General features: G+C 39.1%; 2 protein-coding genes across 2 annotated transcripts; both read left to right on the forward strand.

Moving 5' to 3' along the window:
* Positions 1 to 46491: 46491 nt before the first annotated feature.
* Positions 46492 to 47126, forward strand: LOC145029812 (zinc finger BED domain-containing protein RICESLEEPER 1-like). Its single transcript, XM_078978268.1, has 2 exons — positions 46492 to 46621; positions 46717 to 47126. The coding sequence occupies exons 1-2, from the start codon at positions 46492 to 46494 to the stop codon at positions 47124 to 47126; spliced, it is 540 nt and encodes a 179-aa protein (XP_078834394.1).
* Positions 47127 to 47822: 696 nt separating this feature from the next.
* PGR3 (proton gradient regulation 3) lies at positions 47823 to 51518 on the forward strand. The gene has a single exon (XM_078979552.1). The coding sequence runs from the start codon at positions 48035 to 48037 to the stop codon at positions 51380 to 51382; it is 3348 nt and encodes a 1115-aa protein (XP_078835678.1). The 5' UTR covers positions 47823 to 48034; the 3' UTR covers positions 51383 to 51518.
* Positions 51519 to 72089: the final 20571 nt, after the last annotated feature.

Below are 72089 nucleotides of genomic sequence, written 5' to 3' on the forward strand. Positions count from 1 at the left end.
AAGAGGTTCATCCACTCCATTCAAGTGTTTAGGCTTGAAGATCTTCACACCGTCTCTTCAAATAACCCACAAATCCACTCAAGGTGAGTTCATACCCCCACATTTTTTAGATTTTCATGTTTTAGGGGGGGGGGGGTACAAGTCAAAAATTGTTTATCACACAAATACTTGCATGTTTCTTCTTTATGTTAAAGTATAAGCCTTTATTTGCATAAGATGTGATTATTACTAGTTTTTGTACAAATATTTGTTATATTAGTTTTCATGTGTAAAACTAACAAAAACAAAAGTATATCTATGTTATAAAAATCACGAGAAAGGTTATGATTTACAAAACTATAAGGTTTTTGGAAGCTTTTTAGTAAAATATAGTTTTTCCAATAAAAAGGAGTGCATTCTATTTATTCCACTATTTTGTGGGTTTCAACCCAAAAATATGAGGTTTGATCTTACATATGAAACTAAACAACATGATTACTATGTATTTATATAAAGGATTATATAAATGTTCTAGACAAACAAACATGATAAACTATAATTGGTATAGTTTTGGAGTCACAAAACTACACTATCATTTTAGAATGGACAAATAATTATTTAAAGGTATAATTATTTCATTTACAAGAAAAATGGAGTTTCAGTTCATGTAAATCAATTGATATTGGTTGTGAGACATTAGGCTTCACCATACCCACCAGATTAGACATACTAAGACCTACATTATAACCAGAGTCTCTTCTAGGGAGAGCATGATACTTATGTATAAATCTATATGGGAGTGACAACCGCGTTCGGGCTCCAGATCCAAAAATCCAAAATTGGCAAAACGGTCCCTCTTTCCCTCAAACTTGCAAACATAAGGTCCAATAGTAATAATTCAACATATAAGGGACCAAAATATAAATAATACCTGGACTGAGCATTAAATTCGGTGAGGTGTTTAAAGTGAGATTTTCCAAACAATATACTCCGTATACCAAACGATCCCTACCTCCGATATGATCCTACCAAGTTGTTCTATATTTGATATATTTTGATGTAGACGTTGGGACTAGTGAGGAATCTGGACTATCATTAGTAACTAGTAATATAAGACTAAGATTTAGTAATGTGAACCTAGGTCACGTCAGAGGAAAAAATAAATTACCAAGGCGAAATTCTGCCTAAATTTTGAGGCATCCACTTTTAACAAGTGAGTGCATAGTTATTTTCATCTTACATATATATATAAAGTATTTAGATAATTGAATGCTATATGTGCCTATTATCTGCAATATGCATTGGATGAACCTATATGGCATGATTTTACTCAATTTAATTATATAAGTATTTTCGTATGAAATATAAATATATATTAGGTAGTGATGGGTGATGAGAGATAGGAGATGAGAGATGAAACATGATTAGGAAAGGTCTTTAAAAATATAGGAGATATCATGACTTTTACTTGCGATGATTACGCTGTAGTTATCTAACATAGTATAGATAACAACCACAGACTAATCCAAACAATATAGTGGAACACCGATAAGATTGCAACCTGTAGGTGATGAATTATGAGTTCAGGCGATGTACGAACCTTATATTTATGCGATGTAATCTATCGCCATGTATTGCAGAGGAATCCTCGAAGTAGTACTGTCAATGTGATGATAGGCGATGGAGATTAGGAAAAGCCCTTAGCGATGAAAATATAAAATGCGATGATTAGGCGATGAACCTTAGGAGAATTCCTTAGCGATGAAATACGATGTAGGTGATGATCCTTATGAGATGTTCTTAGAATTAATATAAAAGAAAATGGGGATAGGTAGTTGGGTTAACTGTTTTATAACTAAACATATTAATTATATTGTTGTGGCCTGAAAACCCAATGTACTCACCACGTTTCCCAACCTAACCCACTCAACCTTTTTTGTGTCATAGGTAGCAGTATGTGACAACCAAAATTTTTTGGAGCAAGCAGAGTCCAAATTGTAACTGTGTACAAGTGAATTCATAACGTAATTTATTACAGTACAACTTTAAAAACCAAAAGGGGCATTGTTTGTATAAGTTAACACACACACACACATACATACATACATACATACATACATACATACATACATACATACATACATACATATATATATACACACACACACACTTTGAGAAACCATATCGTATTTAACATTGACAAGTCAACAAAATAGAACCAATCACAAATTAAATATTGTTTTATAGCTTATGGCGTAGTACCCCACCCACCTTGAGATTTCGGCAATAAGGAGGCTGAAATCACCAACCTAGAATATCCTAGGCCGAAAACACCTAAGGACCAAGCCACTAAGATCGAAATCAACAAGGTGGAGGGATTAGGGCCGAAATCACCTAGAGTACAAAGTGATTGCGGCCTTGCCATGGCCGAAATCACCCATGTGCTTCCTCCTAAAGTGATTTCAGTGATAATAAAGAGAAAATAGGAGTTGAGTTTATGATTAGATGCTTAATTGTTTTTCCCATGCAAAATTCGGCAGTATCCCAAGCAAACCTCCAAAAAATAAATATATTACTCAACAAATTATCAAGTAAACATCCCATCACTTCCCTTCTTCACCATTTCCATTTCAACCTCCAGTGAACTCCATTTCCTCTCAAGAGTAAATTCCATGCTTTCAAGTACCAAATTTCCCATGCTTTCCTTAGATTTTTGGTAAGTATATTCATGATACCCTAGTGTTTATATACATTTTATGTTGGTTTCATCATCTTTACACACATTAATATGTGTTAAACACTTAGGATAATAACATCTCCAAGAGGTTCATCCACTCCATTCAAGTGTTTAGGCTTGAAGATCTTCACACCGTCTCCTCAAATAACCCACAAATCCACTCAAGGTGAGTTCATACCCCCCACATTTTTTAGATTTTCATGTTTTAGGGGGGGGGGGTACAAGTCAAAAATTGTTTATCACACAAATACTTGCATGTTTCTTCTTTATGTTAAAGTATAAGCCTTTATTTGCATAAGATGTGATTATTACTAGTTTTTGTACAAATATTTGTTATATTAGTTTTCAAGTGTAAAACTAACAAAAACAAAAGTATATCTATGTTATAAAAATCACGAGAAAGGTTATGATTTACAAAACTATAAGGTTTTTGGAAGCTTTTTAGTAAAATATAGTTTTTCCAATAAAAAGGAGTGCATTCTATTTATTCCACTATTTTGTGGGTTTCAACCCAAAAATATGAGGTTTGATCTTACATATGAAACTAAACAACATGATTACTATGTATTTATATAAAGGATTATATAAATGTTCTAGACAAACAAACATGATAAACTATAATTGGTATAGTTTTGGAGTCACAAAACTACACTATCATTTTAGAATGGACAAATAATTATTTAAAGGTATAATTATTTCATTTACAAGAAAAATGGAGTTTCAGTTCATGTAAATCAATTGATATTGGTTGTGAGACATTAGGCTTCACCATACCCACCAGATTAGACATACTAAGACCTACATTATAACCAGAGTCTCTTCTAGGGAGAGCATGATACTTATGTATAAATCTATATGGGAGTGACAACCGCGTTCGGGCTCCAGATCCAAAAATCCAAAATTGGCAAAACGGTCCCTCTTTCCCTCAAACTTGCAAACATAAGGTCCAATAGTAATAATTCAACATATAAGGGACCAAAATATAAATAATACCTGGACTGAGCATTAAATTCGGTGAGGTGTTTAAAGTGAGATTTTCCAAACAATATACTCCGTATACCAAACGATCCCTACCTCCGATATGATCCTACCAAGTTGTTCTATATTTGATATATTTTGATGTAGACGTTGGGACTAGTGAGGAATCTGGACTATCATTAGTAACTAGTAATATAAGACTAAGATTTAGTAATGTGAACCTAGGTCACGTCAGAGGAAAAAATAAATTACCAAGGCGAAATTCTGCCTAAATTTTGAGGCATCCACTTTTAACAAGTGAGTGCATAGTTATTTTCATCTTACATATATATATAAAGTATTTAGATAATTGAATGCTATATATGCCTATTATCTGCAATATGCATTGGATGAACCTATATGGCATGATTTTACTCAATTTAATTATATAAGTATTTTCGTATGAAATATAAATATATATTAGGTAGTGATGGGTGATGAGAGATAGGAGATGAGAGATGAAACATGATTAGGAAAGGTCTTTAAAAATATAGGAGATATCATGACTTTTACTTGCGATGATTACGCTGTAGTTATCTAACATAGTATAGATAACAACCACAGACTAATCCAAACAATATAGTGGAACACCGATAAGATTGCAACCTGTAGGTGATGAATTATGAGTTCAGGCGATGTACGAACCTTATATTTATGCGATGTAATCTATCGCCATGTATTGCAGAGGAATCCTCGAAGTAGTACTGTCAATGTGATGATAGGCGATGGAGATTAGGAAAAGCCCTTAGCGATGAAAATATAAAATGCGATGATTAGGCGATGAACCTTAGGAGAATTCCTTAGCGATGAAATACGATGTAGGTGATGATCCTTATGAGATGTTCTTAGAATTAATATAAAAGAAAATGGGGATAGGTAGTTGGGTTAACTGTTTTATAACTAAACATATTAATTATATTGTTGTGGCCTGAAAACCCAATGTACTCACCACGTTTCCCAACCTAACCCACTCAACCTTTTTTGTGTCATAGGTAGCAGTATGTGACAACCAAAATTTTTTGGAGCAAGCAGAGTCCAAATTGTAACTGTGTACAAGTGAATTCATAACGTAATTTATTACAGTACAACTTTAAAAACCAAAAGGGGCATTGTTTGTATAAGTTAACACACACACACACATACATACATACATACATACATACATACATACATATATATATACACACACACACACACTTTGAGAAACCATATCGTATTTAACATTGACAAGTCAACAAAATAGAACCAATCACAAATTAAATATTGTTTTATAGCTTATGGCGTAGTACCCCACCCACCTTGAGATTTCGGCAATAAGGAGGCTGAAATCACCAACCTAGAATATCCTAGGCCGAAAACACCTAAGGACCAAGCCACTAAGATCGAAATCAACAAGGTGGAGGGATTAGGGCCGAAATCACCTAGAGTACAAAGTGATTGCGGCCTTGCCATGGCCGAAATCACCCATGTGCTTCCTCCTAAAGTGATTTCAGTGATAATAAAGAGAAAATAGGAGTTGAGTTTATGATTAGATGCTTAATTGTTTTTCCCATGCAAAATTCGGCAGTATCCCAAGCAAACCTCCAAAAAATAAATATATTACTCAAAAAATTATCAAGTAAACATCCCATCACTTCCCTTCTTCACCATTTCCATTTCAACCTCCAGTGAACTCCATTTCCTCTCAAGAGTAAATTCCATGCTTTCAAGTACCAAATTTCCCATGCTTTCCTTAGATTTTTGGTAAGTATATTCATGATACCCTAGTGTTTATATACATTTTATGTTGGTTTCATCATCTTTACACACATTAATATGTGTTAAACACTTAGGATAATAACATCTCCAAGAGGTTCATCCACTCCATTCAAGTGTTTAGGCTTGAAGATCTTCACACCGTCTCCTCAAATAACCCACAAATCCACTCAAGGTGAGTTCATACCCCCACATTTTTTAGATTTTCATGTTTTAGGGGGGGGGGGGGGGGGGGTACAAGTCAAAAATTGTTTATCACACAAATACTTGCATGTTTCTTCTTTATGTTAAAGTATAAGCCTTTATTTGCATAAGATGTGATTATTACTAGTTTTTGTACAAATATTTGTTATATTAGTTTTCAAGTGTAAAACTAACAAAAACAAAAGTATATCTATGTTATAAAAATCACGAGAAAGGTTATGATTTACAAAACTATAAGGTTTTTGGAAGCTTTTTAGTAAAATATAGTTTTTCCAATAAAAAGGAGTGCATTCTATTTATTCCACTATTTTGTGGGTTTCAACCCAAAAATATGAGGTTTGATCTTACATATGAAACTAAACAACATGATTACTATGTATTTATATAAAGGATTATATAAATGTTCTAGACAAACAAACATGATAAACTATAATTGGTATAGTTTTGGAGTCACAAAACTACACTATCATTTTAGAATGGACAAATAATTATTTAAAGGTATAATTATTTCATTTACAAGAAAAATGGAGTTTCAGTTCATGTAAATCAATTGATATTGGTTGTGAGACATTAGGCTTCACCATACCCACCAGATTAGACATACTAAGACCTACATTATAACCAGAGTCTCTTCTAGGGAGAGCATGATACTTATGTATAAATCTATATGGGAGTGACAACCGCGTTCGGGCTCCAGATCCAAAAATCCAAAATTGGCAAAACGGTCCCTCTTTCCCTCAAACTTGCAAACATAAGGTCCAATAGTAATAATTCAACATATAAGGGACCAAAATATAAATAATACCTGGACTGAGCATTAAATTCGGTGAGGTGTTTAAAGTGAGATTTTCCAAACAATATACTCCGTATACCAAACGATCCCTACCTCCGATATGATCCTACCAAGTTGTTCTATATTTGATATATTTTGATGTAGACGTTGGGACTAGTGAGGAATCTAGACTATCATTAGTAACTAGTAATATAAGACTAAGATTTAGTAATGTGAACCTAGGTCACGTCAGAGGAAAAAATAAATTACCAAGGCGAAATTCTGCCTAAATTTTGAGGCATCCACTTTTAACAAGTGAGTGCATAGTTATTTTCATCTTACATATATATATAAAGTATTTAGATAATTGAATGCTATATGTGCCTATTATCTGCAATATGCATTGGATGAACCTATATGGCATGATTTTACTCAATTTAATTATATAAGTATTTTCGTATGAAATATAAATATATATTAGGTAGTGATGGGTGATGAGAGATAGGAGATGAGAGATGAAACATGATTAGGAAAGGTCTTTAAAAATATAGGAGATATCATGACTTTTACTTGCGATGATTACGCTGTAGTTATCTAACATAGTATAGATAACAACCACAGACTAATCCAAACAATATAGTGGAACACCGATAAGATTGCAACCTGTAGGTGATGAATTATGAGTTCAGGCGATGTACGAACCTTATATTTATGCGATGTAATCTATCGCCATGTATTGCAGAGGAATCCTCGAAGTAGTACTGTCAATGTGATGATAGGCGATGGAGATTAGGAAAAGCCCTTAGCGATGAAAATATAAAATGCGATGATTAGGCGATGAACCTTAGGAGAATTCCTTAGCGATGAAATACGATGTAGGTGATGATCCTTATGAGATGTTCTTAGAATTAATATAAAAGAAAATGGGGATAGGTAGTTGGGTTAACTGTTTTATAACTAAACATATTAATTATATTGTTGTGGCCTGAAAACCCAATGTACTCACCACGTTTCCCAACCTAACCCACTCAACCTTTTTTGTGTCATAGGTAGCAGTATGTGACAACCAAAATTTTTTGGAGCAAGCAGAGTCCAAATTGTAACTGTGTACAAGTGAATTCATAACGTAATTTATTACAGTACAACTTTAAAAACCAAAAGGGGCATTGTTTGTATAAGTTAACACACACACACACATACATACATACATACATACATACATACATACATACATACATACATACATACATATATATATACACACACACACACACTTTGAGAAACCATATCGTATTTAACATTGACAAGTCAACAAAATAGAACCAATCACAAATTAAATATTGTTTTATAGCTTATGGCGTAGTACCCCACCCACCTTGAGATTTCGGCAATAAGGAGGCTGAAATCACCAACCTAGAATATCCTAGGCCGAAAACACCTAAGGACCAAGCCACTAAGATCGAAATCAACAAGGTGGAGGGATTAGGGCCGAAATCACCTAGAGTACAAAGTGATTGCGGCCTTGCCATGGCCGAAATCACCCATGTGCTTCCTCCTAAAGTGATTTCAGTGATAATAAAGAGAAAATAGGAGTTGAGTTTATGATTAGATGCTTAATTGTTTTTCCCATGCAAAATTCGGCAGTATCCCAAGCAAACCTCCAAAAAATAAATATATTACTCAACAAATTATCAAGTAAACATCCCATCACTTCCCTTCTTCACCATTTCCATTTCAACCTCCAGTGAACTCCATTTCCTCTCAAGAGTAAATTCCATGCTTTCAAGTACCAAATTTCCCATGCTTTCCTTAGATTTTTGGTAAGTATATTCATGATACCCTAGTGTTTATATACATTTTATGTTGGTTTCATCATCTTTACACACATTAATATGTGTTAAACACTTAGGATAATAACATCTCCAAGAGGTTCATCCACTCCATTCAAGTGTTTAGGCTTGAAGATCTTCACACCGTCTCCTCAAATAACCCACAAATCCACTCAAGGTGAGTTCATACCCCCACATTTTTTAGATTTTCATGTTTTAGGGGGGGGGGGGGGGGTACAAGTCAAAAATTGTTTATCACACAAATACTTGCATGTTTCTTCTTTATGTTAAAGTATAAGCCTTTATTTGCATAAGATGTGATTATTACTAGTTTTTGTACAAATATTTGTTATATTAGTTTTCAAGTGTAAAACTAACAAAAACAAAAGTATATCTATGTTATAAAAATCACGAGAAAGGTTATGATTTACAAAACTATAAGGTTTTTGGAAGCTTTTTAGTAAAATATAGTTTTTCCAATAAAAAGGAGTGCATTCTATTTATTCCACTATTTTGTGGGTTTCAACCCAAAAATATGAGGTTTGATCTTACATATGAAACTAAACAACATGATTACTATGTATTTATATAAAGGATTATATAAATGTTCTAGACAAACAAACATGATAAACTATAATTGGTATAGTTTTGGAGTCACAAAACTACACTATCATTTTAGAATGGACAAATAATTATTTAAAGGTATAATTATTTCATTTACAAGAAAAATGGAGTTTCAGTTCATGTAAATTAATTGATATTGGTTGTGAGACATTAGGCTTCACCATACCCACCAGATTAGACATACTAAGACCTACATTATAACCAGAGTCTCTTCTAGGGAGAGCATGATACTTATGTATAAATCTATATGGGAGTGACAACCGCGTTCGGGCTCCAGATCCAAAAATCCAAAATTGGCAAAACGGTCCCTCTTTCCCTCAAACTTGCAAACATAAGGTCCAACAGTAATAATTCAACATATAAGGGACCAAAATATAAATAATACCTGGACTGAGCATTAAATTCGGTGAGGTGTTTAAAGTGAGATTTTCCAAACAATATACTCCGTATACCAAACGATCCCTACCTCCGATATGATCCTACCAAGTTGTTCTATATTTGATATATTTTGATGTAGACGTTGGGACTAGTGAGGAATCTGGACTATCATTAGTAACTAGTAATATAAGACTAAGATTTAGTAATGTGAACCTAGGTCACGTCAGAGGAAAAAATAAATTACCAAGGCGAAATTCTGCCTAAATTTTGAGGCATCCACTTTTAACAAGTGAGTGCATAGTTATTTTCATCTTACATATATATATAAAGTATTTAGATAATTGAATGCTATATGTGCCTATTATCTGCAATATGCATTGGATGAACCTATATGGCATGATTTTACTCAATTTAATTATATAAGTATTTTCGTATGAAATATAAATATATATTAGGTAGTGATGGGTGATGAGAGATAGGAGATGAGAGATGAAACATGATTAGGAAAGGTCTTTAAAAATATAGGAGATATCATGACTTTTACTTGCGATGATTACGCTGTAGTTATCTAACATAGTATAGATAACAACCACAGACTAATCCAAACAATATAGTGGAACACCGATAAGATTGCAACCTGTAGGTGATGAATTATGAGTTCAGGCGATGTACGAACCTTATATTTATGCGATGTAATCTATCGCCATGTATTGCAGAGGAATCCTCGAAGTAGTACTGTCAATGTGATGATAGGCGATGGAGATTAGGAAAAGCCCTTAGCGATGAAAATATAAAATGCGATGATTAGGCGATGAACCTTAGGAGAATTCCTTAGCGATGAAATACGATGTAGGTGATGATCCTTATGAGATGTTCTTAGAATTAATATAAAAGAAAATGGGGATAGGTAGTTGGGTTAACTGTTTTATAACTAAACATATTAATTATATTGTTGTGGCCTGAAAACCCAATGTACTCACCACGTTTCCCAACCTAACCCACTCAACCTTTTTTGTGTCATAGGTAGCAGTATGTGACAACCAAAATTTTTTGGAGCAAGCAGAGTCCAAATTGTAACTGTGTACAAGTGAATTCATAACGTAATTTATTACAGTACAACTTTAAAAACCAAAAGGGGCATTGTTTGTATAAGTTAACACACACACACACATACATACATACATACATACATACATACATACATACATACATACATACATACATATATATATACACACACACACACACTTTGAGAAACCATATCGTATTTAACATTGACAAGTCAACAAAATAGAACCAATCACAAATTAAATATTGTTTTATAGCTTATGGCGTAGTACCCCACCCACCTTGAGATTTCGGCAATAAGGAGGCTGAAATCACCAACCTAGAATATCCTAGGCCGAAAACACCTAAGGACCAAGCCACTAAGATCGAAATCAACAAGGTGGAGGGATTAGGGCCGAAATCACCTAGAGTACAAAGTGATTGCGGCCTTGCCATGGCCGAAATCACCCATGTGCTTCCTCCTAAAGTGATTTCAGTGATAATAAAGAGAAAATAGGAGTTGAGTTTATGATTAGATGCTTAATTGTTTTTCCCATGCAAAATTCGGCAGTATCCCAAGCAAACCTCCAAAAAATAAATATATTACTCAACAAATTATCAAGTAAACATCCCATCACTTCCCTTCTTCACCATTTCCATTTCAACCTCCAGTGAACTCCATTTCCTCTCAAGAGTAAATTCCATGCTTTCAAGTACCAAATTTCCCATGCTTTCCTTAGATTTTTGGTAAGTATATTCATGATACCCTAGTGTTTATATACATTTTATGTTGGTTTCATCATCTTTACACACATTAATATGTGTTAAACACTTAGGATAATAACATCTCCAAGAGGTTCATCCACTCCATTCAAGTGTTTAGGCTTGAAGATCTTCACACCGTCTCCTCAAATAACCCACAAATCCACTCAAGGTGAGTTCATACCCCCACATTTTTTAGATTTTCATGTTTTAGGGGGGGGGGGGGTACAAGTCAAAAATTGTTTATCACACAAATACTTGCATGTTTCTTCTTTATGTTAAAGTATAAGCCTTTATTTGCATAAGATGTGATTATTACTAGTTTTTGTACAAATATTTGTTATATTAGTTTTCAAGTGTAAAACTAACAAAAACAAAAGTATATCTATGTTATAAAAATCACGAGAAAGGTTATGATTTACAAAACTATAAGGTTTTTGGAAGCTTTTTAGTAAAATATAGTTTTTCCAATAAAAAGGAGTGCATTCTATTTATTCCACTATTTTGTGGGTTTCAACCCAAAAATATGAGGTTTGATCTTACATATGAAACTAAACAACATGATTACTATGTATTTATATAAAGGATTATATAAATGTTCTAGACAAACAAACATGATAAACTATAATTGGTATAGTTTTGGAGTCACAAAACTACACTATCATTTTAGAATGGACAAATAATTATTTAAAGGTATAATTATTTCATTTACAAGAAAAATGGAGTTTCAGTTCATGTAAATCAATTGATATTGGTTGTGAGACATTAGGCTTCACCATACCCACCAGATTAGACATACTAAGACCTACATTATAACCAGAGTCTCTTGTAGGGAGAGCATGATACTTATGTATAAATCTATATGGGAGTGACAACCTCGCACCTAAATTGTTAACTATAGTTAGACCGGCAGGTCTGGGGTGACAAATGTCGTAAACAATTCTGATGTCCGAAGTGCGTCGTTCAGGCAACTAGTCGCATTAGTATGGTTATAATAACTCACATAGAGTATCGACAAAACTTTTGATTTACGGATCAACATATCTTCAATAGTTTTAGATAAAACTACGTGATACAGTTTATATATATGGAAACATGCATTCAAATGGTTTTATATACAAATAAAACTACATATTACTACTTTCGAGTACAACAATACTTATACATTTTTGGTCTTAGGGTTTTAAGACTACAACTCATTTACAAAGAAAATATTGGATTTTCTAGAAGTATACATTATCATTTTACAAGAAACAGTTACAAAACCTTCTCATACAAAACGCTTATGAACTCGCCAACTTAATTGTTGACACTTTTTCAAAATTACTTGTATTATCAGGAAATCAGTAAACAGGTAACCACATAAGTTTTTTGGTGGATGGGATGTCGTCACATATCGTTATTCAATTTGTCATATGCATTTGATATTATGTAAAGAATGTTTTGGAACACAATGTAAACTTATTAAATATTCAATGTAATGGTTGTGATGCTTTGATTGCTATTATTCAATTGTTATGATACTGTACATGAAGTCATCCGCCCCCAGACGTTTCCGTCATTCTGGTTTTGGGGTGTGAAACAATACAAGGGTATATGAATACTGAGATATTCAAGGAGATGTAGATTGATAGTCTAAAGTTACTGTAACACCTGTTTATGCTTATAGTTTGTATCAATTTTACATCCTAAACTTTTATAAATCAATGAAAAACATTCCTTCAGAAATACTTTTACGGAACTAAATTGTGTAGATATAAATAAACATTGTTTAAGTTTAAATTGTGTTTACGTAAAGAAAAAGTTTTATAATGGCCGTAAAATGAGGATGTCACACTGAGCTTTGTGTTTACGGTTTAAATTAAAATTGTTTCATGCTATTCTGGTAGCAAAAGGAAGGACACACCTTGAATGACTCGCACCTGTTGAAGATTTCCACATTTAATAACTTGTATCTATACTTAAATTAATGTTTTGAAACAAATGATTTTATTTAGGTATTTGAAGTTGGAATTGGAATGAATCCTATTAATATTAAATGAAAATTTACTATGAAATTTTGGACCTTACAACAACCATTTATAAATTTAGTTAAGTAATTTTGGTTATATTTGTTTTTTTAGACGTTTTAATTCTCTTACTAACCATTACAAAACTTAGGAAATAGAATGCTTTAAACATTTCACTACTATAATTGTAACATTTCACAACTATAAATGGTTACAATTATAGTAGTAAAAGTGATGCTTTGAAGGTTTGGGTTACACGGTTGGTATACAAAGATTTCGGTGTTTACCAAAAATTATCAAATTGGCTTGAAATAGTATCAAAAGTGGAATATTATTGCATCTTGACGTGAATGATTGACATTACTATTTCTTGCTATAAAACAAAAATGAGCAAATATATTTCTTTTTTTGGAAAAAGTTTTATTTCTCAAAATAACCTTAAAATAACAATATAGTTTGAAAGTACATTACTATAATTAACGTGATTGGTTCCTACTATGCTTTTTGAAAAAAAGATACATCGACTTCTACTATTTCTTTTTGTAAAACCGACATAAGTTTTTTTTTATTATTGTTTTTTTAAAGTTGTATTTCGCTAAGGTACATTGCTATAATTGTTGTGAATGGTTCCAATTATTATTTCATGGTAAAAAACACAATTTTTTTTTTACAAGAAGTTTTATTTTGCAAGATAACTTTAAAAGAACGATGTAGTTTGCAAATACATTATTATAATTAAAAAGAATGATTGTTTTTGCTTAATTATTATTTCTTGAAAAAAACTATTTCCTTTTTTAACTATTTCTTTCTATAAATCAAAAATAAGTTGCAATAAACTTACTTCGTTTTCATTTATTTCAAATTTTTACTTTAAAAAATATTTAATATCTATATTTTAATATTAACTTTTGTTTTATTCAAATGTATAGTATAGAAGTCATACACCTAATTTGTATTAAAAAAATTTCATTTTTTAATAGGTTTTGGTTAAAAGTTTAATTTCCATAATTATCATTTTTTATTTATTTCTAAGAGTACAATATACGGTTATCGTTCATCTTCACTTTTTAAGTATTATGTTAGTTTTCCTTTCGCTTATCGTTTACTTATCAAAAGATAAGAAATAGTCATCTTTCATTACCTATATTTTTTTTAAAAGGTATATTTTATATAAATATTATATTTTTTTTGTTGAGAGTTATAACTCATGAATTTTGATATATATATATATATATATATATATATATATATATATATATATATATATATATATATATATATATATATATAACTAAAAAAAAATAAAAAAATGGTGACCAATCATAAAAGAAGAGAGGGCACTAGCCTTCCCTCAACCTTTCCCCTCACCCTCTATACCACAAACATGACATGGTGTCACAATGTATGGTCCAATAAAAATGTACCAATTAGCCTATATATTATACTTGATATTTATTATTATTATTAATATTATTAGACGTTAATAATTAATAATTTTCTATGATCCCGATTTTTAACCATGAGACCTCTTACTAGCTGCAATAAAAATATGTGATATACAACATATGAAAAACCAATCAATACATTTAAACATAAATCCAACAAACATTTTTTTTAAAATTTTCATTATCTTTGATCTAGGGGTGAGCATTTGGACCGGTGATCCGGACCGGACCGGACCGGACCGGACCGTTTTTTTGGACCTCCGGGCCGGTTCTCGGTTCTAAGTTTTGTATCCGGTTCGGTCCGGTTTTTACCGGGTCCGGGACCAGTTGGACATGGTAAAAAAATATATATATATATATCGGCCTTATTATACCATAGCAAAAACGATCGTTCCCTTTCCCATAACACGTGATACGACTATTACCGATAATTTCCAAACCAAAAAAAACCTCATTCGATGTCGATCATCTCAAATCCTTAATCGGCCATAGTCTTTTTTGAAATCTGAATCGCATCGCAAGCAGCAAGCAATAGTCGTCTAGTACTCTAGTAGTCGATGGCAAGCAGCCAAGCAATAGTCGTCTACTCGTCTAGTACTCTAGTCGATGCCAAGCAGCCAAGCGAAATCGGAAATCTGAAATCTGTATCCTCAAATCGCAAGTAGCCAATTCGTTTCTCTCAAGTCTCAACTCTCAAGTGTCGTTTCTCTCAAGTCTCGATTCACTCAAGTCTCGATTCACAATTAATGGAATCAAAAACCGGGATCGCTAATTGGATTGCACTTGATGATGATGAAATTCAAGTAAGGGTTACGATTTTTGGTTATTTTTTTGTTAAATTTTGTTGAAATAACAAACAATATTGTTATATTTAGTTGAATACTTGTCAAAACAAAATTATTGTTATTATATGTAAACTAAGGTTATGTTTTTTGGTTGAATTTTGTTAATATTTGTTGAAAATTATAACGAATGTTGCTATATTTTGTTGATTAATTGTGAAAAAGTTTGTGTTTTGATTGCATGTAAACTAGGGTTATGATTTTTTTGTTGATTTTTGTTAAATTTTATTGAATGTCATAAAGTATGTTGTTATATTTAGGTTATTTGTTGGTAAAAAAAACTTATTGTGATTGTATGTAAAGTAAGGGTATGTTTTTTGGTTGAATTTTGTTAATATTTGTTGAAAGTTATAAAGTATGTTGCTATATTTTGTTGATTAATTGTGAAAAAGTTTGTGTTTTGATTGCATGTAAACTAGGGTTATGATTTTTTTGTTGATTTTTGTTAAATTTTATTGAATGTCATAAAGTATGTTGTTATATTTAGGTTATTTGTTGGTAAAAAAAACTTATTGTGATTGTATGTAAAGTAAGGGTATGTTTTTTGGTTGAATTTTGTTAATATTTGTTGAAAGTTATAAAGTATGTTGCTATATTTTGTTGATTAATTGTGAAAACATTTTTGTTGCGACTATATGTAATGTAGGATACGAATGTTGATGAAGAGGAATTTATTGAGGATACACCACAAATCAATTTAGTTGATGATTCGGCAAAAGATGATCAATCAAATGTTAACAAACGAAAAAGAAAAAATAGCAAAACGAAAACAAGTCACAAAAAAAAAAAAAAAAAAAAAAAAAAAAAAAAAAAAAACAAGTGGCAAAGAAACATCCTCTTGTTGGGACTCATTTGATAAAGTTATGATAAAAGAAGATGATGGTATGGAAAGAAGATATGGAAAATGTCAATGGTGTGAAAGGCTACTAAAGGCGGATGTGGAAAGGAATGGGACTTCTAGTTTACTCAAACACGTAGATCAGTGTCAAAAAAACCCGAATAAGCTACAAGATCCAACTCAAACCAAATAGAATCTAAAAAAGGAGTCAAATGGAGATACTAGTGTTAAAACATGGAAACACGATGATGCAAGGATCAAAAAAGCATTACTTAACCTTTTTGTGGTAGGCGAATTACCTTTCAAGTTCATTGAAAACGAGGCTTTTGTGGAATACACCAATGCACTTAATGCTAAGGTTGTGTTGCCATCTAGACATACAATATCCCGAAATGTTTCCAAATTTTACATAGAAGAAAGAACCAAAATGCTTCAATTTTTAAGTAACCCAAAGACCGCTATACATTTGACAACGGACACTTGGACGTCTTCTTGTCAAAGGACTACTTACATGGTGGTCACGGCTCACTTCATAGATGAGAATTGGATGATGCACAAGAGAATTATAAACTTTAGGGAGATAGATAGCCATAAGGGAGAGGATATGGGCCGAGAATTACTCGATTGTATTCGTGGATGGGGAATGAAAAATGTCATGACCATTACCTTGGACAACGCCGCTACAAACGACAAGGCAATGGACTTTTTGGTCAAAAAGTTTGTAACGACCCGTTCCCGGTATGTTGATTTATTGGTAATTATAGTGAGCTTTTCAAGAGGGACTCGGCGAGTTCTAGCCTGACTCGCCGAGTAGGGTCGCGCTTGAGGGCACGCGTGAGCCGGGGACTCGGCGAGTCCATATCCCTAACTCGGCGAGTCCATCTGTCTGGGTGAAACCCTAAATTCCCCGGGTTGCCCACTATTTATACCACCTTATAGCCCCCATTCTCGCCTCCCTCACCCTGAGAACGCAGTGATAGAACCCTAATCCTCCCTTGAAGAGCTTATATGTGTTTTGGTGCCATTTTGTGAAGGTGTGAAGAAGGAGAAGAAGGAAGAAGCAAGGAGAAGTGTTGTAGTGCAAAGATCCAAGGCCAAATCAGAGTTAATTGAGGTATTTTCGGAGTTCCATCTTGTTATATGCTTTAAACTTCCATTAGAGCTCTCCTAAGAGCTAGTTGATGCTTGTTCCAAGCCTTACACTTGCATGAACGTCTTATTAAGTCGGAATATCTATGGATTTGAATGTTGGGGTGTTGTAGCGCCCAGATCTACTGTCTTTTTGGAGTTATATTGCATGATAACCATAGATCTACCCATTTTATGCATCTTTTAGCCTTATTTCCCTTATTCATGAGGTTGTGCACGTAAAGTTGGAAACTTTACGTGGTAAAACAGCTTATTGGACTCAGATCTATCAATGGTATGCATTGGATTCAAACAAAATCGAGTAAAAATCAGTTGCATGGCGGCAACTCGGCGAGTCGGAAGAACGACTCGACGAGTTGGGTCGCGAGTCCCGAGTTCTTCAGTTTTATCAGTGTCGAGTGGACGAGGTGAGTTAGAGAGTGGACTCAGCGAGTTGAGGGTGAACTCAGTGATGGAGGGACTCGGCGAGTCCAAGGCAATCTTCTTGGGATCAAGAACAACTCGTCGAGTCTGTTCATACGACTCGGCGAGTTGGATGAAGATTGTCTGAGTTCTTGGATCAAGAGGGTACTCGTCGAGTCGATGCCAGACTCGACGAGTAGCAGTGAGTAAAAGTGAAAAGTGAGAGTAGGACTCGGCGAGTTGGGTGGCCCAACTCGGCGAGTCAGCCCAAAAGATAATTGACTTTGACCAAGGGTAAAAGAGTCATTTTACCCCAAGCGCAGTGTTTAGTATTTGATTGAGTGTGTTTATGGACTTGTAGCCGAGGAGATTCAGGAGCAGCCGCCGTTAGCTTTCCGAGCCACACACTCAGCAGCCAGCTTACGAGGTGAGTTTCCTTCCAGTAGGAACGGGTCTAAGGCCACAATGCCGGCCCGTTCAGTTAGCAGTAGTTTCCGGATCTAGGTCCGATGCAGTAGTTAGTATGTTCGATGCCTTCGTGGTTCGAACAGGATTTGTGTGCTATGTTTTATGTGTTAAGTATTATGTGTTCCGGGCCACGGCCCGATGTAGCATGTCGTATATGTGTTATGCTAGTTGATGTGTTATGCTATGCCATGTTCAGTCAGTCAGTTCCGGACTTCGGTCCGATGCAGTTAGTTCCGGACTTCGGTCCGATGCAGGGGACAAGGTCCCAGTCAGTTCCGGACTTCGGTCCGATGCAGTTAGTTCCGGACTTCGGTCCGATGCAGGGGACAAGGTCCCAGTCAGTTCCGGACTTCGTTCCGATGCAGTTAGTTCCGGACTTCGGTCTGATGCAGGGGACAAGGTCCCAGACAGTTCCGGACTCCGGTCCGATGCAGTTCCGGGCTTCGGCCCGATGCAGTGGGCAAGGCCCAATATGTGTTTATGTGTTATTGTATGGTATGTGGTAGTTTGGGGGAGCTCACTAAGCTTCGTGCTTACAGTTTCAGTTTGGTTTCAGGTACTTCCGAAGCAAAGGGAAGAGCTCGGGGTGACAGCATCGCACACACCACAGCATAGCTTTTATCCTGGGGATGTCTCTTGATGTTTTGGATTGATGTAGTATGATACAGTTTTCCGCACAATATTTTATTATGTTTTGGGGATACATCGCGTATGTTTTATGTTATGATACTTATATTATGGTTTTGATTATATGGAAAAACGAAAATTTTTGGGTCGTGTTTTTGGGTCGTTTCAAGTTGGTATCAGAGCCCTGGTTTGAGGGATTCGGATACACTTCCGGGTGTATCTGAACTCAAACTAAGGGAAATAAAAGATTTTAGTAAAATAAAAATGTTTTACAAAAAGAATTTTGAAAGCACTTGGAAAGAAAGAATTGTTTTTAACAAGATAGAGGTGTGTGCATGCGGTCAGCCGAGCTCAAGTAAGTACTCCCAAATTACCCATACAAGTTATTTGTTCAGTTTCAGTTTCAGTAGAACAACATGCTAGTATAGGGCTAAGGATCTAGGAGAATGCCTTATGTGCCTGCTTATGTGTTACAGCTTTATGAGTATTGCATGCTAGAATTGAGTAGACAGCAGTAGGATAGCCTGTTTAGGTTATGCCTGATAGTATGAGCTTAGCATCCTATGCTAGTGCAGTTTCTTGTTATAAGAATAGTTTTGCCTGAGTCTGTTTCCCTTGTCCGAATGCTGCTTGCTTCGTGCTTGGTGGGGCTCTGAGTACTGGGAGTTAGCCATTAGGTGAACACGTCACACCACATGTAATCAGGTTTGAATAATCCCAGAGTGCTGGAACTGGCCCTATTGCGCAGCTCTTGTTTGAGTCCAACCGTTGTAGGGACGGATCTTTTACTTGAAGGATTATCTGATCCTCATCACATGTGATAGTGTTTAGGTGGTGACTAGCTGGCATTATGAGGAGACCTACAGCAGCTGAGGACCAGTCGTGTTGAGCTTGAGGTTTCTCTAGGGCAAGCCTAGGATGAGAGTAGCAGAGAATGGCAGTAGTAGAAGTGACTTGGTGGAGTCAAGGCAGTTCTTGAGGAAAGTACGGATAGATGTGGAAGGTAGTAGGGGCCCATACTACTGAAAGCAGAGGATCCGTACTCGAATTAAGGAAGGCCAAGACAAAACCAGGAAGCTAGTAGTAGTATCATGATCCCTTGAGATATTTCAGTGTTATGATGTTGTTATGATATGTTTCAGAATGGTAGTTTTGCGTCCGAGACCAGCAGTCGGCAGCTCAGATTCCGGAGGGGGGATCAGGATCGGGATCAGGCTCGGAGGTCGGGCAGATGGATGAACAGACTAGAGAGTTCCTTTCTTCTGAGGTTACCTGCATCATACTGGAGCAGACTCCTGTGATCTTCGGTTCGATCAAGGAGGGTATTTTAGAGCTAATGGATGAGAGATTGAGTACTTTCCGTGCTGAGATGGCGGCCGTGATGGGGTCGCGCACGCTTACGTTCAGGGAGTTCAGGGCATGCGGGGCTCCAGACTATCATGGGGTGCGGGACCCCATAGCGAGTACCAGATAGTTGGCGGATGTGGCCAACGCTTTCCGCACTAGCAGGTGTCCCGAGGGGGACAAGGTCAGATTGGCGTCCTGTCTTCTGAAGGACAGGGCACGGGATTGGTGGGAGGAGGTCGGACATGCCATCGGGGATGATGCGGCATTGGATGCCATGACCTGGGCTGATTTCTCTACCAGGTTCAGGGCGGAGTTTGCACCAGTCATTGAGGTGCAGCAGTTAGCTAGGGAGTTTCAGGACCTTACCCAGACTACAGAGACAGTGGCGGAGATCACCGCCAAGTTCAGGGAGAGGGCCCTTCTTGTTCCTCAGTATGCAAATGATGAGGAGATGAAGAAGGCCCGTTATCATGAAATGCTATGGAGTGACATCCGCATGTTTGTGAGCCGGTCCAGTTGTAAAACGCTGGACGACATGATTGGCAGAGCTAGAGAGAGGGAGATTGATCTCGAGATGGAGAAGAAGAGGAAACCGGAGGCGGTTTCGGGTTCAGGCAGTATGGGCAAAAAGCCCAAGGTTTCATATCACAGGTCTAGGGGTCAGCAGAGCCACGATCGGTGTGGCAAGTGTGGGAGATTGCACGAGGGGGCGTGCAAGGCAGGGAGTTCCGGCTGCTACAAGTGCGGTCGGACTGGGCATTTGAGTAGGGATTGTACGGCCCCTACTACTACGGTTACAACATCAGATCTGATTTGCTTTCAGTGCAATCAGAGGGGACATAAAAGGTCCCAGTGTCCCAGTTTAGCTGCAGCAGGGAAGGTGGTTGCACCTGCCCCTGCCACCTTGAGGATTACGGATGGCCGGCAGGGCCGAGCTGATGCGCCAGTGGCGAAGAGCAGGGCATTTCAGATGACAGCAGAGGAGGTGCGAGCGACTCCTGATGTGGTGATGGGTATGAATCTTTCCTTCATCTTTTGTTATTATATCGTTTGTATATTACTTGATGATATGTTTTATTTAGGGTCGTTCTCGGTGAACGGCATCCCTGCTTTGGTATTGTTCGATTCGGGGGCTACCCGATCATTTGTATCGCTTGCACTTAGCAAGAGACTTAGCAGAGCTCCCGAGGAGCTGGATTGCCCACTAGAGGTTGAGATAGCAGATGATAGGACCGTGAGGGTCGGCAGAGTGCATAAAGGGTGTTCCCTTCAGATATTTGATGAGCAGTTTTCAGTGGACCTGGTTCCTATTCCCCTGCGTAGGAATAAAGTTATTGTGGGAATGGATTGGTTGAGCCCCAATGGGGCGGTGATTGATTGTGAGCTTCAGCTAGTGAGGGTTCGCACTCCCAGTGGGGGAGAGATAGTGATTCAGGGCGAGAGGCCCCAGCGAGGACCGATCTTTTGTTCCGCCGCAAGGGCGAGGCGCTATGTTCAGCAGGGTTGCGCCGGTTTTGTAGCTTACGTCTTGGATGCCCGGGAGAAGGGCAAGACGACGATTGATGATGTTCCTATTGTTCGTGACTACCCGGATGTGTTTCCCGAGGATTTACCGGGGATACCTCCAGAGAGGCAGGTTGAGTTCAGGATCGACCTAGTTCATGGTGTGGCTCCGATAGCCAAAGCACCGTATCGACTTGCTCCCCCTGAGATGCAGGAGTTGTCTACACAGCTTCAGGAGCTGTTAGACAAGGGTTTCATTCGGCCGATCAGTTCGCCTTGGGGAGCGCCGATCTTATTTGTGAGGAAGAAGGATGGGTCGCATCGTATGTGCATTGATTATCGGGAGTTGAACAAAGTAACGGTGAAGAACCGTTACCCACTTCCGAGGATAGATGACTTATTTGATCAGCTTCAGGGAGCGTCTTGGTTCTCCAAGATCGATCTACGCTCTGGTTATCACCAGATGAGGGTTAGAGATGAGGATGTACAGAAGACTGCTTTCAGGACCCGGTATGGTCATTATGAGTTCGTGGTGATGCCATTTGGGCTCACCAATTCCCCAGCCGCGTTCATGGATCTCATGAACCGCGTGTGCAGACCGATGCTGGATCGGTCGGTGATAGTGTTTATAGATGACATCTTGGTGTATTCCAAGACACAGGGGCAGCACGAGGAGCACCTGCGGGAGGTGTTGGAGACTTTGAGGAGGGAGAGACTTTTCGCAAAGTTCTCCAAGTGTGAGTTCTGGTTGCGCGAGGTGCAGTTTCTTGGTCATCTCGTCAACCAGAAGGGTATTTTGGTAGATCCGGCCAAGATTGAGGCCGTGATGCAGTGGGAGGTCCCGAGGTCTCCATCTGAGATTCGGAGCTTCCTGGGGTTGGCAGGGTATTATCGGAGATTTATTCAGGACTTCTCCAAGATATCAGTGCCGCTCACCCGACTAACCAAGAAGTCGGTGGTTTTTCGTTGGGGGCCTGAGCAGCAGGCGGCGTTCGAGACTCTCAGGCAGAGATTGTGCGAGGCTCCGATCCTTACCTTTCCAGAAGGAGTAGAGGATTTCGTAGTCTATTGTGATGCATCGATCACAGGTATGGGAGCAGTATTGATGCAGCGAGGCCATGTAGTAGCTTATGCCTCGAGACAGTTGAAGCCTCACGAGGCTAATTATCCTACCCACGATTTGGAGCTGGGGGCAGTTGTGTTTGCCCTCAAGATTTGGAGACATTACCTTTATGGGGTCCGCTGTACTATATACACGGATCACAAGAGTTTGAGATATCTTATGGATCAGCCGAGTTTGAACATGAGGCAGAGGAGATGGTTAGACGTGCTGAAGGACTATGACTGTTAGATCCTTTATCATCCAGGGAAGGCCAACGTGGTGGCCGACGCCCTGAGCCGTAAGGTGTCGGCAGCCCCTATCAGAGATCTGTGTATGAGGATGACAGTGATCACTCCATTGTTGGAGCGGATCAAGGAGGCTCAGATGGAGGGCCTCAAGGAGGAGAGGCAGAAGTGCGAGAGGATAGTGGGCCGAGTAGCTTCGTTTGTTTACGACAGTCGGGGTTTGTTGACGCTTCATGGTAGGGTGTGGGTACCGTACTGGGGTGGGGTACGGCAAGTATTGATGGACGAGGCTCATAAGTCTCGATTTTCTATCCACCCAGGAGCGACGAAGATGTATCGAGATCTTCGACCTGATTATTGGTGGCCCTGCATGAAACGAGACGTCGCTTGGTATGTGTAGAGATGTTTGACCTGCCGGAAGGTCAAGGCGGAGCACCAGAGACCTCACGGCAAGATGCAGCCGTTAGACATTCCCGTGTGGAAATGGGAGGATATCACCATGGATTTTGTCACCAAACTCCCCAAGACCGCACGCGGGGTGGACTCGATATGGGTAGTAGTGGATCGGTTGACGAAGAGTGCCCATTTTATTCCGATTCAGGAGAGTATATCAGCGGAAAAGTTAGCCGATATCTATGTGCGAGAGATTGTGGCACGTCATGGAGTGTCGGTATCGGTGGTGTCGGACCGAGATGTTCGTTTCATGTCCAGATTCTGGAAGCGATTCTATGACGAGATGGGTACTCGTCTCCATTTCAGCACCGCTTTTCATCCTCAGACTGACGGGCAGAGCGAGAGGACGATTCAGACTCTCGAGGACATGCTTAGGGCATGTGTTTTAGATTTTGGGGGCAGTTGGGATACGTATCTTCCGTTAGCGGAATTCTCGTATAACAACAGTTATCATGCGAGTATTGATCGACCTCCTTTTGAGATGTTATATGACAGGAAGTGCAGGACCCCGATTTGTTGGGGCGAGGTCGGTCAGCGAGTTATAGGGAGCACCGGAGTGGTGCTCAAGACGACGGAATTGATCCAGCAGGTCCGTAGTAGGTTGCAGCCTGCGCAGAGTCGGCAGAAGAGCTACGCCGACAGGAGGCGTTCGGACTTGGAGTTCCAGGTGGGAGATATGGTTCTTCTGAAAGTCTCACCTTGGAAATGTGTCATTAGGTTCTGGAAGAGGGGCAAATTGGGCCCCAGATTTATTGGTCCTTTCAGGGTTTTGGCCCGGGTGGGTCGGGTTGCTTATCGATTAGATCTCCCTGAGGAGCTTAGTCAGATACACAACACCTTCCACGTGTCGCAGTTAAGGAAGTGTTTGGTGGATGAGACGGCAGTCGTTCCCTTAGAGGATATCCAGGTTGATAGCTGCCTGAATTATATCGAGAAGCCGATCGCGATTCTGGAACGGAAGACCAAGACCTTGAGGAACAAGGTAATTCAGCTAGTAAAGGTGCAGTGGCAGCACCGGAAGGGGTCTGAATGGACGTGGGAGGCTGAAGAGGAAATGAGAGCGCACTACCCGGAGTTATTTGCAGATCCAGCCGTAGCAGACTTCGAGGACGAAGTCTGAGACAAGTGGGGGAGAATTGTAACGACCCGTTCCCGGTATGTTGATTTATTGGTAATTATAGTGAGTTTTTCAAGAGGGACTCGGCGAGTTCTAGCCTGACTCGCCGAGTAGGGTCGCGCCTGAGGGCACGCGTGAGCCGGGGACTTAGCGAGTCCATATTGCTGACTCGGCGAGTCCATCTGTCTGGGTGAAACCCTAAATTCCCCGGGTTGCCCACTATTTATACCACCTTATAGCCCCCATTCTCGCCTCCCTCACCCTCAGAACGCAGTGATAGAACCCTAATCCTCCCTTGAAGAGCTTTGTCACACCCCCGAACCAGACGGCGGAAACGTCCAGGGGATGTTGTGACTCATTGAATACCATCACAATGCATATACATGAAACATAACATTATACATCACCAACATTTGGAATGATACAACTGGTAACGTTACATTCATTACATTGTTCAAAACATTACATTCCTAAAAAAATAACTGTTTGATACTACTTAAACCACAGCAAAACGTCATAGAGTACAAATCATCCTTCACCTTATCTGTTACCTGAGAATACAAGTATTTTAAAAAACGTCAACATATGAAATGTTGGTGAGTTCATAAGTAATGTTTGAAATCCAATGTTTGTATCGTTTTGAAAACCACCAGAAAATCCGATATTTTCTAAAAATAGAATAGTGTAAAAATATGTGATGATCCATGAGTATGCTTGTTTGAATTCTATAGATGTAAGTGTAAGAGTTGTGAAATTCGACCGGTAATTCGTAATTGTACTTGTTGAAAACCCTAGGAAAACCCGACGTTTTCCTATCACTTTGTTTTACTTAGTTTGTGTACCATTGTTTCGTTGCGTTAGAGGAAACTGTTGAGCTCCGGAGGCATTGAGAATACAATGGGTGGTGAAGTGTTGTGACGTGCGTTAATGAAAACGTCCAATCGACAACCTTACAAGCGATCCCTTAGGCGTCACTCGTAATTCTTCACACCACTCAATCCTCCCAGACTTGTGTAGTCCCACGACCGGAGGGAAGAAGAGAAGGTGCGAAACCCTCAGTATTTCCCCGCGTCGTTCAAGACCATTGCAATTGCGAAGGGCCCGAAGCCCAACCCGCAATCGTGAGTTACAGACTTTACTAGCAGCACTGAAGGACCCTTGGGGACCAGCAGCATGTTTGCCATTGAAAGTCCTTTTACGTTATGTCGGATCGGTAAAACCCAACACTTCGTAAGAGAGAGAGGTCTTCGGGCCTTAAGATCAGGTCATTGGGCTAGCTAGGCTCAACAAACAAGATTTTACACTTTTGGGCCCCAAAGATGGTGCGTAGACGTCTGTGCACACTCGCATGTATAGTGACTTCCCAATCGTTATTAGTTATGAATCGTAATGTCGTAATGTCATAGTGTCGTCGTGTTAGTAGTTTCGGATTGTTATTGGTTCGAGACCGAACCAATTCGTTTGACAACGACTTTTGGTATTGTAATGTATTGTATTTCGTCGATAGGCGTGGTACCATCATTTGGTCAAATTGCATGTATTGAACTAGCCTTGAGAATTTTCTGTTTTCAGTCCCTCCTTATTTGTAAAATTTACCCTTTTCACCCCTTTATTTAAAAAAACTTTCCGGTTTGGTCCTTAAATCAATTTTCTTGACATTTTAACACCAAAAATTATTGAAATAAGTATTTTCCAGCATATTTTTCATAGAAACAGCTTAAGTCCTTGAAATTGCAGTTTTCTCGGTTATAACCCCTCTTTTTCGCAATTTTTACATTTTTGGCCCAATTTGGAAAATTTTTGCAACTTTGGTCCTTTTTAAATTTGAAAAGCATTTTAAACCTTTGAAAAGTACACGGAACACTTATAGTCCACTGTTTTACAGAAAAATGCAGTTTTGGTCCTCCAAATTAGAAAATTTCGCATATTGGGCCTCATTGGGCCGAAAATGTCATATTTAGCCCAATAAGCTTGGAATTTATGTTTTTAACCCTCCAAATAGTACATTTTCAGAAAATGCATTATGTAAACTGTTTTGACTCATCTCACCCATCAGATTTCGAAATATTTCATTTTAGACCCTTCAACTTTGTATTTTTAACATTTTATGTCAAAAAAATGAGTTTTTAGCCCAAAATAAGTGTTGTCAAGCCATTTGGCTATTTTTCTTAGTATACTTTGCATGTAATAGTATATTTTATGCTAGAATAAAATATATATCTTGGTTTTTAGTATTTCATCACTAGATCTAGCATCAAAATCATACAAAACATACATATAAGCATAGAAATCAACCACAACATACACATAATGATGGATCTACACCTTTGCTTGTATTCTCCCCCACAAAAACTTATAAAAACCGAAAATAAGGGGGTATGAAACTCACCTTGGGTGTTGATTCGGTTTTTGAAGAAAGAATGGAAGAAATGAAGTGATTTTTGGCCTTTGCACTCCTTGATGAAGTTTTCGAGTTTATGGGGTTTTCTAGAGTGCAAGATCACGATTTTTGCATGGATTAGGAAGAGATTTTTGATAAAACAAGGAATACAAGTCATAGATCCAAGCAAAAACTTACCTTAGATGATGATTTTTGTGGAAGAACTTCCTTGAATGCTTCCTAAATCTCGAGATTTTGGATGGAGAAGAAGAAAGAAGCCTTGAGTGATCTAGAGAGAGTTTGTGAGAGATGTGTGTGTGTGTGGGTGTTGTTCGGCCGAGAGTGAGTGAGAGAGGAGAAGAAGAGTGACTTTGAGGTGATGTATGCATGGGTATATGTGATATGTTGCATGGATATCCAAAAGATAAAAATAAGGTGGCAATGGTAAGTCAACTCTTCCACCTTCCTTGGGTTTGTTTTGGGCCGAAAACATGGAAGGAAAAAAGGAAAATTTGGGTTTTTTGCTCCTAAGCCCAATATTAGAGTTAGTCTTAGGTATTTATTGGCCTATAAAATAAAATTGTGATTTTTATGTTTTAATAAGCTAGATTGGGTTAATCATGGATCAAAACTTTCAATTTATTTCATTCTAGGCCCAATATGGCCCATAATATTGAAATAAATGAATGTGGGTCCAATTAGAGCCCATTTAAGGGTTCTAAGCCCATAATAGTCAAATTGGAAGCTTATTGGTCCACTTAGGTCCAATAAGGAAGTTCTAGTCCAAAAATGGATTTAACAAGAACTTCTAGGGTTTCCAATTGTTTGACGACTATGTGTAGTACTTGTATGATGTATTTGATTGAAATTTTGATGTTACATAATAGGCATCAAACATGCTTTAAAATTTTTGATTCAACCTTTACTTGAGTATATAGCTTAGATGACACAAAATTTCTAGTTGTGACATCATCCCCCCGTTAGAGGGAATTTCGTCCCGAAATTCTGTTTGAAAGCTAGATTTGAGAAAGCTAGAATAGGTGAGGGTACTTTTGCTTCATTTGGTCTTCGCGTTCCCAAGTGAATTCTGGCCCACGCTTTGCGTTCCACCGTACTTTCACGATCGGGATGCGACTCTGCTTAGTACGCTTCACCTCCCTGTCCATGATTTCAATTGGTTCCTCAACGAACAGGAGTTTCTCATTGATTTCGATTTCGTCAAGAGGAATGACGAGTGTTTCATCTGAGAGACACTTCTTCAGATTAGAGACGTGAAACACGGGGTGTACACCGTTTAGCTCTGCGGGTAGTTGCAGTCTGTATGCTACTGGACCAATTCGGGCGACGATTTCGAAAGGTCTAATGTATCGCGGGTTCAGCTTTCCCCGTTTTCCGAAACGTATAACCCCTTTCCAGGGCGAGACTTTTAACAGTACTCGGTTACCGACCTGAAATTCTAAGGGCTTCCGCCGTTTGTCAGCGTAGCTCTTTTGTCGGTCACGCGATGCTTGCAGTCGAGCTCTGGTTTGAACGATCTTTTCCGTGGTTTCACGGATGATCTCCGGTCCTGTTAGTGTTTTGTCCGACGTATGGGTTTTTGCTAGCTGGGTGTCACCTACTTCAGCCCAACATAGTGGTGATCTACATTTACGCCCGTACAGTGCTTCGAAAGGAGCCACCTTGATGCTCGAATGGTAACTATTGTTGTATGAGAACTCGATTAAGGGTAGGTGGGTATCCCAAGTCTTTCCAAAGTCTATCACGCATGCGCGGAGCATATCTTCGAGCGTTTGGATGGTTCGCTCGCTTTGACCATCCGTTTGTGGATGATAAGCGGTGCTCATATCGAGGTTTGTTCCCATCGCCTTATGGAGTGATTGCCAAAATCGGGACGTGAACCTACTGTCCCTATCCGAGATGATAGATGTTGGTATTCCGTGGAGTCTCACGATCTCTCGAATGTATAAACGCGTCAATCTCTCCATCTTGTATGATTCTTTAATTGGCAGGAAATGGGCAGATTTCGTTAGTCGGTCGATTATTACCCATATAGTGTCTAATCCATCCGACGTTTTGGGTAGCTTGGTCATGAAATCCATAGAAATCCCCTCCCATTTCCACTCAGGGATTGCCGGTTGCTGTTGTTGGATAAGGTGTCTAAGTCCATAACTATTTCTGGTATGTACTTGACCCGACCCGGCATGGTCCATTTGGGTTGCATGGCACCATGCAATTGGATAAACTAAATGAGAGAAATAACGCTTGGAGATTATTAATATATTATAAGTTCTAATATATTAATAATATTATTTGATTAGTTTGATCAAGAATTAATTTAGAATTAATTAAGTGATCAAAAGATAACTAATTAAATATATGGGTTGATTAAGTAAATCATCCATATCTTGTATAGTGGGCTAAAAGGCTCCATGGATCATCAAGTTGGGTTCCACCCATAGGATGCTCCATGGGAGTTACAAACCCATGGGTCATGGAAATGAAGAGTCATGATACATTAGGGTTTAACCCTAGATGTGTCAACACTATATAAGAAGCATAATCTCCACCAAAATCGGTTGCAACAAAGAAATAGAGGGCTTAGCCAATTTGAAGAAGTGAGTATACTCTCATAAGTTCTTCCAAGAGCATTTGGTGTTGTGTGAAGCATTTGAGGCATCACCACTTGAGGTGCTAGGCTCACAAGGTTTCAAGGAACACAAGCAACAACAAGGTAAGTTATTCTATCTATACTTTATGTTAAAATTGTTCCCCATGTATGCTAGATAGGATATAACCTTGGAATTCAACTTTGCATGACAAATTAGACAAACATAGATCCAAGGTTATTAGGGTTGCATGTACACTTAGGAAGTGTTAGAATGCTCAAAACCCATCAGTGGTATCAGAGCCTAGGCTTGTTTGTTCTTATTTGTTCTTAAAAGTTGAAAACAGAATCGAAAATTTGTTGTCTGCGATCGGACTCGCCGAGTCCATAGGGGGGACTCGCCGAGTCCATGTGTATCTTCAACCAACTCGGCGAGTCATGTTCATGCACTCGGCGAGTAGGGTCGAATGAGTGCAGAATTTCGATTCAGTTGCTGGAAAATGAATTAGAAACATTACCCTAAACTGTTTTAGTTAATATAAACTTGTTTTTGGTGGTGTAATGTTTTGCTAATTCATTTACAACAACTAGTTATCAAAATTACAAAGTTTTATGTAATTTTTGATTATGTTCATATTCATGTTCTTGTTCTTATGATGTTTTAGATGATCATAGGAATTATTTGTAACCTATTTGGTAGTTTAATTCTTGATCATAATGTGTTTTAATGGAGTCCATAACTTATCCTTAAGTTATGGAAAACCAAGAGTCACTTGAGTTAAAAACCATTAAGAAAACACAAGAGTTATAAAAATGAAGAGTCTTCATTTTATGACTCTATTAAACTCATAAGTTACAAGAAATGAAAAGTTTTGAAAGTTACAAAACTTGCCCTCAAGTTTTGGAACAAGTAAAGTTAAGTTAAAACTTTAGTTCCAACCCCTAGAATTTTAAAAGTTAAAATTCAACCCTTATACTTATATTATGATAATTTAATAATTATATATATATATATATGTATAAGAACAAGTCGTCTTACCGCTAGTACGCCTCATTCACGAAGCCGGTCTATAAGGTGGGTATAAGGTTGTTGCCTATAAAATGGTGACTTAATGGGTGTATATTCTCACCCACCGCTTGCTTGACTGGTGGAGGGTCGTTAGCCGAACGGGTAAGACAAGGACTTATAAATTCTCATTCAAAGTATGATGAATATATAAAGTAACTAAATGTTTATTAAATTCCCAATCTTAGTTACTTTAGGAAAAATGTGAATAAGGTGCTAATCCATGAAATTACACTTTACACTTTGTCTGAGTCGTTGGTGGAGCGTGTGTGGTTAACCGGCACACTAACTTGGACTTAACAAGGTAGGTAAAGGGTGACCTAAGGTTTGTTATAGTATCGGTGGAGCGTGTGTGGTTTACCGGCACATCGATTGAGTGATAAACTTTAAGGGTACCAAGTGATTTGCATGGTTACTTCACACCTCGTTTTGTGATCCTCGGCATCCCAGTCACAAAACCTGGAGGGCACTCCCGAGATTGAAACATGCCTTTGAAAAGTTCATTGGATCTCAAAGAATCTAGGAATTTCTAAAACCAATAAAAACTAAATATTTAATATTTCGGTTTTCGTGGTGGAAATTGGTGAATCATCATTCACCTACCTTTCAAATATGGTATAGCTTAGATTACGGCATACCTCTTCTAAGTTATATTATATTGTGATTGGATCCTAGCCTTAATATTACATTTGGGTGTTTTATTAAGGACTCTCTTAAATCTAAACTAAACTTGTTCTTCTTTTCAGATGTCTTCAAACAATGCTTCTGGCTCGAATCCTAATGGCTCCTTAACTCTTATGAGTCTGTGTGGGAAAGTCACCTTTGATGGATCCAACTTCAATAAGTGGATCAGAAACATCAGGATGATTACTCGCTACGAGGACAAAGAATATGTCCTTGACAAGGAGCTTAAGGAAATTGACGAGTCCACTGCAACTCCCCAGGAGATCGCTGACTTTCATACTCATGAAAGAGATGCAACCAAGGTGGCTTGCATCATGTTAGCCACCATGACAGCTGAACTCCAAAAGTCTTATGAAGACTTCTACCCTTATGAAATGCACCAAGATTTGATGGAAAGATACCATCAAAGTGCACGACAAGAGAGGTACGAAGTCATCTGCTCCATGATAACGACCATGATGAAGGACGGAGAGTCCGTCACGAGCCACATGCAGAAAATGCAAAGGTATGTGGATCGGTTGCTGAAGCTAAATGTGAACTTCCCTGAGGAGCTTGCAATAGATATCATTTTGCACTCCTTACCATCGTGCTATGATCAATTCCGCATGACATATCACATGAACAAGGAAGAGGTCACCCTCAGCAAACTTCAGGGACTTCTCAAGACCGCAGAAACAGGTCTTAAGGGGAAGTCGGTTGCTATCACTCCTACTCCAGAAACAACTCCGGTCTTGGCAATCGGGCAGAGTCGAGGGAGGAAGAGAAAGAGATCTTCAAAGGGTACCAAGGCTCGGACCCTTGATGGCTCTTCTTCAAGTGGAACCAAGAAAGGTTTCATTACTCCTTCTTCTGACCCAAAAGAGGCTGAATGCTTCTATTGCCATGAAAAAGCTCATTGGAAGCGGAACTGCCCAAAGTACCAGCAAGATGTAAAGGATGGGAAAGTCAAACCCAACCATGCAGGTATTTACACTATCATTTCTAATAACTCACCCCATTCGAAATCTTGGGCCCTTGATACAGGTTGCGGTATTCATATTTGTTGTGACTTGCAGGGACTAGGAAGAAGTGAGAATGTGGAGCAAGGAAGAATAAACTTAATCATGGGGAATAGGAAAGTTACACCTATCACCAAGATTGGAGTTTATACTTTATCGCTAAGTAGTGGGTTAAATTTAGATTTGAATAAATGTTGTTATTCGCCAGAAATGGCAAGAAATATTATTTCCTTTCATGCATTGTACAAACAAGGTTTCACCTTTTCGTTTGATAATGAAGTTGGTTCGATTAATGCTTTCTTTAATAATGTACTTTATTTTAAAGCATTACCTTGTGATGGTGTGTATGAAGCTGTATCTATTGTAGATAACTTAGGAAATAATGTTTTGTGTATTGATTCTAATAATAATAACTTGGATAAAGCATCGTTATGGCATTGTCGTCTTGGACATATAAGCAAGAAACGCATAGGCCAACTCCAAAAGGCTGGAGTCTTGGAGTCGTTTGACCTAAAGTCAAATGATAGTTGCGAATCATGCTTACTTGGAAAAATGACAAAGTCACCCTTCACAGGCTCATGTGAAAGGGGTGAAGGTTTGTTGGACCTTATACATACGGATGTGTGTGGACCATTCAAACATGCCACAAGAGATGCTAATCGTTATTATTTGACTTTTACCGATGATTACAGTAGATATGGATATGTCTACTTAATCAAGCATAAGTCAGAGACTTTCGAGAAGTTTAAGGAATTTAAACAGGAAGTCGAGAATCAATTGGGCAGGAACATTAAGATGCTTCGATCCGATCGAGGTGGTGAGTATCTTAGTTCAGAGTTCCTCGACTATCTAAAGGAGTGTGGGATTGTCTCACAATTGACACCTCCCAGGACACCGCAGTTGAATGGTGTGGCTGAGAGGCGTAATCGAACCTTGTTGGACATGGTTCGTTCCATGATGAGTTGAGCTTCGCTACCAATCTCATTCTGGGGGTACGCCTTAGAGACTGCCGCCCATATCCTTAATCTAGTCCCTACAAAGAAAGTTGCCAAAACTCCTCACGAGATGTGGACTGGTAAAGTACCTAAACTAGACCACATCAAGATTTGGGGCTGCGAGGCCTTCGTGAGACGCGAGACTCATGATAAGCTCGAACCCCGAAGCGAGAGGTGTATTTTCATCGACTACCCACAGTATTCCTTTGGTTACCTCTTCTACAGACCTAGTGACAATGTGGTCTTTGTAGCAAGAAGAGGAGTCTTTCGAGAAAGAGAGTTTATAAGCCAAGGAGACAGTGGGAGGCAAGTTGATCTTGAAGAAATTCAAGAGTCAAGTGGTGAAGGAACTTCAAACTCTAGCCCTCAACTTGAGGAGGAAACTCCTGTTGAGCCAATTGACGAATCTATACCTCTGAGGCGTTCCACGAGAGTTAGGAGTGCACCTGAGCATTACTATGGATTCCATATTACTGCAGAAGGTGAGACACTTATTAGTGATGAGACACTAGTAAGTCAAGATGACCCTAACAGCTACGAGGAAGCCATGGCGGGCCCCGAGTCTGCCAAATGGAAAGAGGCTATGGATAGCGAGATACAATCCATGTATGACAATCAAGTTTGGAACTTGGTTGAGAATGTACCAGGTCGAAAGACTGTAGGGTGCAAATGGGTCTTCAAGAAGAAGACCGACATGGATGGTAAAGTACACACTTATAAGGCTAGACTGGTTGCAAAGGGTTTCTCTCAAATTCCTGGAGTGGACTATGATGAGACCTTTTCTCCGGTAGCCAAGATTAAGTCTATTCGGGTTCTGTTAGCCATAGCCGCATTTCATGACTATGAAATTTGGCAAATGGATGTCAAAACCGCTTTCCTTAATGGAAAGGTGGCTGAAGATGTTTACATGAGTCAGCCAGAGGGTTTTGTCAGTAACGAGTACCCTAATAGAGTGTGTAAGCTTGAGAAATCCATTTATGGATTAAAGCAAGCACCTCGCAGATGGAATCTTTGCTTTGATGAAAAGGTCAAGGAATTTGGCTTTTCTAGGAGTGAAGATGAGTCTTGTGTATATGTCAAGGCTAGTGGGAGTATAGTTAGCTTTTTGGTATTGTATGTGGATGACATACTACTCATAGGAAACGACATTCCAACCTTGCAGGAAGTAAAGTCCTAGCTTGGAAAGTGTTTCGCTATGAAGGACCTTGGTGAAGCTGCTTATATTTTGGGGATAAGAATCTTGAGAGATCGGAGTAAAAGACTAATTGGACTTAGTCAAAGTACCTACTTGGAGAAGATTCTGAAGAGATTCAGAATGCAAGACTCCAAGAAAGGAGAGGTGCCTATCCAGAGTAGCGCCAAGCTGAGTAAGACACAAAGCCCTAGCACTGAGGCTGAGATAGCAGAAATGAGTCGATTACCTTATGCTTCGGCTGTAGGTTCAATCATGTATGTTATGACGTGTACTCGACCTGATGTAGCCTTTGCCTTGAGCATGGTTAGCAGGTTTCAGGGGAATCCTGGCAAGGCACACTGGACTGCGGTAAAGAGTATTCTCAAGTACCTGCGAAGGACTAAGGACTGGGTCCTTACCCTCGGTGGGAGTGATGACTTGAGAGTTGTAGGGTATAGTGATGCTAGCTTCCAAACTGATAGGGATAACTTCCGCTCTCAGTCGGGCTGGGTCTTTACCCTAAATGGAGGAGCAATTTCTTGGAAGAGTTCCAAGCAAGAGACAGTGGCTGATTCTACTTGTGAATCAGAGTATATTGCAGCTAGCGAAGCAGCAAAGGAGGCGTTATGGCTGAGGAACTTCATTGGAGACCTTGGAGTTGTACCAGCTATTAAAGAGCCGATGGAAATTTTCTGTGATAGTGAAAGTGCTGTTGCCTTAGCCAAGGAACCAAGGGATCACGGGAGATCCAGACACATTGACAGAAAATATCATTTCATCAGACATCGGATCGAAGAAGGACTCCTCGTGGCAAAGAGGGTATCATCGGATGAGAACCCAGCAGATCCCCTCACGAAGGGACTGACTCGGGTTAAGCATCTCCAGCATGCTCGGAGCATAGGGCTGAAGGATGATATTAGATTTAGTAGTTAGATAATCTCGAAATTTGTAAAGTGTAATTGACATTTGATGATGAATAAAAGTGTTTTATTTATGAGTAAAGTGTTGCTATCTCTTGTCGATCGTTTACTATATTTCTTTTGCATGTTTTGACTTCCAGAATAATTTTGTTTGGTATAACATATTATTCAAACCTCCACAGTCGGTCATATGTCGGAAGTAGGTATGAATCAAGATTGTCATGTTTGATTGTAGAGGTCTGGGACAAGGCTACAACAATCATGAGTGCTCATAAGTTCTGAGCATTGGACTCAACCCACGCTCACTGGAATCACTTCATGGAATTCTATCTCGAGTGATCGCGTGAGACGGTAATATCATATAAGTCTTTAAACCTAGAGATATGATTTGTTACTTACAAGTTGGTTATGCATTGATTGTACGAAAAACGCATTGGTAACTCGATGTTATAAAATCGTGCTCTTATGTGTAATTCAATGAGTAGTAGAACAAACATATGAGTCGAAGTTTATCTGTTCCTTCTTGGATTAGAAGCTGATATCTGGGCCCCTCGATGATTTTGTTTTGACCTATGTACCGGGCCCGGTCAGAACTAGATTGATGTGTTCAATAAAGTTCTTTGTCAAACAAATCGGAAATCGGGAAACAAATGTTGGACAATAAGTAAGACATTGTTCCATGTATTTGTCCGACTGATATCTAGAACAGAGGATTATATGATCACTTATCTTAAATGGCGTACCATCGTCTTCTCAAGTTTCGAGAAACCTTGTAAAGAGCTACGATTGCCGATCGGTTCCTGAAGTCATACTTGCAGTAATAGTTACTAGACTTATCCAAGTGGGAGACTGTTGGATAAGGTGTCTAAGTCCATAACTATTTCTGGTATGTACTTGACCCGACCCGGCATGGTCCATTTGGGTTGCATGGCACCATGCAATTGGATAAACTAAATGAGAGAAATAACGCTTGGAGATTATTAATATATTATAAGTTCTAATATATTAATAATATTATTTGATTAGTTTGATCAAGAATTAATTTAGAATTAATTAAGTGATCAAAAGATAACTAATTAAATATATGGGTTGATTAAGTAAATCATCCATATCTTGTATAGTGGGCTAAAAGGCTCCATGGATCATCAAGTTGGGTTCCACCCATAGGATGCTCCATGGATGCTCCATGGGAGTTACAAACCCATGGGTCATGGAAATGAAGAGTCATGATACATTAGGGTTTAACCCTAGATGTGTCAACACTATATAAGAAGCATAATCTCCACCAAAATCGGTTGCAACAAAGAAATAGAGGGCTTAGCCGATTTGAAGAAGTGAGTATACTCTCATAAGTTCTTCCAAGAGCATTTGGTGTTGTGTGAAGCATTTGAGGCATCACCACTTGAGGTGCTAGGCTCACAAGGTTTCAAGGAACACAAGCAACAACAAGGTAAGTTATTCTATCTATACTTTATGTTAAAATTGTTCCCCATGTATGCTAGATAGGATATAACCTTGGAATTCAACTTTGCATGACAAATTAGACAAACATAGATCCAAGGTTATTAGGGTTGCATGTACACTTAGGAAGTGTTAGAATGCTCAAAACCCATCAGCTGTAACAATCCTGAGGGTTTTTGGTATTCCACTTTTACTTTGGCGCACGTAAGGCACTTACTGACGTAGGTCGCGATTTCCGCCTTCATGTTAGGCCACCAATAGTGTTGCTTAATATCCAAATACATCTTATCGGAACCGGGATGAATGGAGTATCGCGTCTTGTGGGCTTCCTTCATGACAACATCTCTAAACCCTCCAAATTTAGGGACCCAAATACAGTTCATGAAATAGTATACTCCATTCTCCTTTGCCTCCAGGTTCTTTTCCATTCCGCGCAATACTTCGCTTGCTCTATTTTCTGTCTTCATGGCCTCTGACTGGGCTACTGCAATTTGAGTGGCCAGGTGTGATTGAATGGTTATCGAGAGAGTTTTCGTACAACGATTAGAGTACTCCTTCTGACTTAATGCATCAGCTACCACGTTGGCCTTGCCTGGGTGGTACTTAATCTCACACTCATAATCATTTAGCAACTCAACCCATCTTCGTTGCCTCATGTTTAACTCCTTTTGGTTTAAGATGTGTTGGAGACTCTTGTGATCCGTGAAGATGGTGCACTTTGTACCGTAAAGGTAATGCCTCCAAATTTTTAGGGCAAAGACTACAGCTCCCAACTCTAGGTCATGGGTCGTGTAGTTTACTTCATGCGTCTTTAGCTGGCGGGATGCATAGGCTATCACTCTCCCACGTTGCATGAGAACGCAACCTAAACCCTGATTTGACGCGTCGCAGTAGACTACAAAATCTTCCGTTCCTTCAGGCAGAGATAGTACAGGTGCGCTACAGAGAGCTTGTTTCAAGGTTCGAAACGCGATCTCTTGTTTGTCTGTCCATTTGAATGGTACGCCCTTTTGCGTAAGCAAGGTAAGTGGCTTGGCGATCTTAGAGAAGTTTTGAATGAACCTCCTATAGTAGCCTGCTAATCCCAAGAATTGACGAATTTCCGTGGGCGTTGTCGGGATTGCCCATCCTTCTACAGCTTTGACCTTAGAGGGATCCACATGGATTCCATCTTGGCTGACTACATGACCTAGGAAGTTCACGCTCCGCAGCCAGAACTCACACTTGGAGAGTTTGGCGTAAAGTTTTTCTGATCGTAGAGTTTCTAAGACTTGTCGAAGATGTTGGCCATGCTCTTCCTTGCTTCTAGAATAGACGAGGATGTCATCGATGAAAACAATGACAAAGTTGTCGAGGAACGGTCGGCAGATTCGATTCATTAGGTCCATAAATGCGGCAGGGGCATTCGTTAGACCGAAGGGCATTACGACAAATTCATAATGTCCGTAGCGAGTTCGGAAAGCGGTTTTTGGAATATCCTCTTCCCGGACTTTGAGTTGGTGGTATCCGGACCGTAGATCTATTTTAGAAAAATAACTAGCTCCTTGGAGCTGGTCAAATAGGTCATCGATTCGTGGGAGTGGGTAGCGGTTCTTGATTGTGAGTTTATTTAACTCTCTGTAATTGATACACATTCTAAAAGATCCGTCTTTCTTTTTGACAAAGAGCACCGGAGCTCCCCATGGCGAGTAACTAGGTCGAATAAATCCCTTATCCAAAAGTTCGCTGAGTTGGCTAGATAATTCCTGCATCTCGGCAGGAGCCAACCGGTAGGGTGATTTAGCAAGAGGAGTTGCTCCTGGAATAAGGTCGATTCGAAATTCAACCTGTCTCTCTGGGGGTACTCCCGGAAGATCTTCAGGAAACACGTCCGGAAATTCACATACTACGAGAATGTCTCGAACATTAATCTCCTCCTTGGTTTTGTCCACCACGTGAGCCAGGAACGCCAGATTGTTCCTTCGTAGATATTTTTGTGCTTTGATACACGAAACGAGGCGAAGGTTCATGCTAGATTTGTCTCCGTAAATTACTAGGGTTTCGTGATTTGGAAGGCGAAGACGGACGGCCTTCTCATGACACATAATTTCGGCATGGTGGGGGCTTAACCAGTCCATGCCGATGATCACATCGAAGCTCCTAATTGACACTAGCATTAGGTCTATTCGAAAAACGTGTTGATTAAGAGTTAGGGTACATCCGGTGTAGATTTCCCCAGTGGATTCGATTTTCCTATTGGCCATTTCCACCGTATAGGCTTCATTTAGCTTTTGGGGAAGTTGTTTTAATAAGTGCTTAAATTTATTGCTTACGAAACTTCGCTCCGCTCCGGTGTCAAATAAGATGCATGCATATGCGTGGTTTAAGAGAAACGTACCGATAACAACAGAAGGGTCTTGAATAGCCTCACTCTGACCCATGGTCAACATCCTTCCTGTTCCTCCATTTCTTAAATTGTTGTTGTTGGGACAGTCTCGGCGGATGTGTCCAGTCTTCCCGCATCTGAAGCAGTTGTAGCTAGGCCCTGCGCTATTGCCGCTGGCATGGGCGTTGTTGTTGTTGCGAGGGTTGTTGTTGTTGATTCCCTGATTTTGGTTATGGGACGGGTAAGCCTTGCAGTACTTTGCGGTGTGACCCCTTCGGTTGCAAATGGTGCACTGAAAATCCTTGCATTCTCCATAGTGATGGAAACCGCACTTGTTGCATTTGGGAAGATTACCGGAATAAGGTTTGGAAGTATTTGAAGTGGCTGAGGTTGGAGCATGTGGTGCGGTTGGAACCGATGTGGTAACAGCATTAACCGCCACTGTCTGCTGCTTCTTGGAGGTGTCGGGACCTTGGCGCCCCTTCCTCTTATTGTTTTTTCCCCTCTTGCCATCTCCTTCCTTCGTCTTCTCAGCCTCCACTGGCTTCTCTCCCTTTTTGTTGTTATGGTCATACAACCTTTTTGCCAGTCTCTTTGCACTGTCAAATGTTTCGGGGTTTGCCGCTATCACATTCCCTTGAATTGGTGATGTGAGTCCCCAGATGAATCGCTCAATCTTCTTTCCTTCCGAGGTGATCATACCCGGGCACAGCAGAGATAGTTCGCTAAATCTCGATATGTAGGCATCGATATTCGCGTTCTGCACAGTGAGGTTCCATAGCTCTTGTTCCATCTTCTGTATTTCGCCTCGTGGGCAGTACTCTGCCATTAACATTTCTTTCATCTCCATCCACGGCATAGAGTTGGCTACAGGGAGTGTCATGGATTCTACATGTCCGTTCCACCAGGTGAGTGCTTGATCCACAAAAGTGCAGGCTGCGAACTTCACCTTCATGTGCTCAGGGCAGTCGCATATCTCGAATACCGACTCCACCTTTTCGATCCATCGCTTCAGAGTGATCACTCCTCCAGTGCCATTAAAAGTTCGTGGTTTGGCGTTTGTGAAGTCCTTGTAGGTACATGTCTTGGTGGGTCCTTGATTCATTCCATTGTTTGAACTTCCGGCTCCTTGCCCATTGACTCCTCCATTGTTCCCTTGTTGAATTTGCGCAATCGCTGCAGTGACTGCTGCAGATACAGCTGCCTGGAAGGCGGCTGAGTCAACTTCAGGTGGGGTTGGTCCTGGGTTTCTGTGAGTAGGTCGGAGAGGCATCTTTCTGTGACAAAACGGAAAGATGTTGAGGGTATGTGGTTTCGGTGAGGTCGTGATCCTACTGACTAGGTGCATGGTACGAACTTAAACACTACTACCATTGACCAATCAATAATAATATCTCAACACATAGCAATTTGCAATATCGTAATAAAACACGTAAAAATTTATTAATATTATCCGCATTTGATACATGAAAATTTGCTCGTAGGAGCATACATGAGTGATACTAGTTCGACAGCATAACGACTCTATGAGTAGTGTAGTCACTTAAACATAGAGTCAGGGTACATAGCATATTTCCTAACGACCTACTATGATAAGTCTATCCCTAACCGCGATGAGTTGCGTCCTACTATAACGGTGAAATCATATGCCAAAGTGCTGAGCCAACAGCTGCGCCATCTCTGTCATGTCTACAATGACCTCATCCCTCTCAAGCTCTGCTTGCACGGCTCGTGATTCCATGGCGAACAGTTGTTGCCGTAAGTCGGTAATCACGGCTTCTGGGGAGCGATTCTCCCTCCATGAAGACTGGGAGAAAGTATACGAATAAGCTATCACTTTCCTATGATTCTAACGCTATGGCACAAGCTAAACAGACGTTCTCTTTTCGGTGGTAGGGGTATAGTTTTAGATTCCCTAGAAATCCCGATCTCATCAGGACGTGTGTTAGTTTTACTTTGGAGAGAATGTAGTTGATCAGGCTGCATTCACTCCTTGGTATCACTAAGAACAGTTCCCGAATTAACCGAGACACTAGTATTATTTTTGTTTGGTTCGGCGTTATGTTCCTATTCCTAGTGCAAACAAGGGTGTTTTATTTACTTGTTTTGTTCAGAGTTATGTTAGTTCCTCTTTTTGGTTTATAGTTGCATATCCATGTGTGGCTAGATATGCTAGTTCACTATAAACAAAGCTCTGATACCAACCTGTCACACCCCCGAACCAGACGACGGAAACGTCCGGGGGCTGTTGTGACTCATTGAATACCATCACAATGCATATACATGAAACATAACATTATACATCACCAACATTTGGAATGATACAACTGGTAACGTTACATTCATTACATTGTTCAAAACATTACATTCTAAAAAAAATAACTGTTTGATACTACTTAAACCACAGCAAAACGTCATAGAGTACAAATCATCCTTCACCTTATCTGTTACCTGAGAATACAAGTATTTTGAAAAACGTCAACATATGAAATGTTGGCGAGTTCATAAGTAATGTTTGAAATCCAATGTTTGTATCATTTTGAAAACCACCAGAAAATCCGATATTTTCTAAAAATAGAATAGTGTAAAAATATGTGATGATCCATGAGTATGCTTGTTTGAATTCTATAGATGTAAGTGTAAGAGTTGTGAAATTCGACCGGTAATTCGTAATTGTACTTGTTGAAAACCCTAGGAAAACCCGACGTTTTCCTATCACTTTGTTTTACTTAGTTTGTGAACCGTTGTTTCGTTGCGTTAGAGGAAACCGTTGAGCTCCGGAGGCATTGAGAATACAGTGGGTGGTGAAGTGTTGTGACGTGCGTTAATGAAAACGTCCAATCGACAACCTTACAAGCGATCCCTTAGGCGTCACTCGTAATTCTTCACACCACTCAATCCTCCCGGACTTGTGTAGTCCCACGACCGGAGGGAAGAAGAGAAGGTGCGAAACCCTCGGTATTTCCCCGCGTCGTTCAAGACCATTGCAATTGCGAAGGGCCCGAAGCCCAACCCGCAATTGTGAGTTACAGACTTTACTAGCAGCACTGAAGGACCCTTGGGGACCAGCAGCATGTTTGCCATTGAAAGTCCTTTTACGTTATGTCGGATCGGTAAAACCCAACACTTCGTAAGAGAGAGAGGTCTTCGGGCCTTAAGATCAGGTCATTGGGTTAGCTAGGCTCAACAAACAAGATTTTACACTTTTGGGCCCCAAAGATGGTGCGTAGACGTCTGTGCACACTCGCATGTATAGTGACTTCCCAATCGTTATTAGTTATGAATCGTAATGTCGTAATGTCATAGTTTCGTCGTGTTAGTAGTTTCGGATTGTTATTGGTTCGAGACCGAACCAATTCGTTTGACAACGACTTTTGGTATTGTAATGTATTGTATTTCGTCGATAGGCGTGGTACCATCATTTGGTCAAATTGCATGTATTGAACTAGCCTTGAGAATTTTCTGTTTTCAGTCCCTCCTTATTTGTAAAATTTACCCATTTCACCCCTTTATTTAAAAAAAACTTTCCGGTTTGGTCCTTAAATCAATTTTCTTGACATTTTAACACCAAAAATTATTGAAATAAGTATTTTCCAGCATATTTTTCATAGAAACAGCTTAAGTCCTTGAAATTGCAGTTTTCTCGGTTATAATCCCTCTTTTTCGCAATTTTTACGTTTTTGGCCCAATTTGGAAAATTTTTGCAACTTTGGTCCTTTTTAAATTTGAAAAGCATTTTAAACCTTTGAAAAGTACATGGAACACTTATAGTCCACTGTTTTACAGAAAAATGCAGTTTTGGTCCTCCAAATTAGAAATTTTCGCATATTGGGCCTCATTGGGCCGAAAATGTCATATTTAGCCCAATAAGCTTGGAATTTATGTTTTTAACCCTCCAAATAGTACATTTTCAGAAAATGCATTATGTAAACTGTTTTGACTCATCTCACCCATCAGATTTCGAAATATTTCATTTTAGACCCTTCAACTTTGTATTTTTAACATTTTATGTCAAAAAAATGAGTTTTTAGCCCAAAATAAGTGTTGTCAAGCCATTTGGCTATTTTTCTTAGTATACTTTGCATGTAATAGTATATTTTATGCTAGAATAAAATATATATCTCGGTTTTTAGTATTTCATCACTAGATCTAGCATCAAAATCATACAAAACATACATATAAGCATAGAAATCAACCACAACATAGACATAATGATGGATCTACACCTTTGCTTGTATTCTCCCCCACAAAAACTTATAAAAACCGAAAATAAGGGGGTATGAAACTCACCTTGGGTGTTGATTCGGTTTTTGAAGAAAGAATGGAAGAAATGAAGTGATTTTTGGCCTTTGCACTCCTTGATGAAGTTTTCGAGTTTATGGGGTTTTCTAGAGTGCAAGATCACGATTTTTGCATGGATTAGGAAGAGATTTTTGATAAAACAAGGAATACAAGTCATAGATCCAAGCAAAACCTTACCTTAGATGATGATTTTTGTGGAAGAACTTCCTTGAATGCTTCCTAAATCTCGAGATTTTGGATGGAGAAGAAGAAAGAAGCCTTGAGTGATCTAGAGAGAGTTTGTGAGAGATGTGTGTGTGTGTGGGTGTTGTTCGGCCGAGAGTGAGTGAGAGAGGAGAAGAAGAGTGACTTTGAGGTGATGTATGCATGGGTATATGTGATATGTTGCATGGATGTCCAAAAGATAAAAATGAGGTGGCAATGGTAAGTCAACTCTTCCACCTTCCTTGGGTTTGTTTTGGGCCGAAAACATGGAAGGAAAAAAGGAAAATTTGGGCTTTTTGCTCCTAATCCCAATATTAGAGTTAGTCTTAGGTATTTATTGGCCTATAAAATAAAATTGTGATTTTTATGTTTTAATAAGCTAGATTAGGTTAATCATGGATCAAAACTTTCAATTTATTTCATTCTAGGCCCAATATGGCCCATAATATTGAAATAAATGAATGTGGGTCCAATTAGAGCCCATTTAAGGGTTCTAAGCCCATAATAGTCAAATTGGAAGCTTATTGGTCCACTTAGGTCCAATAAGGAAGTTCTAGTCCAAAAATGGATTTAACAAGAACTTCTAGGGTTTCCAATTGTTTGACGACTATGTGTAGTACTTGTATGATGTATTTGATTGAAATTTTGATGTTACATAATAGGCATCAAACATGCTTTAAAATTTTTGATTCAACCTTTACTTGAGTATATAGCTTATATGACACAAAATTTCTAGTTGTGACAAGCTTATATGTGTTTTGGTGCCATTTTGTGAAGGTGTGAAGAAGGAGAAGAAGGAAGAAGCAAGGAGAAGTGTTGTAGTGCAAAGATCCAAGGCCAAATCAGAGTTAATTGAGGTATTTTCGGAGTTCCATCTTGTTATATGCTTTAAACTTCCATTAGAGCTCTCCTAAGAGCTAGTTGATGCTTGTTCCAAGCCTTACACTTGCATGAACGTCTTATTAAGTCGGAATATCTATGGATCTGAATGTTGGGGTGTTGTAGAGCCCATATCTACTGTCTTTTTGGAGTTATATTGCATGATAACCATAGATCTACCCATTTTATGCATCTTTTAGCCTTATTTCCCTTATTCATGAGGTTGTGCACGTAAAGTTGGAAACTTTACGTGGTAAAACAGCTTATTGGACTCAGATCTATCAATGGTATGCATTGGATTCAAACAAAATCGAGTAAAAATCAGTTGCATGGCGGCAACTCGGCGAGTCGGAAGAACGACTCGACGAGTTGGGTCGCGAGTCCCGAGTTCTTCAGTTTTATCAGTGTCGAGTGGACGAGGTGAGTTAGAGAGTGGACTCAGCGAGTTGAGGGTGAACTCAGTGATGGAGGGACTCGGCGAGTTGTTCATCAACTCGGCGAGTCCAAGGCAATCTTCTTGGGATCAAGAACAACTCGTCGAGTCTGTTCATACGACTCGGCGAGTCGGATGAAGATTGTCTGAGTTCTTGGATCAAGAGGGTACTCGTCGAGTCGATGCCAGACTCGACGAGTAGCAGTGAGTAAAAGTGAAAAGTGAGAGTAGGACTCGGCGAGTTGGGTGGCCCAACTCGGCGAGTCAGCCCAAAAGATAATTGACTTTGACCAAGGGTAAAAGAGTCATTTTACCCCAAGCGCAGTGTTTAGTATTTGATTGAGTGTGTTTATGGACTTGTAGCCGAGGAGATTCAGGAGCAGCCGCCGTTAGCTTTCCGAGCCACACACTCAGCAGCCAGCTTACGAGGTGAGTTTCCTTCCAGTAGGAACGGGTCTAAGGCCACAATGTCGGCCCGTTCAGTTAGCAGTAGTTTCCGGATCTAGGTCCGATGCAGTAGTTAGTATGTTTGATGCCTTCGTGGTTCGAACAGGATTTGTGTGCTATGTTTTATGTGTTAAGTATTATGTGTTCCGGGCCACGGCCCGATGTAGCATGTCGTATATGTGTTATGCTAGTTGATGTGTTATGCTATGCCATGTTCAGTCAGTCAGTTCCGGACTTCGGTCCGATGCAGTTAGTTCCGGACTTCGGTCCGATGCAGGGGACAAGGTCCCAGTCAGTTCCGGACTTCGGTCCGATGCAGTTAGTTCCGAACTTCGGTCCGATGCAGGGGACAAGGTCCCAGACAGTTCCGGACTCCCGTCCGATGCAGTTCCGGGCTTCGGCCCGATGCAGTGGGCAAGGCCCAATATGTGTTTATGTGTTATTGTATGGTATGTGGTAGTTTGGGGGAGCTCACTAAGCTTCGTGCTTACAGTTTCAGTTTGGTTTCAGGTACTTCCGCAAGCATAGGGAAGAGCTCGGGGTGATAGCATCGCACACACCACAGCATAGCTTTTATCCTGGGGATGTCTCTTGATGTTTTGGATTGATGTAGTATGATACAGTTTTCCGCACAATATTTTATTATGTTTTGGGGATACATCGCGTATGTTTTATGTTATGATACTTATATTATGGTTTTGATTATATGGAAAAACGAAAATTTTTGGGTCGTGTTTTTGGGTCGTTTCAAAGTTGCCCAATCTTTACGAGGGTGGAAAGCATTTCCAAGTTAGGTGAATGGCTCACATTTTAAACCTTATCGTAAAGGATGGACTAAAATACCAAAACTATCATGTTGAGTGTATCCAAAATGCGGTACGGTACATTAGATTGTCACCACAAAGAATAAACAAGTTCAAGAAGGCGATGAAAGATTGTGGCTTACAAACGAAGAAGTTTCTATGTGGTGACACTCCTACCCGATGGAACTCGACTTTCGAGTTATTGAAGTCCGCATATGAGTTACGAGAGGCATTTACGGAATTTGGCATAAGAGGTAATATTTATTTTTAAGTTATATATCATCTTTTCAGCAAAATTATTAAGATTTTGTTTAGACTATAATTTTGTTTGTTTATGTATCTTTGACAGATAAATCATATGAAAGGGATCTCGGTAGAGTACCGGAAAATTATGACTTTGAAGTTGTAACCGAAATGGTGAAATTCTTTGAAAAATTCAAAACAAAAACAGAGCTTGTTTCGGCTACATCAAAACCTTTGGTAAATCTTTTTATCAGGGAAGTCTTAGATGTGGACATACATCTAAGAAAGTGGTCAACCAAACCAATGTTTCTCGATATGGTAAAAGATATGAGGACGAAATACGAAAAGTATTGGGGTGCATACAACAAGATGAATGATTTTATGTACTTTGCGGTTTTACTTGATCCTACCACCAAATCACCTTTTTTGTTACATGCTTTTAAAAAAATGATCGGGTACATGGAACCATCATTGACCCCCGCGAGCATAGACATAAAAGCACGTCAAATGGTCTGAGAGGTTGAGAATAGGATGGAAAATTTATTTATGACCTACTTGGAACGATTTGACAGCGGTGGTACCGATCCAAACGTGTCCAAAAACCGGAAAACCTGGACCCGGACACGGACACGGACACGATGCATCCGGTCCGGTCCATGGTCCACGATTTTCTCCCTAACCGGTCCGGTCCAAGAGCCGGTCTGGTCCGATCCAAATGCTCACCCCTACTTTGATCAATAGATTTTAAACACACATCCAAGTAAATGCAAAATACAAATGGGGTAAAAAGAACACCAATGAAAATATTAACTAAAAGACAAAACTATCATAACCAAATTATTCGCCAAAAAATAGTTCATGAAACTATTTGCGGAAAAATAGCCATTTATGAAACTATTTGTTGAAAAATAGTCATTCATTGTCTTTCGCTACTTATTCATAGTAACATTACATGTTTTCAAAATAAATAATTTATTGAAAATAATTATTCGTTGGTGCTGTTTTGCACAAGCATACATATAGATGATATGATAAATTGTTATATAATGATACTCTTGGTTGAATAAAATGCTTGATAATTCAATGGATGAAAATGACTAGTCGCAAAAACATAATTAACCGTACCTGGTCTTTGATTAACTGGATTGGTTATTCGGTTTTAAACATTTTTTCGAACATATATTAACCCTGCTACGAGAGCCTATGAAGCATGAACAAAGGATTTGCCCTAACCCAAACCACAAAATTACAAATGGCAGTTGTAATACTCACCCAGGAGATAAGGATTTTAAGTGGGGAAACACAGAAATATCTTCCTCCCTTAGAACCCCGCCAATCGATTGTTATCCCTCTTCCACCGGTAAGTCTCCTACCTTCCGACTCTTCTCTTTCGGACTTTACAATTCTGCTCAGCTTTCTCTTACATGGCTGTCATTACACTTTGCTCCTCCACAATTTACTGTATAAATCCCCACTACACTACCCATACCGCTAGTGATACTTCAACAAGTTATACTTTATCGCTAAAGCACTCGAAATGCTTCACATTTTCAAAGAATTCGAGTGCCTCATCAGGGTCGATGGTAGAGTGGAAGAAGCACAGGAGAAAGTTTGTGGGTATTTGTGGGTGTGTGATTAGAAGTTCATTGGATGCTGACAATTTGGTGGAAATTAGGGACAGCAAGATGTCTGATGAGGAAATTACTAGGGTTCTTAAGTCATTTTCAGACCCAAATGAAGCTCTCTCTTTCTTTAAATCAGCTTCCGAGCTTCCTAATCTTGTTCATAACACGGATTCCTGTAACTATATGCTTGAATTGCTGAGGGTGAATAGGAGAATCGGGGATATGGCTGTTGTGTTCGATGTGATGCAGAAACAGATCATTTACAGGAATTTAGGTACTTACATGATTATCTTTAAAGCGCTCGGAATTAAAGGTGGGATACGACAAGCTCCATTTGCACTTTTCCAAATGAGCAAATCTGGGTTTGTTTTGAATGCGTATTCGTATAACGGCCTGATTGATTTGCTTTTAAAATCTGGATTCTGTAAAGAGGCTTTCGAGGTTTACAAAAGAATGTTATCCGAAGAGATTAAACCAAGTCTCAAGACTTACTCTGCACTAATGGTGGCATTGGGTAAACGAAGGGACACCGGAAAAGTTATGGGGTTATTAAAAGACATGGAAGCGTTAGGTCTCAAACCAAACGTTTACACTTTCACCATATGCATCCGGGTGCTGGGTAGAGCAGGAAAGATCGATCAAGCTTTTGAAGTTTTCAAAAGAATGGATATGGAAGGTTGTGGGCCCGATGTTGTCACTTACACTGTTCTAATTGATGCTCTTTGCAACGCTGGAAGACTCAATTGGGCTAAAGAAATGTTTCAAAAGATGAAATCCAGTAGTCATAAACCTGATCGTGTAACTTACATCACTTTGTTAGATAAATTCGGTGATTCTGGCGACTTGGATTCCGTTCAGTCATTCTGGATCGAGATGGAATCCGATGGTTATTTAGCAGATGTTGTCACTTTCACGATTTACATCGATGCATTATGCAAAGTCGGAAAGATTAATGAAGCATTTGCGACATTAAACCTCATGAAAAGTAAAGGGATTTCACCAAATCTGCAAACATACAACACCCTAATTCGTGGGCTTTTGAGAGATGACAGATTAGATGAAGCATTAGGGTTGTTTTCTAGCCTTGTTTCTTTAGGTGTTGATCCTACTGCTTACACGTACATACTTTTTATCGATTATTACGGGAAATCTGGAGAACCCGATAAAGCTCTTGAAACTTTTGAGAAGATGAAGATTCGAGGGGTTGTTCCAAATCTTGTTGCTTGTAATGCATCTTTATACAGTCTTGCAGAGGCTGGGAGGATTGGGGAGGCTAAAAAGATGTTTTATGAGCTTAAAAAGAGTGGTCTTGCACCAGATTCTGTCACTTATAATATGATGATGAAGTGTTTTAGTAGAGCCGGGAAGATCGATGAAGCGATTCGGTTGCTTTACGAGATGATGGAATCGGGATGTGATCCCGATGTCATTGTCATTAATTCTCTGATTGATAATCTTTATAAGTCTGGGAGGCCGGATGAAGCTTGGGATTTGTTTAAAAGAATGAAAGAGATGAATCTTTCACCCACTGTTGTGACTTACAACACTTTGTTGTCAGGATTGAGGAAAGAAGGTAAAGTTGTTGAAGCTATTGAGTTGTTTGAAAGCATGAAGGAGATGAATTTTTTGGCTCCAAACACGATTACTTTCAATACACTTCTTGATTGTGTGATCAAGAACGATGAGGTTGATTTGGCAATCAAGTTTTTGTTTGAAATGAGTCATGGGAATTGTCGGCCTGATGTTTTTACTTATAATACAATAATTTACGGATTAATTAAAGAACACCGTGTTCTTGATGCGATATATTTCTTCCATCAAATGAAGAAAACCCTCAATCCCGACTGTGTAACTCTATGCACGATCCTCCCGAGCATCGTGAAGTCGGGAAAGATGGATTCCGGTTTAAAAATCGTCAATGAGTTTATTCATCGTGTCGGGAATAGACCTGAGAGGGTTTTCTGGAAAGATCTCATCGAGGGAATCACGAATGAGGCTGGAATTGGTGATTCCGTCCGTTTTGTGGAAAGATTGATATCTAACGGAACTTGCGTCAATGATTCGGTAATGATTCCTGTTATCAAAACTCTCTGTAAACAGAAGAAAACCCTTGAAGCTTATGAACTGTTTGTGAAGCTCACGAAAGATTACGGGATTCAACCAACACTGGAATCATACTTTCCGATGATCGACGGTCTTATCGATGACAATCTTTACGAAAAGGGCCGTGATTTGTTCAACGGAATGAAGGATTCCGGATGTGTTCCGGATGTCTTCGCGTATAATTTACTGTTGGCCGAGCTTTCAAAGTCCGGGAGAGCAAACGAGCTGTTCGATTTGTATAACGAGATGATATGCCGGGGGTGTAAGCCTAACACGATCACTCATAATATTCTAATTACGGGTCTCGTGAAGTCAAACAGCTTAAAAAAGGCAATGGATTTGTATTATGATCTCATAAGCGGGGGGTTTTCGCCTACTCCTTGCACTTGTGGTCCTCTAATCGATGGTCTTTTAAAACAGGGGAAATTCCAAGAATCCAAAGATTTCTTTGACGAAATGGTGGAATACGGATGCAAACCCAACTCTGCGATTTACAACATCTTAATGAATGGATTCGGGAAGGCCGGAATGGTGGATTCCGCTTGTGAGTTATTCGATAAAATGGTGAAAGAAGGAATACGACCCGATTTAAAGTCGTACACCATTCTTGTGGACTGTTTGTGTCTAGTTGGGCGGGTGGAGGAGGCGTTTGGGTATTTCAACCGAATGAAGGAAACGGGTCTTGACCCGGATGTGATTTCGTACAATTTGATGATCAATGGGCTTGGAATGGCCCGCAGAATTGATGATGGGTTGGGTCTTTTTGATGAGATGCGGGCCCGCGGGGTGTCCCCGAACTTGTATACTTATAATGTGTTGATTCTTAACCTTGGAATTGTTGGAAGGATAGAGGAAGTGGGAAGGATGTATAAGGAGCTTCAGGTTATGGGTTTGGAGCCGAATGTGTTTACTTATAATGCTTTGATTCGAGGGTATAGTGTCTCCGGAAATCCCGGCCGTGCATATGCCATTTATGAGAAGATGATGGTTGGGGGTTGTAGCCCCAACACAGGGACATTTGCTCAGCTTCCTAATCAGTCTTGAATTCACCAAAGATACACAGTTTCATATTTGAATATCATATAATTGTAAGTTTTAGGCTCAAAATTCGATATATATTGTTACATGTATCTGTTTGGTTGGAAGGAATGGAAAAAAAATGAATGTAGCTGGATTGAAATGAGTCATTATTAATTCATGTTGTTTGGTGTGTGGGAAAAGGCAAATGAGTGGAATGAAAATAGTTAATGACAAAAATACCCACCGAAACAGAACAATATATATAATTTTTGTTTTATATATAATCATTATACAACTTTTTATACAATCGTTGCAAAACCACAAAAAATAAGTGGACTTCTTTTACCACTATATTTTCTAATGATTAATCTTCAACACCTTTCTCACATGGGTTGCCAATTTTTTTGTGCTCTAAGTTCGTTGGGGATATGATACAAGAAAGCCTCGTTGATTGCACTCTTGTTGACAGATTGTTGTTTCAATTGGTTGAAACGATGGCCTCATGCGTACTGCATTATGCTTTGTTTCCATGCCTCAAATCATATATAAACCTAATGCAACTATATACTCTTTTTAATATGATAAATTTCATTTTTGAAATACAAAATAAGAGTTCGCTGAAGCATTTCATCAAATGGTTTAAGTGCATACAAATTACTAGTATGTTGCAAAGGTAAACTAAACTAGGATTGGAATCTGAAAGAGAAAAACAAAACATATTGGGAGTACCGAAGCGACAGCTCTTCAAGACCAATTCCCCAACCTTTCTTCAACAATTCGTGACCAATACCTCTTCTCAAAATTTCTAGAATTTTATAGTTTAGTATTAATCCTTAATGCCTCATGGATATGCATAATGATTATAAAAAGGCATTTTTCTAAAGCATCGTATGCTTAATAAAATAAGCAAGAATGACAAAAGCATGTACCCCTTAGGGGATCTAGACATTTGCAAGAAAAAAGAGTGTTCTACACTCATTTATTTCCCAAATGTTATGTACATATATTTAAGTGACAAAATCTTTTTAGCTCAAAAAAAAAAAATTATTGGTAATATTATTCTAAAAAATTCTAAAATGACAAAACCTTAGAGGAGGAGTCAGTCTTCATCCCATGGTGATGTGGGTAGAAATTTTGACCAACTATTTTTATATCTTGAACTTGTACTAACATCATTGACAAACCCAAGATCATGGATTTAATCGATATCTTGGTTTGCCATTGTTTTTCTTGTGATATTTAATCGATATCTTGGTTTGCCATTGAAGACTATTGAGAAATCCAGGTCAAACAAAGACCAAGGAGAAACCCAAGAATATCAGAATTATAGTTATTCTTGTTATATATAAAAAGACTAGTTGATGGATGCACATGCAAACACTTCCACTATTTCTTCTCTAATTCTTTCAACACTTGAGCACATTCACATTATTTCTAAGATCAGCTAGCACCTGTAATTTTATTTCGATTTAATACAAGTTCTAAGCAAGGTGATTCACCTTCTGAGGTTTTATGCCCAAGACCCAAAAATATTAAGGGCTTTCCTCGTCATTCTCTATGTTCTTGCACTTATTTTTATTTACTTAATGTTGTTTGAATGTCATATACTTATTTTGTTGTTTTCTTGATTGTTAATTTGTTTTCATATCAAATTATCAAGATACTTTGTAGTATCTTGGTACCTTTTGAGTAACTTAAAGCTTCATCACCCATATTGTTGGGTCAAAAATATGGTTTATACTTTGCTTTTCTAGTTGATTGTATTTTTATGTAATGTTTATGAGTTTACGGTCAAGTTTACGGCCAGGGAGGTGTTTACGGCCGTAAACCCTGTTTGCGGTCCAGTTTAGTATAAATAGTGGCTGTGTTAGTCTTTTGGGGGTTGGTTGTCACTCTGTTTACGGTCTCTATTGAGTTGTACCTGACGATTTTGATATTCAATCGTGTGCAAGCTCTTTTGGTTCATCTTATTGTGTTATTTTAATCATATGTTTGTTTGATTACTAGTTTTAGATCTGAATTTGGACCTAACAATTGGTATCAGAGCAGTAAACTGGTATCAAACACATCTGATCGAGATTTTGGACGTCCACAAAATTTACTGTTGACCGTAAACTCCATTCGAGAAACCGTAATCAGTTAAAACACCATAACCGTAAATTGATTAGACCGTAAACATCAAAACAGCAAACACTCACCGTAAACTCCAAAACAGCAAACACTCACCGTAAACTCCGTTTATGGCCGCAAACTCTTGTCTTGTCATACCAACCGTAAACTCTTTTGGAATTGTTAAAAACACTTTAATTAAAAAAAAAAAAAAGAGTCGTCAGGATCAGTTAAGGCAAAATTTCAACATGTTCGATTATATCCCTAGAGAAACCTTGGAAGCTCAGTTGCAACGATTTACTACACTCACTACTGAGATGAATATAGCTGGGATCTTCTTGTCCAAATCTGAGATAAACAAAAAGCTATTGAATTCACTTCCGAAATCGTGGGATATGGACGTGGCTGACATCAAGAAGACAAAAGATTTAAATTGTCTTAGTTTGGCTGATATAATTGAAGAACTTAACGCTTTGAATTGTAGAAAAACAATGAGTTCTGCAAACCTTCCGGTCAATGAAGTGTCGTGTTTTCATTCATGTGAAGTGTCATGTCCTCAATCATGTGAAGATACGATTAAATTTCTTCGGGAACAAATTGATTTATTAAAAAGGGAAGTTGAGGACCTGAGATATAAAGGATATCAACTCAGGAAAGGACAAAAACCCCTGAAGGCTGAATTAGAAGCAAAAACCAAAGACTTTAGAAGAATTCAATCCAAATACAGTGAAAAGTGTGAACTTTATAACTATACTAAGAGACAACTTGCTGCCGTAACTGAAGAACTTGACGCATTGAAAATTAAGTATGAAAAAACAGACGTTAGTTTCAAAAATTATACTGCATCAAGTCAGACAGTCGAGACCTTATATGAAACCCAATTAAAATTCAAAGAAAATCAAAACAAGGGTCTAGGGTATGATAGTGTTCCTCCTCCTTATAATCATAACTATACATCCATCCCTGTGACACAGGACGGAATTGATAGGGAGGCACATCTTCGATATGGCAAACCAGCTGGATTTGTGTCAGGAGGATTTATTCAGGTTGAAGATTCTAATGTTGCTACTTCATGTGCAGGTAAAGTAGCAGAAGATGAGAACAAGAAGAGCACCATTGAACAAACCAATATCTCCTTGAACTCTGAATTTGTTGCTTCGAACTCAACTGCTTCTGATCAACCTGACATTGAGAAATATAGGCCACCAATTCCAACGCAACAGAGTTCTTGTGGCAAGTGTGCATGTGGGAACAACAAGAGACAAGGCAAAGATACGCCACCGGGGGCAGGAAGAAAAAATTTCCCAGTGAAGAAAAAGACTTGTTTTCACTGTGGAACACCTGGTCACATTGCCCGAAACTATCCTAATCGCCCGTATGTTCCCTACTACGCACAAGGATGGAAAAACGTGCCAAGTGGGAGATACTTTAAAAGAAACCCTTCCAGATCACGCTCAGACAATGGTGACTGGAATGCACAGAAGGCCAAGAATCAATCCCATAAGGCCAAGAATCTAAATCCCAAGGGCAAGAAGGGAATGTTGGCCAAGAAGCCCAATCCAAGAGATGCTCCCATGAAGCCAAAATCAAAGTCATCTCAACGACCGACATCAAGTTCCAAAGCAAGTACTGAGCCACCCATTAGATCGAAAAAGAAATGGGTTAAACCCAACTACAAATGGGTTCCAAAGGCTCACTCTCCCAAATCAACTAATGACTCTAATATTTCTTCATCTTCTGTTTGTGATAAACAGGATATGTCTTGGGAGAAAGTACCGTGCAAGGATGACAAAGGTCGACCCAGTTTCAAAATGGACTGGGTTCCAAAGATCAACTGATCCCGCTCTGTGTCGGAGCAGCTATGGAGGCATATCATCAGACTTCGGTTTGTTGGTAGTGGCTGTTCCAAGCACATGATAGGAGGCCTCTCTCAACTGTACAACACTCAGAACATTGTTTGGGAGAATGTGTCCTTTGCGAGAAGGGAAGAAAGGAAGAGATCACAAACGGGGTTTGTGCTTAATGACATGAAGAATTTTCGGATCTATTCTGAGATTACGCGTGCTGTTCTCAGACCTTCTGGATGCAAATTCAATCGGTAACTTACGGTTTGCATTTTCTTCTCTATACTCCTGAGTTTTTCTTAAGCTGATTCGCTTCAAAGACTAATTTTTGTTTTAGGATAGTTTAAATTTGCACATTAATTTTCGTTTCTCTCCTATGCACAAATTTAGGGGGAGAAATAAAAACAAAACAAAAATTAGAAAATTTCAAAAAAATCCAAAAACATTAGAAAATCAGAAAAATACAAAAATATGAACTGTGTTTCAGGGAACTGATTTGGGAAGTGATATGACAATGTGATAACAGGCAACCTGAGTCTGCGTAACGTACCCGAAGTTGAAGGGTCTATGCTCTGTTTTGATGTGTCGGTAGGCACGAAAAATTTTAAAATGGACTTGACTAGGCAGAGTTGAACTTAGGAAATTTATAGACTTGACAAATCTAGACCTAGTTAGATCCGTTCAGCCTGACAATACGATGCTCAGATAGGTTGAGCAGGGAGATATATATGGGAATCCAATTGTCACATTAAATGAACCCGTACTTGGAACCGTGGTTTAACTTTTCCTCGATGTGTGGACTCTATCCTTAATTCTGGTTGGATGGGGCGACTGGTAAATTCCGATAAATTAGGTCTGTAGAAAATTGTTTTCTTTCTTTCTATCTGTTAGTCATATGTTGTCTCCTTTGTGTGACTTCAAATCCGACCTGGTACACAACATATGAAACTCTATTTCTCTGCAAGTTATATACATGAAATTCCTCTTATCTGTTAGCCATATGTTGTCTCCTCTGTGTGACTTCTAATCCGACCTGGTACACAGCATATGCAACCTTCTACTTCTCAATCCCTCTAAAGTAATAAGTTATAGAATTCTAAATCTATCCTCTCTCTGAATGGTTGTCTGCTCACCCGGTGTAAGGAGTACTCTGGAAGTTCTTGATGGCTGGGGCATATCAGGAAGCGGGAAACACATTCCAGTACACTTAAAATTGAACACATACAGATTGTCTGTAGATCTCGCTGCTCGATTTAGGTGGACAACAATATCCTTGGTCGTCGTCAGATGAATGGTCCTTAAGATATAGTATCTAAGGAATTAGGATCAGATACAAGTTTTAGGATCTTAAGTTCACCTTGTCTTGTAACAAATAGTATGTCCTAAATCTGTCATAATTTTTCGTGTTTAAGTGGACAACAATACCGGCGATCGACCAGACAAAGATGTGCAGATAGAAGGTACCGACAAGTGGATTAAGGCTGTCTAAAAAAATTTGATCCCAAATCATTCTTAAAGTTAGATATCATTTTATTTTTGTTAAATTTGTTCATAATTTCTTCTAATTTAAATATTAGGGGAGAATTAAAAATTCAAAAATCAAAGAAAAATCAGAAAAATTAAAATCCAAAAATAGTGTTATTTTTGTTTTATTTCTTGTTCAGAAAAATCAAAAATCCAAAAAAAAATATATATTTTTGTTTATGTTTTAATTTGTGTGCTAAGTTTTCTTTTAGTTTTGTTTTGCCTTGAAAAGTGATTTCAGGTATAGATAAGACTCATGGAGTTTGTGTTGAAGATTTCTGAGCCAAAGCCTCGTCCGTGAGCATCAAAGAATTCGCATTCGAAGGAGCAAGAAATGAAGATTATTCTTTCAACATTCAATCCTTCAACCCCAGAAGCAAGGTGAAGCTGCAATTGAAGATTATGTGACGGATTACATTGAAGCCTCCTCAATCAGTCTGTTGCTATCTTTGTACCTGCTGAAGTGATCCAGAAGATTTGTTCTCTCTGATGTTCTCTTTGAAGATTCTCAAGTTGGAAGCGCCATCTTTCAAGAATCAATACAAGAAGCATCCTCACCTAATGTGGTTTCAATGTCAAATTCTTGAAGAATTGCCCAACTGCTCAATATGAAGAATTTGAAGATTAATGTTGAAGCGAAGCTCTCGATGAAGACTGACAAGAAAAGCCAGCTACTTTTTTAGGGGGAGCTTGTTGGGTCATTTAAAAAAAGAAAAGAAAGCTATAAACCAAGGGGGAGATTGTTGGGTCAAAAATATGGTTTATACTTTGCTTTTCTAGTTGATTGTATTTTTCTATAATGTTTATGAGTTTACGGTCAAGTTTACGGCCAGGGAGGTGTTTACAGCTGTAAACAAGTTTACGGCTGTAAACCATGTTTACGGCCCATGTTTACCCAGCCCATATTCTCATGTATATATATATGGGGTGAGGGGTGTGAGGAAAAGGGTGATGAACACCAAGGAACTTAAGTGTGTGCATTTGAAGGTGTTCTAGAGAGAGAAACTAGAAAGTGTGTGTTAGTGTGTGTGAATCTTGTATCCGGATCTTCATTCATATCAATACATACAAAGATTCATATTAATCTTCTTCTCCTTCTCTTCTATTTGATTTGACATCATCCGTTTGATTGGGATTCCGCACCATCAAACGAATCTGATTGATACACAGGCAGATTAAGGACTTACACATATTCATTTATTTATTAGTTTAACACTATCTTTGTCTCAAAAACATTCATTTGCATCTCAAAAATACTACACTATTTTCCACCCCGGATCTTGGACAGTGCCAAGATCTCTGACATATTTCAACTCTTAAGCACTTTAGTTTTTAACATCATGTTTCTAACAACATCACACTACACTTACTATTTGGTTACAAAATTTGTTTGTTAATTTTTGACCAAAACAATTTGGCGCCCACCGTGGGTTAAGTGATGTTATTATTTTTCTCCTTAAAGTTACTCAATTTTTTTTAGATTTTCAATCACTTACACATCTTTACACCAAAAAATGTCTTCTTTACCAAAATCCACTTCTAGCACTGTTCCATCCATCTTAGCTGATCAAAGCCTACCCTCACTTTCTAAAATCAACTCGCAAAGAAGGAATGTTAAGATCCCAAGAAGGATTGTTCCAACATCCTTACCAATCCAATACTCGGGAATGCAAATCAAGGAATACCCATTATGATCATAAACAATGAGATTATCAATACTAACCAAGATGGACCAACACATCACAGAGCAAAGTGAAACCAATAAGATGTTGTTTTAGGCTTGAGATTGAGAAGAATTGTGGAAACTACACCAAATCCATCTTTGATCTTACAACCTAGGATCCTGAACTTCGAGACTGGTGCATCCTCAGAACGACAAGCCTGAGAATTCATATCAAGGAAGGCTCCCATCTTCATAGATGGAGCAACTCCTAATACGAGAGGTCCTGTCTCCTAATATCTTGGAGGGATATTCAGCAACCCATCTAATACCCAAGATCCCGGGATAACTCCGATCATGGAAAAGGAACTTAGGCAGCTAAGAGATATGATCTGAAGTGTACCAGGTGTCATTCAACCAATACTAGAGGTATCATCTGTCAGCCATAGGATTTCAAGATTTTCACCCCCGATATGCAACATTGAAGTTTCATAGAGGTTTCAGGCACCAAACATGAAGATATATGATGGGACCATAGATTCTGAGGAGCATACTGCCTACTACAGAGAACGTAAGGAGATAGTATGAATTCCACAACATCTTAAGGAAGCTTGCCTATGTAAGGGTTTTGGTTCAATCCTTACATGATCCACACTAAAGTGCCCCAAAATGTTATCCTTACTCAATTACTTCTTTTGCACATATAGTTAACTTATTTAATAATCGGTTTTCTTACAGTAGAACTTTTGAAAAGCTAACAAGTGATATTTATAGAGTATCTTAGGGCTTTGATGAAGCCTTGAGGTATTATGTTAACATGTTTGGAAAATAAGACCTAGATATCCCACATCTACATGTGGCAACAGCCGTGAAAGCTTTCCAAATGGGATTAAAGAAATATTCTCCATTCTATGAGGATCTTGTCATCACCCCCATGCAAGAAATTGGACGAAGTCAGAAATAGCCTTGAAACTCATCATGCTAGAAGTCGATAAGAAGATCAAGAAGAAGATGAACAACTCATATGATCAACCTAAGAAGAATAATGAAAATTCCACCCAATAATCCTAGTAGGATTCAGTGACAAACCCAAGAACACCATTAGAGAGGTCAAATTGCCAATATACATAGAGGAAGTTAACTCTATCCAATGTTTTTATGTTGTTGATTCTTTATCTTGATATACTATTATCTAAGGCATGCCCCGGATCCATGAAATGAAATCCACCCCCTCAATTTACCATTAATGTGTGAAGATGCCAACACCATGGGGAATTGTCAAAATCAATAACGACCAATAAGAAGTTAAAGCTTGTTATACCACTTCAATGAAAAACTCAACTACTCCTACGCAAGCATATGTCACACCCCCAAACCAAGGATGGCGGAAACGTTTGGGGGCGGAGGACTTAATGTATAGTATCATAACAACGAGTATAATAGTGCTCAAAGTAAATACAACCATCATAAATATAATTGAAAAAGTTACACCAAAGTATATGTTTACATGATTCAAATCAATTACAATATGATGACAAAATGAACTGTTTGACGATTTATCGTCCTATCCTCAAAACGTTGTTGATTTCCAGTTTCACTGAATTCCTGAGAATACAAGTTGTTTGGAAAAGTGTCAACACAAAGGTTGGTGAGTTCATAAGCTTTTTAGATAAAGATTTTGGAAACCGTTCTATGTAATGTCTGGTGTGTTACCAAGAAAAATCCAATATTTTCCATATAAAAGTTATGTGGTCCTAAATGTCGGGACCGAAAATGCACAAGTATTTGTCATACTTAAAGATATAAAATTGGTTTTAAATTGGCGTAAAACCCTTTCAGATTTGAGAAAAATCCCGTAATAAATGGAGTGTAGTCTTAATTACTAGGGCTGAAAGTATACAATAATATCTGTAATTATTGATATAAAAAGTGATCTTAAATTGACATAAAACCCCTTTTTGATTTATGGAAATCCCCGTAAACTTTATGTGTTGTTAACTCCCTATGTGAGCCGCTATAACCATACTATGACTGAATGAACCTGCCACGATGTTTCTCAGGCGTCGCGAAACTGAAATGACATTTGTCACCCGTAGACCTGCAGGTCCTACTATAGCTAGCAGTAAGGTGTGGGGTGTCAAACCCAATATAGATCTATACACAACTATCACGTTCTCCCAACAAGAGACTCTGGTTATAACTACCAGGAATTTTAACCTGTACTCTAGGAGTACTGGGAAGAATATCTCACTGTCTAAGTTAACAAGTTTACGTGTAGTGTGCGTGAGTGTAAAACCTTTTTCTGTATGAATAAAACCTTCCGAAATGTGTTTGTTGTGTTAATGGAAACATAAACCATACCTATTATAGTTTATCAAAACGCTTAAATGTAATAGTTGTAACTTTGTTTATTATGGTTAACTACTGTATTTGTGAAGTTAAAAGCCCTCTTGTTTACCGATATCAATATATACTTTTGCTAAGGTGAAGCAACATGCAATATAACTACTAATTAATTACCATAGTTTTGAAGGTAAAAATACATTTGTTTTATGATGCATGACTATATTCTAAGATAAAATGTCATCTATTTGCAAAAACATATATTCACATAAAGATATACACTTTGCTCGACATGTTACAAGGTGAAATGAAATTTATAGCATTTTTCTGTTGTTAACATTTTCTTTGGCTGTTCTTAGAAAATTTATAGAAAAATCATCAAAGGTCCAAATCAGAATCCGTAAATTCTGAGAGTTTGGAAAATGAGTCTAGTTTGTTCATAATTTTTATTATGAATGTTAATGACCATCAACTTGTGTGAAAAAGTCCATAATCACAGACTGGTCCGGATTGATGTTTGAAATGATAGGAAATTTTGTAAAAATCACCATAAATTGTAGAAAAATCGTATGGAGATATGCAAGTAGTCATTTTAAAGCTAAGAACGTGAACTATTTGAACCTAATACAGTTTTGAAGACTAAAATGTTTAAGTTGTATAAAACAGTCCGTGAATGGAGTCCAACTTTTGTGATGAAAGTTGTTAGCAAAGTTTAGTTATGTTCTTGGTGTTTTAACTTGTATTCCCCCCGCCCCTAAAACTTAAGAAAACATGAAAATACAGGGGTATGAACTCACCTTATGTGATTTCAGTAGATGGATGATGGAGAAAAGAAGTGTTCAACTCAAGAACACTTTGGGAGATTGCTTGAAGATTCGAAGATCTAACACCAATATGATGGAGTTTGTGTAAGATATCTATGATTTGAGTAGAAAAAAGTGAAATAATCATATGGAGGATGTTAATACTTACCAAAAGTAGAAGAAAATCTTGGAGTTTAGCCTTGAATCTCGAATTTTAGAGAGAGACAATGAGAGAAAATGTAGTTTGTTCTTGATGGAAGAATGAGAGGAAATGAAAGAAATGTGAGGAGAGAAAGGAGGGGTTTTCTAACCCTTGACCAAGTGTGTGCCTGAAAAATGATGGGAAAAGTACCATGAAATGACTAGGTATGGGCTGATGGTGAATAGTGATATGGAGTGGGTATGGGGGTGGTTGCTTGTGTCATAGAATAAAGAATAGTCAACACTCAACCTTTGTACTTCACCCACTCTTCATGGATAAGGTTTATCCCCAAAAACGTGATTAATTAATAATTATGGGGCCTTATATGTTAAAATAAAGTTTTGGGTGAAAAACCCGGAACAATTAAAAACGAAGCTAAAATGAAGTCGTAGTAAAAAACCGGAAAGAAATGGGCTTCCAGCGAGACCTCTCTGTCCTGGCCGGAGGTTCGGTCCCTTCTGGTGCTGGGCCGAAAGCGAAATGAGGCGACAGAGGGTAAGAAGTGAAATGGGCCGAAGGTAGTTTTGGTCCCTTGTGCGAGGTTCGTTCTATCATGCGAGGTTCGGTCCATCATGCTAGGTTCAAAGAGTACGCTGTGCGTTCTCGCGCGCCTTCTAGAACGCGTTGTCACCCAGGTACGCTGGTGTAACGCCCGTAGATTAGGGCTAGTCAATTTAGAGACAATAAGCATCCAAAATGACTTTTTGATGGAAGATTATTTAGAGGTATTAATCTTAACCAAGTTGTAGTATATTTCACAAGGTTTCCGTGTATATAAAGAACGCCAAAATCCGAGTTATAACGAAGAAGTTATGACCTGTCGAAGTTTCGCGACAGAACCGACATGACCCAGCGCGACGTAAATAGTGAATTTACGTTAGAGAGATATTTATCCAAAACAATCTAAATGAGAATTGAAGATCTCATCGATAGTAGTGCAACGACGGAAAGACGGACGAAAACGGAGTTCAGATGAAGGAGTTATGAATTTCGTACGGAGTTTTCCTGTCCCGACCTACTAAAAATAATATATAAGTAATATAATTATAATATATTAAAAATAAAGTCAAAATTAGCCAATGGAGTCTAAACGAGAGTTGTAGATCATAATCTCACCTTCGCGTCGATATAAAGAACGTCAAAAACAGAGTTCGTATGCGAAAGTTATGAATTTATGAAGTTCGGGGCGCGAAACCCCAAAACTGTCAGAGACCACGACGTGGCAAGCAGTGCCACGACGTGGCAAGTCTCCTGACAGCTCCGGGAGTCCCCCAGATGCAACTTGGGATGACGCATGCAGTGACGATCAAGCCCATGACGTGGCAAAAGGATCCCACGACGTGGCAAGGGCCAAATTTGCCCTATATTTAGATTTGAAGGGCCAGCCGACTATGGTTGCTCCATCCCTTCTCTCCCACTCCCGATACACCCTCTAAGCCCTATTTTAAACCCCCGAAGCCCCAGTATCAACCCCGAGACCCGAAGCAAGTCCCAAAGCCCGAAGATCCCGAGAAGAAAAGAGTTTTCGAGCCGAAGCTCTGTCCGTGAGAAACCCGGTGTGTGAAGATATCCCGGTTTCACCAAAGAATACTACTCTTAGAGCTATAGTGTTGTTCGAGCATCGTCTAACCAGGTGAGTGTGTGGTTACTTTCTTCTAACGCATAAATACGAAGTATTTTATACGAAATACGTGTTGGTGTATATTTTGTTGTTATATGTGTGAATGTATATTCGCTTTCTTCTACCGCATAGATATGAAGTACTTGCTATGAAGTATGTGCTAGGTGTTTATACATTGTTTGTTTACTTGAGATAAATGTTTAAATACATGTTTTAAAAGATTTAAACTGTATATGTGTTTGCATCTACAAATATGTTGGGTAGAACATGGGTAGATGAAATAGTTGATGTGAGACGAAATAATAAGTATTTTTGAACTCTATGTGTTCACTTGGTGTTTGGACTCAATGTGTTCATTAGGTATTTTAGAACTCTATGTGTTCACTTGGTGTTTGGACTCAATGTGTTCATTAGGTATTTTAGAACTCTATGTGTTCAGTTGGTGTTTGGACTCAATGTGTTCATTAGGTATTTTAGAACTCTATGTGTTCACTTGGTGTTTGGACTCAATGTGTTCATTAGGTATTTTAGAACTCTATGTGTTCACTTGGTATTTTTGGACTCAATGTGTTCCTTAGGTATTTTAGAACTCTATGTGTTCACTTGGTATTGTTGAACTGAGTGTTCTCACTAAGTGTTTTAGAACTAAGTATTCACCAGATGTTTTGAATTAATTGTTCACTAGGAGTATTAGAACTAGGTGTTTGTTAAGTATGTTGAACTAAGTGTTTACCAGTCGTAATTTGTTGACCTTGGCAGTGGTTGACTTTGTGTCAATTCCTTAGGTCAATCCTTAGGAATAAATGGATAGAGGATAGTTGATTCTTAGGGTAAGTCCTTAAGAAATAAAGGAGATAACGGGAATGAGTATTTGGGTTGATTGTTTGATAATTGAATATAATAAATGTATTATTGTGGGATGACAACCCTATATGCTCACCAGGCTCCCAAGCCTGACCCACTCAGTTTTCTTTGCATTACAGGTAATGACACAAGAGTATAATTTGCTGGACTTGATGAGAGATTTTGGATTATAGATCAGTAGTTACAAATAACTGTTGTAAGGTCTATTTTATATTGTTTATGCTTTTGGTCTGTATCAAACATGACATCCCGAGGTTTTATTATTTAATAAAAATACATTCTCTTTGAGAACGTTTTGATAAATTTTATCATATTTTGTTTTGGGAACAAATTCCGCAACTCTTTTAATCAAAAGGATTTACTCTGATTTTATAAAACAAAGCATAAACAAATCGGTCTTTTCTGGCCATGAAATTGGGGATGTCACAGTTGGGTGTACCTAAGGTTACGTCGGGCGTAACCGGTCAAGACCCAAAACCCTAATTTGTCTTGATGGCTATAAAAGGAATGATATGGCCTTGTCCCTCAGCCACTATCCTTCATAAAGATACCCTAAGAGAGTTGTTCCTTCATTTATAGCTTAGGTGTGAGTGTTCTAAGCTTCAAGTTATCATTTCAAGGTAGCAAAAGAGAAGAGGAGTCCATTGTGGATGCTAGAAGTTGGTGTACAAGTATAGATCCGTGGATAACAAAGGTTGGAGCTTCTTCCTGAGGTAAAAAGTTCAGATCTTTCCTTGTAGTTCTTATGGTATGCTTCTTGGATCAATTTCTAGGGTTTTTGGTCCCAAAGATGGAGACTTTATGAGCAAGTAGTCTCCATTGGCTTAGATCTATCATATTCCAGGTCTATTTGAGTTGTATGCTCATAAAAATGTAATATTGGTAATCTTGGACGTGAATAATTAGCCATGCATGAGATCTAGATCTTTGGAGTTGAAAAGAAAGGTATTAGAGAGTGTAGGAGCCTTTACAGCCATGTCAAGGCTTAAAGGTTCCGACTTTATGGGTTAGGAGACTTAAAGAGAGCCGGATCTAGAAGTTGAGGAAGTGTCTTAACCATTTAAGACCAAAAATATGGTATGGCTGAATCCGGGACTTACGCTAGGCGTAACTCCCAGTACGCGCATCATAAGGGGTTGAGACCCCTGATTGCGGTTCATCGATGTACACCCCGTGTACAGAAGCTGGTACGCCCCGCGTACTGTGGTCTGTGGACTTTTGTTGACTTTTAGGGTTTTGGTCAACATGTGGACTTTGAGTCAAGGAGGGGTGAAATGGTCTTTTACCCCTCTGTGGGATAATGAAAAGGGTGAAGCCTAGTCTTAGAAGCCTATATTAATTAGAATGATATTTCGTTATGATTAGGCGGGGTTGGGTCTTCGTTTCGAGATTCGGAGATAGTGAGCACGTGAGATTCTAGACTTCCTACGAGGTGAGTCTTCTCACTATACTGTACCCAGAAGGGTATCTATGTGTGACCGGAAGGTCGGATATGTTATGAGCTGTATGCATTATATGTAATTAAGTTAACCGTTTGTATGTGCTATGTATGTTATGCTTGATATGGGCCGCAAGTCATTACGTTATGGGCCGGAAGGAATTTATGTTATGGGCTGGAAGGCATTATGATGTAGACCAGAAGGTCGAGGCGGGTAGGACCGCAAGGTTTACTGGCTCAGGATGGAAGTCCCCTGAGACACATGGACTGGAAGGTCGTGGCCTGGAAATGCGTATGTGTGTAAGTAGTATTTTGGGGAATTCACTAAGCATTTATGCTTACAGTTGTTGTGTTATGTGTTTCAGATAATAGCGAGTACCGTGGGAAGGCGTCGGCGTGATCTGTACACAGTGACGGAGGATTTATTTTATGATCTTCGGATTGATATGTTTTGTATTATGATATGATACAATGGATTTCTATGGCTTGACTTGGTTGAAAACATGTTTTAAGAAATGAAAATTTTCTTTTGAAAATTCACGTTGTTACAAGTTGGTATCAGAGCCTTGGTTTGAGGGATTCGGGTGCACCTTCGGGTGTAACTAAACTCAAACCGAGGATTTGAGAAAAAATTCAATAATAAAAGCATAAATTTTATAAGAGATTTTGTGATAACCAAAGAAGAAGCAGTGTGTACGGTCAGCCAACGCCCGAATGGTAAAATCCCCAAAATACCGTTACAATATGTGTTATGAGATATGTTATGATATGTTATGCATGCTAGAGTAGACTAGGTATTCATATTAGGACTAGAGTGGCCTAATTTGTGATGCCTTAGTCTAGGGGAATCCTGCTGCTATGAGATGCCTTAAGAGTGAGTAGGTAGCCTATGCATAACAAGAATAGAGTACTCGTGTTTCGAGGTCCAAGGAGGAGGACTTGGGGTGAATGCTGATGCAGTGTAATCAGTAGTATAGGGCCCATACTAGTGAAGACACCGGATCAGTGGGCAACCCAAGTAAGAATCCTTGGGGTATCGGAGGCCGAGTGGGGTTGCGTTATCGAGTGCGAGTATGCTCGATCGAGTCTCTGACATTTTTATGTTGTATTTCAGAGGCATTATGGTTGGGACACGCCACAGACCTGGGACAAGCGGTGTGAGTGACGAGGAGCTTCATCAGATGATCCACGATGAGGTGTCTGCGGCAATCCGGGTCAAGATTCTGAAGATGTTTGGGTCTATGAAGACCACGCTGTTGGAGACTTTTGATGAGCGGTACGCCGCAGTGACTGAGGCCGCAGCCGCTGCAGCTACAGCAGTTGTGGCTGCTGCCAGACCTCAGGGAGGTTACTCGTTGTTGTTCCGGGAGTTCAGCAACACGAAGCCACTCGATTTGGATGGGACGCAGGATCCGATCGCTGCGATGAGATGGATTGTTGACATTGAGGGATGCTTCTATACGTGTTCATGTCTGGAGCAACTGAGGGTACAGTTCGCTTTGAACCAGCTCCGCCTAGGAGCGAAGGATTGGTGGAAGTTCGTGGCAGCGAACTTCACTCATGCAGAGATTTCAGCAGTGACTTCGGAAAGATTCACCACCATGTTCAGAGACGAGTATGTTCCCCTGGTGGAGAGGGAATGGTTGATTCAGGAGTTCTTGACCCTCAAGCAAGGTAATGATTCAGCTGTTGTGGTCACTCGGAAGTTTCATGAGAGGGTGATGTTCTGCCCTGAGCAGGCATGGATGAGCCGATATTTGGGTATTCTGAGGAGGGACATTCGGGAGTTCATATCGAACTCGACGTACCGAAAATTAGCTGAGCGCCAGGCAAATTCCCAGAAGAGGGAGATTGAGTTAAAGAGTCAGGCCAGGGAGGAGGCCGAGTCGCAGAGGATGGATCGGCGGCCAGCTCAGTCTCAGCCGGCAGCCAAGCGGACCAAGTCCACCGATTCAAGGATGGGAGGCCAGAAGGGCCGCACTTGCGGAAAGTGCGGAATGGGTCATGAGGGGACCTGTCGATCAGGTGCTTGCTACAAATGTGGCAAGGAGGGGCACATTGTAATGTCCGCGTATCCAGGCTAGGCATTTTCATTGATGTAATAGTCTAGGTTAACCCTTGTAACTTTTTTTGGAGTATTAATGATAAAATATTTGAGTATTATGTGAATTATGTGAATTATGTGTTTATTTTCTTAATTATTATATTTAATGAATTAAGAATAAAATAAGCGTCAAATTTGAAGTGTGGGATAATCCCAATATCCTTGCATAAAGATGTAGTGGTTGAAAGAAGGATTCCGGAGATATAAATAATGCCAAAATCCGAGTTATAACGAAGAAGTTATGACTTATTGAAGTTTCGCGACAGAACCGACAACGCTGAATGACGTAAAAAGTGAAATTTACGTTAGAGAAATATTTATCGTTAGTGATCTAAACGAAAGTCATAGTGTTTGTTAAACCAAGACCGTGCATAAAAAGAACGCCAAAATCTGACTTCGTATGAAGAAGTTATGATATTTCGAAGTTTCGACTTAGCGGTATGCAGCCCGAATACTCGATTTGAGACCGAGCGGTTTTTAGCCGAAACAATATAAATGAGAATCGAATATCTCATTAATTGTAGTAAAACAATAAAAAGATAGGCGAAAACGGATGTCGGATGAAGAAGTTATGATTTTATAACGGAGTTTTCCTATCTCGGCCTACTAAAAATAAATAATAAAAATAAAGTCAAAATTAGCCGACGGAGTCTAAACGAAAGTTGTAGATCGTAGTCTCACATACGCGGGGATATAAAGAATGTCCAAAACGAAATTCGTATGAGGAAGATATGAATTTTTGAAGTTTATTAAATATTTTCGATATTTTATTTATATATAAATTCCGATATTATCCGAAGCGGGGGGGGGGGGGGGGGGGGGGGAGTCAGCGATCTTATCGTCGTTACGCCCAGCGTAACTAGGATTTACGCCCAGCGTAAATCGACCTTCCAGCCCCTATAAAGGGGTGTCGAGGGCAGCCGAGTAGTTTGCTCATTTCTTCTCTTTTTCTCGCGTTTTTGCATCGTTTTTCGTGCAAGTATTATCCCGAAGCCCCGGTATCATTCCTGAGCCCCGAAGCAAGTCCCGAGGTCCCGAAGATCCCGAGAAGTAAGATTCCCGAGCCGAAGCTCTGCCCGCGAGGAGTCCGGTTTTTGTGAAAATCTTCCAGATTTGCCGAAGAATACTACTTCTACAAGCCGTAGTGTTGTCCGATCATCTTCTGATCAAGTGAGTGTGTAGTTACTTTCTTCTAACGCATAATTATGAATTATTTTATACGAAATACGTGTTATGTGTATATTTTGTTGTTATGTGTGTGAATGTATATTCACTTTCTTCTATCTTATAGATCTGATTATTTCTCTATGAAATACGTGTTATGTGTGTGTGCCTCATCTATTATGTGGAAAATGTATTGATTGAGCATGCTATACAGGTTTTGAAACTATGTATAAAAATGTATGTTTTATCTACTAATATGTTGGGTAGAACGTGGGTAGATAGTTGGTGTGTAATAAACAGATGAGAGGCCTCGGTGTTGTTTTGATCCTGTCATCTAGTGGAATTTAGATGACGACCATCGACTTTTCTAGACAGTCTAGTGGAACTCTAGCAGGCTCATAACCTGTAGGTGTTAATGAACTTGGGTGTTCATTCGCTGTATTCCATCCCCCTCATGGTTGCGTTATTTGACTTATATTGCTGAGGAACCCCCGAAGCATGTGTTGTCGCCCCGATGAAATATTCTTAGACTAGGTCCCTTATGTTAGTTGTCTTAGGGATGTAAGGTGAGAATAACAAGAATGGGTAATCGGGTTATTGTTGGTTGGTGGAAATTAAATTTAATTATTTATTGTGGGTTGAAAACCCTATATGCTCACCAGGCTCCCAAGCCTGGCCCACTCAGTTTTATTTGTATTACAGGAAGTGGCGCAAGGGCATAAGATGGATGAACTATCAAGTTGTTTTGTTTACAAGTCTGTATATGTATATATATATTTGTTGAATGACTTGTAATGTTATCGTTTATGCTTTATGGTCTGTATCGGAACATGACATCCCGAGTTTTGATTATATAATGAAAATACATTTCTTTTATGAAATGCTTTGGTAAACATTGTTTTATCACGTTTTGTTTTTGGGAACAAATTCCGCAAATCTTTCAAATCAAAAGGATTTACTCTGAAATTATTTTAAAAGCATAAATGAAAATCGGTCCTTTCTGGCCGAGATTTTGGGGATGTCATAGTTGGTATCAGAGCATTAGTTTAAGCGAACTAGGAATTTGTAGGATTTCTAGACTTAAACTTAGAATGCTAAGTGGAATTTTGAGATGTGTGTCTGTTATATTTTAGACACGAGCACTAGTTTATTTTAGGAAATTTGCCTAAAATGCTTTATGTGCTAAATGTTATATGTTGCCATATATGATATTATTTGTTCGGATCTATGGTCTGTTGCCGACCGGATCTAGAAACTTTATGTGTGTAGGATTCTAAGCGTACGTCTACGATATTAGAACTAGCATGTAAACATTTTGGAGTGATAAGGATGATTTGAATATCTATCGTGAATGAGGATCTAATTTCACCTTATTCGGTATGTAGATCAAAAATGGTGAGAACAAGAAGTGGAGTTGGAAATGCTGATGAAAACAGGAATCAACCACCAGTGATTGAACAAATACTTGTCGTAGCAGCAACACCTGAGCCAATAACCATGGATGGTGTGCAAATGATGATTCAAACAATGTTGGATCGTCAAATGGATGAAACTAGGTGGTTGCTTCAACAGAATCATGAAGAACTGTCAATTCGTGTGGAAGAGCCCGAATTAAATGAAGGTCACTCGGAAGGTGGAAACTTCAGTGGGTTTGTTGGTCAAGCCAACCCACCGATAGTTAGGCAAGACAACCATGATAGGAGGAATGATGGAATGGGATGCAAGTACAAGGACTTCCTAACTTGCAAACCATCGACCTTCAATGGAAAGGAGGATCCGATTGGAGTTATGGATTGGATCTCAGAAATGGAATTGGCCTTCATGACTTGTGGCTGCAGAGGCAAGTTGCAGACTATCTATGCAGTACGTCAATTCCGAGGTGGAGTTGTTCGTTGGTGGAACACTCTAGGGAAGACTTTAAGCCCTAATGAGCCATTTCAATTGACATGGGCCGAATTCTTGGTGCAGTTCAAGCGCAAGTTCTGCTCGTCTCAAAATCTGTTGGAACTAGAGAACAAGTTTCTGACATTGACGAAAGGCAGCATGTTAGTTGATGAATAGACTAATAACTTTACAGATAAGATGGAGTTTGCTTTGCGCATCGTTCCAGATGAGTTGAAAAAGGTGGATCGGTATGCGAAGGGACTCCCATGGGAGTACGAGGTGCCAGTACATCAGGCACATACTCTAGAGGCAACTATCTGGGCTGCCAAGTCTGTTGAGAACATGATTAAGGGGAGAACCACCGACAAGGTTGAGGTTGGTGAGAAGAGAAAGTTTGAGGGAACATCTGGTTCCGGTAAGAAAAGCAGATTTTCGAAATCTGATTCGAAAAAGTTTGGTGGAGGAAAAGGAGGCGAAGCGAAGTGGTGTGATAAGTGTAAGAAAAAGCACTTTGGGAAATGTAGCGAGGATGTAACCTGCTACAAGTGTGGAAAGGTTGGGCATTTTGTCAATGAGTGTCCGAACAACAAAAGGAGGTGTTTTGGTTGTAATGAAGAGGGGCATATTTTGAAAGACTGTCCGAAGAAGAAGGAGGCAGCTAAGCCCAACATTCCACCAAAGCCGAAGGCGAGAGCCTTCCAGATGACACTTGAGGCTACTAAAGATGAAGCTGATGTCGCTTCAGGTACCTTTCTCGTAAACGAATTACCTGCTCAAATTTTGTTTGATTCTGGAGCCAACTACTCCTTTATTTTGCATGGGTTTGGTAGAAAACTAGCTTTGCCTATTGATAGACTAGATAAGGCTTTATTAGTCAAAGTTGCTAGTGGCAAGTTTGTACCTGTTAGCCATCGTATGAAAAAACATCTTAATCGACCTTAATGGGAATAAGTTTCACGAGGAATTATTACCTATCGAACTTAATGGTTTCGACATCGTGTTGGGAATGGATTGGCTTAGCGCCAATGATGCCGAAATTTTATGCAAGAAGGAGATAGTTAAAGTAAACCCGCCAAGGAGAGATTCGTTTATGGTGTATGGGGACAAACGCCAAGTGAATTCTGGAACCATTTCCCTAATGAAAGCCAGAAAGTGTTTGACCAAGGGATGT

The sequence above is a fragment of the Lactuca saligna genome, chromosome 2, assembly GCF_052625555.1.
Source record: "Lactuca saligna cultivar CGN05327 chromosome 2, ASM5262555v1, whole genome shotgun sequence".
In the NCBI taxonomy this organism is placed as follows: domain Eukaryota; kingdom Viridiplantae; phylum Streptophyta; class Magnoliopsida; order Asterales; family Asteraceae; genus Lactuca; species Lactuca saligna.

Bases quoted from the DNA above. Each gene is read 5' to 3' on its own strand.
- LOC145029812 (XM_078978268.1), top strand. From the start codon at position 46,492: ATGAAAGATTGTGGCTTACAAACGAAGAAGTTTCTATGTGGTGACACT. The intron at 46,622-46,716 runs GTAATATTTATT...TATCTTTGACAG, and splicing joins TACGGAATTTGGCATAAGAG to ATAAATCATATGAAAGGGAT.
- PGR3 (XM_078979552.1), top strand. From the start codon at position 48,035: ATGGCTGTCATTACACTTTGCTCCTCCACAATTTACTGTATAAATCCC.